The sequence below is a fragment of the Arachis stenosperma genome, chromosome 4, assembly GCF_014773155.1.
Source record: "Arachis stenosperma cultivar V10309 chromosome 4, arast.V10309.gnm1.PFL2, whole genome shotgun sequence".
Classification (NCBI taxonomy): Eukaryota; Viridiplantae; Streptophyta; class Magnoliopsida; order Fabales; family Fabaceae; genus Arachis; species Arachis stenosperma.
In genome coordinates, this window is record NC_080380.1 from 39,414,536 (window position 1) to 39,486,624 (window position 72,089).

The following is a 72,089-nucleotide window of genomic DNA, read 5'->3' on the forward strand; positions in this document are numbered from 1 at the left end:
GCTAATAAATGAATGGGGTTATGTTAGGTTGAATCTTTCAAGACTGGATGGAATTGTAAATTGTTTAAGATGTAATATTGATTTATTGCTTGACATAGACGGTGGTGTTATCCCATTTGTTCAATGCGTGAACTACTATGTAGGGATGGTGGTTTCATCTTGCCCACGGTGAGGACAGTGATATTATCCCGCTTACGAGATAATGGAATTAATGAATTGAAAGTAAAATTGGGTTAATGAATTTAATAACTTATAAAACTAATTTAAGTCAATGAGTATGAATGATTGTGGCCTGAATGGCGGGATCGGCAAGGTCGGAGGTTTGTCTCGCTTACGAGGCAAGGTATGGGTGTTATCTTCCTTGCGTGTTGATTTGATAATTGTTTTGAGCAAGGACGATGATGTCATCCTGCTTGCTCAAAGCATAAACTACTATGCAGGGATGGTAGTTTTGTCTCGTCCACGGTGAAGACGGTGGTGTTATCTCACTCACGAGAAAATGAAATTGATTACTTAATAAAGAGTTGGGGTTAAAAAACATAATAACTTACGAAACTAATTTATGTTGATAATTATGACAAATTGTGGTATGAATGACTGAAGTGGCAAAGTCTGGGTGTGTCTGGATTGCGTGGAAAGGTAATGGGTTACGTCTTGCTTGCGTATTTGGTTTGGCACTTGCACGCAGCAAGGACGGAGGTTCCATTCCATTTGTTTGTGGTTGCTATGTTATTGTGGGGATGGTGGTTTTGTTCTATCCACGATGAGGACGGTGGCGTTGTCCCACTCACGATTAGGCAAGTTGAGGATGAAGAATTCCTTCTTTGCTGTGATAGACAAATTGAGAATGAAGGATTTCTTCTCTTATGTTGTGATTATAATTGATATTGTGAGGATGGCAGTTTTATCCAACTCACAGATATACAAGTCAAGGATGAAATATTCCCTCTCTTGTTGTGATGTAGATGTGGGAAAGGTGGAAATGCACACTTCTTCATATTAATCCCCCTAAATTAAGGGAAGGTGGAAATCACTCTCCTTCGTATTGATTCCCCTATATTTCTCTAGTTACAAGGTGGAAAGGCACACTCCTTCGACATGAAAAGACACACTCCTTCGTCATTCCTCCAAGAGATGGTGAAAAGGCACTTTCCTTCATTTATATTTCTTCGGGGGATGTGCAACCGAGAAACCGAGTCCGGATTAGCTACTGGATATGTTGGATTCTGACATTTTTAACTGACACGTGAGCTCATGGCCAGTAAGGCAGGCATGCATCATATGCATTTGTTTGCTATTGTTTGAGTGTGCATATTAGTTTGGTTTGCCTAACTGTATATTTCTGTTTAACTGCTAAATGTAATACTTGCTATAATTGCTTGCTAATTGTATTTTGTAACACCCTAATTACCCTAAGCCTTACCTCTAGCCGTAAAGCAAAGGTTAATCAGAGGTTACAACAATTCTAAGACTTATACATATCTATATAGAAGGAAATAATATATTCTAGAAGCCCGATGAAAGATTAAAGCTCAAAATCGCATAATGCGAAATTACATACGTGAAGCGTTCGCACACGATAACTAAATGCATTTGGCACAAAAGGATACAAAACATAATATACACAACCTTGCAATAAAGCTCATTAAATACAAGGTATTAATTAATAGATCAACAAAATATATATATACACTATACAAAAGAAGACTAGCCACTGCCTGCGGAGTTTAGGCCGACTACCCCAAACAGAAAAAATACAAAGTCTTTGAGAATAAAACAGCTTATACAACCTATCTCTCATGTAAGCCTCTAAGGCCATAAAGTCTAAAACAAAAAGGGTGAGAGAAAGACCTACAACAAGATAAAACAAAAATAAACCAGGAGGAAACCATACTCCGCTCGGCCACTATGTTTGTAATTTCACCGAGGTGAATTACGACCTGCATCTGAAAAATAACAACAAAGTATGGAATGAGAACCAAAGGTTCTCAGTATGGTAACAGTGCCCAATATGTAAGATGTAAGGCCCCAGGACGCCGAAAGCAATCCTAGAACTTCACATCGCATACAGATATTCAAGCTTAAATGAAATAAATAAATAAAGAACTTAAACTATAAATCGAGTTATCTAAACTTAGGGAAATTCTAACTAATACTAATCACACTACTGTATCTCACAGCCTTCGCCAACCTAACCTCCGTGCGATCCCATCGCCACCACCTACCTAACCTCCTCATCACCATAAAATCACAATTAATGCAAACAAGTAATACACAGATAATAATCATATATCAAAATTAATTCATGAAGCAAGTAGGCATAGTATACAATTATGCAAACTCAAGTAATCAAAGCAAACAAGCACTTAAAAGATGCATATGATGAATGTCTGTCCTATTGGCTCGTGATATCACTTGTCGGTCCATAAATGCCAACCCGACACATCCTCCCGGATGTAGCCTTTTTTGTCATGCCAGAGATATAGTGCCCTGCACACTCATGTAGTAGGGAGTCTACTACACCAGGGATATAGGTCCCGCACACTTCCTGCAGCAGAGAAAGAAATAACCACAACAAATCATGCAGCAGAGAAATCTGCCACGCCGGAGATATAGACTCCGCACACTCTCAATAACACTTAGTCATGCAGCAAAAAAAATCTGTTACGCCTGGGATATAGACTCCGCACACTCTCAACAACAACTAGTCATGTAGTAGAAAAATCTGCTACGCCGGGGATATAGGCCCCGCACACTCTCAACATTCATCAAGATCATCATTCCTCTTTGAGTCCTTGACTTATCACAACCATCATCAATTCATAATTCCATTCCGAACTCATTGGTTCATCATTTTCTCAATTTTCAGTACCATTCTTCTTTCTCACTCCACCAAACCCATCCTCGGTACACCAGAAACCTAAACATCCATTTGCTAACTTTTCCAAGAAAAAACAAATAAATTCTCCTAAAAATGTTCCCATGTTCCAATGCCCGAAAATAAGTACAAGAGTCTTAAAATGGGGTTACAGAAGCTTACAAGCTTGTTGGGAAGGTGAAATAGTTGAAAACAAAGTTTAAGTTTGCGAAACAGGACGTCTGCGTACGCACAGGGGTGTGCATGCACACGCCCAGGAGATTTTAGAAAGTGTACGTATGCATAGGGGTGTGCGTACGCATAGGTATAAAAGTTCACAAGTTTGTCCGCTCGCACAAGCTGTGCTAGTGTAAGAACAGTAACTAATCAACCAGTTAATTAAGTGATTATATTACCCAAATTTGATTCCAAAAAGTTAGAGCGAGAATTTGAGGTTTTAAATATCATTTTTGGACTCAATGGGTCTTTCTGAGTCAGAAAATGTGTTTTCTGTGAAAACCTTGAAAAATCGCAAACTGACAGTTGAACCGGTTGAACCGGTTCAAGTCTGCCCGGTACTATGCAAGAAAAAGTTGAAACAGTAAAAAACCTTAGAGAAATACTAGAAATGGAAAACCAGATGTTAATTTTAAGGGTTTTGCCCGAAGTTAGGCCAAACGGGTTAAAAACGCTAACGGGTTGAATTGGGCTCAAGTTGGGCCCAAGCCCAACATATAAAAGGGTTCATTAAGTGAACCAACTCAACACACAACACTCATAACACACACACACATCAGAAATACGAAAAGAGGGAGAGGAGAATAGAAAATACTATTCACTCCCCACTTCAACTTGCGATATCTGGAGCTACGGTGCTCCGATTTGTGTGCCGTCAGCGGCTACGCGTTCCTTGTGATGAGCCCTACAAAACCCATGTAAGAAAATGGTAAGAAAAGTTTGAAATAAACCCAGTTCCTCTCTTGAAAATTTCGGGTATTTAGGGCTTTTGAATAAGTGAGTTTTTGTGATTTTGGATGTTTAGGTTTGCTCTAATCCTTGCTTAGCCTTGGGTTTTGATATCCAAATCTATTGAAAAAGGTAAGAGCCAGTAAACCCTTGTGAATTTATGTTTAATTAGAACTCTAGGTTGATTTGAGGTGATTTATATGTATATAGTTTGATTATTGTGGCTTTGGGAGCTTTTGGGACTTAATTGTGATTATTGGAGTGGAATTGAAAGCTTGGATTGTGGTTGGAAGCTTGTTTGCGCTAATTTGGAGATTTGGCGCATATAAGGAGTCGGCCAAGGTATGGTTTCGGTTTCCTCTATGTAGTATATAATATTCATGGATACTTAGGCTAGTGACCCATAGGATATGTTTGAATTTAAATGGTTGTTGAGTTGTTAAATGATGCTATGTGGTGATTTATAATGATTTAATGATTGTTGGGTTTGAGTATGATGAATGATGGTAATATGATCATGGTGATTGATTGTATAACTTGAAAAGGAATAATGATGACGTAAGTGATGTTGAATTTGATGATTTGGCATTATGGTTATAAAAGTGTGATATATTGGTGTTGATGTTGAAGATGATGAAATGTGAAGGAAATATGGTAATGTTGGTGTATTAGGGCACAACAGGTTAATTTTGATGAAATATGGAGTTTTGAAAGGTTTGGTATGATTTGGAATATGTATCGTAAGAAATTGTGTAAATTGTGAAGTTTGGTAAAATTGAGTTTTTGGTGAACTTTGTTCGATCATAACTTTTTTCTCAGTTTTTAAAAATTGATGAAACTTGTCTAGAATTAAAGATCTTTGAAAACCCTTTAAATTGATATAAAGTTTGTGAAATTTGGAATTTTGTAGAGGAAGTTATGATCATTCAAAGTTGGTATTAAAAATCTGAAATTCTGTAAAGTTGCAGAATTTTGTGATTTCTAATATGTGCGCACGCACAATCTTGTGCGGACGCACAACCTGCGAAAATTTTGATCTGTGCGGATGCACACACCTGTGCGCACGCACAGGCAGGGAAGTGCGTTCTGTTTGCCGCGCTGGCACAGCTTGTGCGCGCACATATCTAAGGAAGAATTTCAACCTGTGCGGACGCACACGTTGGGAAGGCCATTTTGTTAGGAGCGCTGGCACAGGTTGTGCGAGTGAACAGATTCTGTAAGTTTTGCTACCTGTGCGTACACACACCCCTGTGCGTACGCACACATTTTAAAATTTCCTGGGCGTGCGCACGCACAGACCCCTATGCAGCCGCACACGTCCTTTTTCTCAAATTTACTTGTTTTCAACTATTCTACCTTCCCAACAAGGTTGTAAGCTTCTATAACACCACTTTAAGACTTTTGGGCTTGGTTTTGAGTATTAGAAAATGGAGGCCTAGGTTTCTGGCGGATTGAGGATGGTTTGATGTCATATGAAGGGTGATGGATATATGAGATAAGAAATTATGATTTGTTGATGTTCGGAAACTGAATTGTGAAAGGACAGTGGTTGAGATGAGTCGGAGACTTGGATTGAGATTCTGGTTCTCTGTATACTGAAAATTCTTTTTGAAAACTACTGAAATAATGTTTTTGCTGAGATTATGAGACGCTATGCGCTCGGCAGGGACGGTGGTTAATCTCGCCTGTCGAGGTAGCGGCGGCGGCGTAAAGACGGCGGTTAATCCCACTTGCATTGAGATGTGAGGTCAGTGGCAAAAGTATCCCGCTCGCATTCCTTCGGAATTATAGAGCGTGCAGGTGCCGGTACCTAGACAGTGATCCGAGCACTATATTTCGAGGGTTCTCATATGAGAATTCCGAAGGGCGGCGTCTCCATGGAGATGTGTCGGGTTGGCAGTTGAACCGACAATGTGATATCACAGCCAGTAGAGCAGGCATTCATCATATGCATTCTCTATCTGTTTATATGCTTTGTTTACTTGTAATGGGTTGCCTAATTGAATAACATGCTTACTTGCTATCTGAATTATTTGCCTTATATGCTTCTACCTGTGCTTTATTTGCATTGTATATTACCTGTGTTTTCTACTGGGATTGAGGAGGTTCGGAAGGCGGTGGCGATAGGATTGCATGGAGGATCGGTTGGTGAAGGCTCTGGGACAACGGTGTTTGGCTAGAATAGAAATCCCCTAAGATAGATAACCCAGTTTATTCAAGTTAATGTTGGTACATTTATGTTTATCTGTTTTAGAATGCTTAAGTAATGAAATCTTGTGATGGATATGGAGCTTAAGATTGCCTTTGGCGTCTCGGGGTCTTATATCTTACATCACTGGGCACTGTTACCATACTGAGAACCTCCAGTTCTCATACCATATTTCTGTTTTGTTTTTCAGATGCAGGTCACAACCCACCTCGGTGAGATGCGGAGGATCTTGGATTCTTTTGGAGTCTTTTTAGTTTATTTTGTTTATACATCTCTCCTTTTGTATTTTGTTTTGCCTAGAGGTATGTATATGAGAGAACAAAACTTGTATAAGTTGTTTTCACTATATGGTTCTGTATACCTGTATATGGCTAGCCGGCTTAAACTCTGCGAGTCGTGACTAATTTCCTATGATATTATATACTTATCTTTTGTTATATCCTATCTGTTTCTTGTGTCTTAAACTAGTAGCTTCGTTAGTACGTTTTGCGCTTTGAAATTGTGTTTTTGAGCTATGTCTTTCATCGGACTTCTAGATTATATATATATATATATATATATATATATATATATATATATATATATTATGTACGAGCTTAGAACTGTCGTAATCTCTGACTAACCTTTGCTTTACAACGCGAGGTAAGGCTTGGGCTAATTAGGGTGTTACAGCTAGCGCCCTCAAAAGACAACCCTTTCCAACGTGTGCGTGCGCACAGGTTGTAAATCCTCATTGGGTATGTGCGCGCACAAGCTGTGCTAGCACTGCAAACAGGAAGCCTTCCCCTGTGTGTGCGTATGCAGAAAGCTGTGAGTGCCCACAAGTTTAAAAATCCGCAGGGGTGTGCGTGCGCACATACCAGAAATCCCAAAATTCTGCAACTTTGCATAATTTCATATTTTTAACACCAAACCTTGAATGTTCATAACTTCCTCTACAAAAATCCAAATTTCACAAACTTTATATCAATTTGAAGATTTTTCAATGAACTTTAATTCTAAATAAATTTCAACAAATTTCAAAAACTGAGGCTCAAGTTATGATCCATCAAAGTTCACTAAAATCCATTTTTACCAAAAATACTAAAAACTCAATTTTGCCAACTCTCAAACCAAAAACCAACTCAATCACTTTTCAACCATACCAAAGCAACCCAAAATTCCTACCAAACATCGCTTCAACCATTTTCTCAATCACACGACCTTTTAAACCATTCAACAAGTCTAAATCCATCCTAATTCATATTTCTCAATTTCCATGGACCTCATTAACATCAATAATACCACTCACCATTCCCATCAATCATCAACATTACATATTCCCAAACTTCCCTCCAAATAGACACATTATCATCATTTCATCATCATCAATACTCATAATCATTATCAATCATAATATCATTTATTCCAAACCACCACAAACATTTTACATTAACTTAATTATTACCTTAAATTCTCATATCCTCATTATTCATCAATATAACTAACCACCATAAATACTCATCAACACCAATAATTCTCAATAATCATCATCAACCACAATAATCCAATACAACCAAAAAATAACGTTAATTCACATATAATTATTCATACGCCAACAACATTCAATCCTATCTTAGGGTCAACTAGCCTAAGTATCCAGAAACAGTACATATTACATAAAGGAAATCGAAACTATATCTTGGCCAATTTCCAATATGCACAAACCACCACTTTGAATCCAAAAAAGCTTTCAAGACTCACCAACAAGCCACCAAAGCTCAACTAACATCATATATATATCAAAATCAAAACCTAAGATACACAAAACAATTAAACGCAAGAGTTTAGTGAAACCTTACCTTACCCAACGAGATTAGGGATAAAATCCAACAATTACCCGCTATTAGAGATTACCTAAACAAGCAAAACCATAAAATCTACTCAAAAACCAAACCCAAACATGCAGAACTTCTAGGTCTAGAAAATGGAGCTTGAATTGAGAGATCTTACCATATTTTCTTAGATAGAAATGAAGAGCTCGTTGAGAGTTTCGCGTGGCCGTAAACGGCTCGTCAATCGGAGGTTCGTAACTCAAGTTATGACTCCCGGAAGGTGGAGGTAAATAATGAAACCCCCACTCCTCTTCTCTCTTCTCATCAGCGCCTCTCTCTTATGTTGGGGAGCAAATGAGCTAAAAATCTCATTTAATGAGCTTATATATATTGGACCTTGGGTCCGCTTTGGGTCCGGTCCAACCGTTAGCGTTTTTAACAACCTTTAAGATTAGTGTGTAGTTTTCGATTCTAAATTATTTTTATCATTTCAAAATAATAAATCAATTTTCAAAATCTTATTTTCCAAAATACGCAGTACTGGACAAACTAGAGCCAGTACTACCGGCTTAAGCGCCAGTATGCATTTTCATTGAAACTTTTCGAAAAAGATACATTTTTTAACTCAGAAAAATTCACTGAAATCAAATTTCACATTTATATTTTCAAATTAAAACTTCTAAATTTTGAATCTACTCCGGATACTAAAAATTATTTTATTAAAATGGCTTTTCGTGAAAAACCCCGGTTCTTACATGTTTGCTTTGTGATGCTTATTGTTTGTGTATGATTTTCACCATTTAGACTTGAGACTATGGGAATAAATGAATTCTATGGTAGTTCAAAGTTTGGTAAACTTAGCAAATTAACCCGTATTGATTATTAATTATGATTGATATTACCGAGCTAAATACTGATACTGAGAAACTGTGATGTTGGATATAAAGATGCTAGGATATATTGAGAAGAACAGAGATGATTGATATAACTGAGAATTTAGCATATGGACCCTGTTGGGATTAGAGAGAACCCTAGGCTTGATCTTGTGAGTTTGGAGACTAGGTGATAAACCACTATTTTATGGTTTATCTTGTGCTAATTTGAGTGGTTTTTATCAAGCCTTTGCACACTTATTCATACTATTTGCATGGTTTTACAATTTCTTTCCAGAATTTGTTCTATGATTGAAAACTTGCTTCCTAGAGTCTTTAATTTGTGTATTTTAATCATCTTTTATTACCATTCGATGCCTTGATATATGCGTTAAGTGATTAGAGGGATTACAGGGTAGGAATGGCTTAGAGGATGGAAAAGAAGCATGCAAAAGTGAAAGGAATACAAGAAATTGAAGGAATTGCTGAGCTGTCCAGCCTGACCCTCTCGCACTAAATCGATCATAACTTAAGCTACAGAGGTCCAAATGAGGCGGTTTTAGTTGCGTTGGAAAGCTAACATCCGAGCTTCGCAACGATATATAATTTGCCAAAGCTGCCCTGAAGATAGGAAACGCGCACGCGTGACCTGGCAAAAATCCAATCCACGCTCACGCGTGACTTTGCCGCGTGCTGGACGTATCAGAAATCATTGGGGGCAATTTTTGGGCTGTTTTTGACCCAGTTTTCGGTTCAGAAAACACAGATTAGAGGCTATAAAGTGGGAGAATGCATCCATTCATCATACAACTGACATTCACACAATTTTAGGTTTTAGATGTAGTTTTTCTAGAGAGAGAGGATCTCTCCTCTCTCTTAGGTTTTAGGATTTAGAATTTCTCTTAGGTTAGGTTTACTTCTTTTCAATTCCAGGTTCAATGTTCCTTTAATTTAGTTTCTCTTCTACTTTTATCTATTCTATGACTTTAGTTCGTTTATTTTCCCAATTTGATTTATGAACTCCATGTTAGATTTGATTTTCTTTATTTAATTCAAGTTGAGGTATTTCAGATTTATGATTGCTTTCTTCTATTTATGATATAAATAATTTAGATTTTTCCTCCCTTTGCTTTGGTTGAGTAATTGGTGACACTTGAGTTATCAAACTCAAATGTTGATTGAAAATTGGAATTTGCTGATTGATTTGGATCCCTCTAAAGCTAGTCTTTCCATAGGAGTTGACTAGGACTTGAGGAATCAAATTGATTAGTCCACTTGACTTTTCTTTATTTAGTAAGGGTTAATTAAGTGGGAGCAATAAACAATTTTTGTCACACCTGATAAGGATAACTAGGATGGGATTTCCAGTTCTTATACCTTGCAATGGTTTTCATGATAATTAGTTTACTTTATTGGCAGTTTATTTTCCTGTTCCCTATTTCAAAAACCCAAAAATATACCTGTTTCCATAACCAATAATAAATACACCTCCCTGCAATTCCTTGAGAGACGACCCGAGGTTTGAATACTTCGGTTATAAATTTTATTGGGTTTGCTTTAGTGACAAACAAATTTTTGTACGAAAGAATTCTCTGTTGGTTTAGAAACTATACTTACAACGTGATTATTTTTGTGAAATTCTTTACTGGCAGAAGTCCTCTCGTCACTAGGATTGCCTAGTAAGTTTATGTAGTTTTACATAGTCTATATTTAAAACTATTACCTTACTAGGAACCTTTAGGTTCTCACCCATTGCGGAAATTGTTGATTTTTCAAAGATGTGACGTACCTTGATGAGCGTGTCGGATTCTCTTGGACAGCGAAGATTTTACATTTGGGTTTATTTTGCTTTGTGTACTACTTTTCTCCGCTTTTGAATATTGTATATCCCTCTTAGAGGTTGTACTTTGGAGAAACAGGATATATTTTGTATACTCTGGTGTTGTAATATTGTTTAGCCGATCTTGTATTTGCAAGTCGAGACTAGTACTACTTATGTATCTACTCTGAATCTTCTGTATTTATTTTTATATCCTGTTCATCTGTAACCTTTCGGATGTGAGCAATTATTGTTTTGTTACCTCTTTTTACATACTCCTAATTATAACATTATTTTTTTTATATCTATATGTATTTTTTTTAGGTGTCATAATGCCTTGTGTGATAGGGTATTATATCTAAAATAATTGTAAGCCATTTATCCAAAATACTTTGTGAACATATTAGAAGTTTTCTTCACATATTGAAATTATTTGAAATTGATATTAGTTAAAATATTTTGTTGTGTATTTTACAGAGTATTATTCGTATTGTTAGCTTTTGTTTAAATCTAAGTATTTATTATTTTAATTAATTTTATGATTATTATTTATTATGAAACAAATAGTTAAAGTATTCTATTATTAACATATGTGAAAAGAGAATTGATATGTACCGCAAGATATTTATGTAAAATGCTTTGTCAAATGATTTGAACTTTTATATATTTAAATTATTTAAAATTGATCTTAATTTAAATATTTTTTATGTACTCTACAGAGTATTATTTGTATTGTTTGTTTTTGTTAAAATATTAAGTATTCTATAGTTTATATACATGTAACGAGAATAAATATGTGCTCCAAATATTAATAAGACATTTACTTGAAATGATATAAAAAAAATTTAAATTTGTAAAAAAATAAAAGCAAACAATATTCCTAAGTGATATATGCGTGGTGCAAGAATTATTGAGTTGCCTAATATAGTTAATAGGTTGATTGTTTCTAAAAGTATTTGAATTACGAATTTTCAGCGTATAATTCCAAAACATGGTAATTGCAACTTATATGTATAGGAAGTTGTTTTGTAATTGCGGTAAACTATACCTCTTATAAAAAAATTTATTTATTTTATGTTCAAAAAAGACATATGTTTATTTTATAAATTAAAATTTTTTACTAAAAATATAAAAAAAAAATTAATTTTTTAATATATTTATTTTAATACTATTTTAGATTATAATTTTTTATTATTTATAATTCTATTATTATTTTATGGTTTTTTTATTTAATTTATTCTTTATAGTAGATTAATAATTTTTAAAGTACATTATTATTTGTGCCTCTTTGTAAAGAAGACAATAAAGGATAAGATTGATAAAATAAAAAAGCAAAAATTTTAAATTATAATTTTTTATTACTTATTTCAACTAGAGAAGTGTAAACGTATAAGTTAAAATTTTTAACTTTACATAAACGTGAGTTCAAAATTTGAAATCATGTGCGTCCAAAGAAAAAAAAAATTAAAAATAACCAAACCAAAAATTAAAGCATACATTTGAACATATTTTTCATGGTCCAAAGGCTAAACTAAACACACTAAATGGTTAGAAATTGAGGTGAGGTGAGATAAGATTAGAATTGTAGTTGGGAGTTTAGAGCTAGGTTAAGTTAGAATGAATAGTTTGAGAATTTTAGATAGTTTTTTAATTTTAGATAGTTTTATCTATTAAAACTTATCTTTTATATATACAACATTATTTTCATATTTTTGTGAATATAAATAATAGTTTACTCTATTATCTTTTTATGATTTTTTTTTTCTATGTATAATAAGTATAGAATTTACCTTAAAACCACTTTACATAACCAATCAATAAGAACAAAAATTTAGAGATGGAGTAGGTGAAAAAGAGAGACGCCGAGATCACATTGAAAAGAAGAGAGTGATGTTCATTTATCTAAAATGAGAAAGAAAGAGTTAAATTGTGGCATGCAGGTTGAGATAGTTTGAGAAAAGGTTTAGAACACATGTGTAGTATATTCCCACCGGGAAAGTAACTTCATTTGTGAATTGGTTGTTAAAAGACCACTACCAAAAAAAAATATCTTATATGGGAGATTTAGATAGTTAAAAAGTAAAAACTAAACAACTAATATTTCAAGTAAAGAACCAAATCCACAGTTAACTATCATCAAAACAATCTTTCTTAAAACTAATTTCAACAAAATAAGAGTAAACTATTAGAATAGTATCTAAAAGTTCATAACAATGACAAAAATAACTTTAAAAGATATTATCGATAAATAAGTTTTTGAGATATTTAAAAATGCGACAAAAAAATAGATATTAAATATATATTTTAGAAAAAGACTTTATAGATAATATTTTAATGTAATTTTTTACCAACATCATTAAAAAAATTATCTTTAAATTTTGACAATTTTATGTAAAGTGAATTTAAAAAAAAATTATTGTGAATGATTAAATTTTTTTGAAAAATAATAAAAAAATTTAGAGATTAAATTTTGCTCCAAATAATTTTTTAGACTTTCTAAATATTTACTAAAATATTTTCACAAAAATTCGGATCAAATTAATAAATCACTTGCTAAATACAAAATATTTTGTCACTTACAAAAAATATAATATTTATTGCTTATTTTTATCACATTTTCAAATAATTCAAAAACTGTTTTGTTAAAAACATGTTCAGAGACACTTTTGTTAGCGTTTAAATCGGGTACTAATTTAATAGTTAACTCACAAAATAATTAAACAAAAATTAAAAATTTAAATAAGAAGGAATTCCTTAAATTTGGTGGTCAGAGATAGCAAAAAAAAAAAAAAAAATTATGGTGGAAGTATTGGCAATCGAAAAATCACTTATTCTAATAAAGAATTTAGAATTACGAAAAATATTGATTGAATTGTTCAGAAGTTCGATCAAGAATCATAGCCACCAATACTGGTCAAGTGTATATGTTGGTGGCCATGACATATAATTGGTTTTTGACGAAGTTTCACGCTAGATGGAGGAGGAAGAAGAACATAGTCAGTGTCAAAACTAGCCTATTCATCCAGTTGGGGAGAATCTTTTGTGTTGTGTATGGGCTTAGGCCCTGCAAATTACTTTATATTCCAATCGGCTCAAATTTTTAATTTGTTGAAAAATATCTCCAAAATTATTATGATAAAAATACCTACAATTTTTTTTAAATGCGACAAAAGTATTTAGCCGTTAAATATATATTTCAAAAAATTGTAATATTAAATTTTGATACAATTTTACAAAAAAAATAAAATAAAATAAAATAAAAAAGATATTTTTATTCTTAAAGTTTGATAGTTTTACACTAAATAGATATGTTTTGCATTTTTATGTAAATGACTAAAAATATTTAAAAAAAATCAAAAGATCAAATTTTGGCTATTTTTTTATGCAATTTTTAAATATTTATTTAAATATTTTCACAAAATTTTGTATCAAATGCACAAATGACTTACTAAATATAAAATTATTTGTCATTTAAATGTTTTAGTATTATTGTTGTATTTTAAAATATTTCAAAAGTATTTTTATCATTAATAAATTTAGAAGATACTTCTATTAGTGTGTTGATAATTAAAAAACACTTTTGGTAATTTACCCTAAAGTGAAATAAATATTCATACAAAAAGAAAATTAAAAAATATAAAAGAATTCAACATACGGTTGAGTTTTTTTTTAATATTGCAGGGGGATGAGTGATTGTTTTTCATTATTTTTCTATGCGTGAGTTACACAATACTATGAAAAAAAGCTTTAATATTGGAACACACAAAATGGCACCGCCGTGTTGTAGTGTCTAAAATTTTTTAATCATTTAAAATCAAAATGGGAGCACTGTTTTATAATTAAATAATTATTTTAAAATTTTACAATTAGAAAATGGTAACACCGTTTTGTGAATGTTTTTTTTTTAATAAAAAATAAAAAATGGTAGTGATGTTTTGCCTGTTATACGAATTTAAAAGTTAAAATTGGTTAAAATAATATTGACATTTTGTACTGACACGAATAAAAAAATATAAAATTAATTATAAAAGGAATTCTAGTGTTATGCTGAAAATACATTGTTGAGAGAGTAGAAGTGAATAACACAAAATTATTCTTCGTTTCAGATTTTGAAAATTATTTAGTAGTTTATTCTATATATGTTGAGTGAAAAAATTTGTGGGTAAATGTATCGAATGTATTAAATGGAGGGTTATATTAGTTTAAAAAAATATTACAATAGTTAAATTTTACATGATATATATGAGGGCATGAATTTTTTATGTGAGAAATCATGTCTTATTGTTGTTCCTCTTTTGATACGAAGGATTTAGAGTGTACTTTCTCAAAGTGTAAATCATCAAGTGCTAGTGAGAGTGAAATATTTTGGACATGCAATCTGTGCTGGTATTCGGTGGTTTCATTCAATTTCAAATAATACATGTGATTGATGAAGCTAGTATGCAAGGAATGCTTTCGATCTACCATCAAACTAGAGCGAAAGCCTCTCTTATCGAGTTATATGTGAACTCGAGAAAATTAAATATGCTGATTTTTCAGAACCTAACATAAACTGGATGGGTTATAATACTAAAAGCGATAAATTTAAAGGTAATTATTAAATTGTTAGTTCAATTGAAGATGTGAAAGAAGATGATATATCAATTGAGAGAGATGTGACAAATGTTACTGACACACTATCGAGTCAACATCTATTTAAATAGCTATTATTTATGCATACCTTGAATCTTTATGCCATATATGCATCAAAATTTCTTGAATTCAAATAATTTTGTTATTATTATTAAAAATTATTATTATTATTATTATTATTATTATTATTATTATTATTATTATTATGGGTATAAATATTGTGGTGAGTATGAATATGGTTGTGGATGTGGTAGGTTTGGATACGGTGGATATGTATATAGTTGCGGATATTGTGGTTGTTCTTGTCGAGGCTGAGGTGGTTGTTCTTATTGAGGTGGTTGCTCTCATTATGGTTGTTATTTTTGCTCAGCATGCTTAGATAGTCGTAGGTGATCACTAAATTTACCAACGTACTAGTTCATGTACTGGTCGGATAGTTGATAGTTGTCGACATGTGCATCCGTTAATACACACGATGGACTATTTAACCATTGTAACATTTTTTTTTTCGTGCTCTAAGTCCTAATTCTTGTTTTTTGGATCCGTCAGCACTTAATGTGATAAAAGTTGCGGTAGTTTCATATCTAATATATGAGACAGATTAGATTGTTAAAATAATAAGGGAAATAGTATTCAGATGCGCGCATAAAGTTTATAAAATGTGATTATATCAAGAAAGAATATATGTATAGTCCAAGTGAGAGATTGTTAGCAAATTATTTAATTTTCTAATTTATTTGTGGGTAATACATATATCAATTACAATCACAAATGATACTATTTTAAATTAAATGACTTATATAAAGATAATCTCATTTATTGTTATAAATGCTAAATTGAATAAGTCATAGTTACCTTTGATTTGAAATTAAATGAGAATAAAATCAGATATTATTTTTTGGACTTTAGATAATTATTTTTTGGATTTTAGATATATTATCTTTTGAAATTTAAATATTATTTTTTATTTGAGTTTTAGGATTTAACAAGTGCCATCTCAAATATAAATAGTTCCTTTAAATTTCGATCCTTAATATATCAAAGCTTAATAATTCTTTTTCTATCACAAAAATTATAATTCAATCATCTAAGAATACAAAAAATTTTTGGTTGAAAAAAATTGAAAAAATACAAATTAAAATTCTTCCAATTATAATTTATATCTACATTTAAATATTTTTTAATAATTTAATATGAATAATTTTTGGGTTAAGAAATTTTAAAAAAATTCCAATACGAAGTTGGTCAAATTCATTCGTGGGGGGCTGCATCAGACGTGCCATTTCAAGGGCGCCTCTGTAAAGTGGAGTTGAAATTTATTTGATGGGCGGTTCATGTGAAATAGACCCTTTGTATTTTGGCACAACTTTAAATTTATGGGCATTTTGGAAAATAAATTTTCTTAGTGTTTATTTAATTAAAAGAGCCCAGTACAGTCTCCAATACATTTGCAACTCTCATTTCTGAGAAGGCCTCAGAGACTTTGGGCCTGGCCCAACTTGTCTGCTTATAGCAACGGTACCTTTAGTTGCCGCGTTCTCCCAGAAAACCAAAAGAGGGAAAGAATTGCCGCGTTTTTTCCTATTGCACTTCTTTGATTACTTTGACCTCCATCATACATCCAAGGGTTACGAAATTAATTTGTCATTTACTTTGACCTCATTGTAATTGTAGTAACCGGTGGTAAATGACAAGAGAAAGTCAATCAATGAAGACTAAAAATAAATAAAAAATATTAGATAAACAATAATTATTTTAAATAATATAAATAATTATTAATTAAATAAAAATATATTATATTTTTAAATTATTTATTTAAATTTTAATATTAAAATAATCACTAATAATAAAATAAATATTTAATATATCTACCATTCACATTATTTAGTATTTTTATTATCTATTTATACTTTTTCAAATAATAAATTAATATTAAGAAAGAAAAGATGGGAAAGTTTGAATCGCAGGAACGTGATGGTGTCGGTTTGAGATGGAGAAGGGAGGACTGAGGAGTGGTGACAACTGACAAAGTGGTCATCCCTCATTTTCCATTGGCTCCCCCACTCATTGCTGAAAAGTGAAAACCTCCTTCAATAAGTCCGTCATTTCCTCGCTCTTTCACTCTAACACCTCTAGTTCACATCGAACCTTCTGGAATTTTCTTCCATGTCACTCTCACGGGGGACATTCCCGTCATTTCCCCTGCACTATATACCGACTCTCATTTCCACGATCCAAACCGAGTAGTGAGAGTGTAGGTTGAACTTTGGACGTTGCTTAGTTTTGTTTTATAAACTTTTATTGTTTTAAGTGTTTTCATTTCGCTCCCCATTTCTCCAATTTGAACACCACCACAACATGGACAGAGGCGGTTATAATCAGAGACGTGGTGGTGGCAACGCCAGAGGTGACGGAAGAGGAGGCCGCATGAGAGGAAGAGCAAGAGGAAGAAACTTTTCCCAACTCCCACGGCAACCGGCTGACAGTGGCGGAGGAAGAGGCACCGCCGGCAGAGGATTTTATCCGCAACCACCACCACCACAGTGGCAGCCAAGGCAGCAGAACACCATCTCCGGGGGCACATCTACCGCAACCGGCAGCGGAACCGCACCTCCAAGTCTCGTTTCCCCTCCGTCAAACCCTCCTCCTCCCTCTCAAAAAGGTGATTTTAGTAAATAATTTTAAAATAATTTAATCTACATTCATCTTCAAGTAACCAAGTTATGTTGGTATTATATGCAGTTGTTCCGGTTGCCGGAATGGGAACGATTGGAACGTCTTCAGACTCCAATGAAACGATCTCACCCATTCAGAGGCCCGACGCCGGTGGCACGGTGGCGGTTAGGATCAAGACTCTTCAGGTGAACCATTTTCCAGTGAAATTCAACCCAAAGAGCAGGATCATGCACTACAATGTCGATGTGAGTCCCCAATCGCCGCCACAACCAGGCCGTCCACCGAGGAGGATATCAAAGACCGAACTGTCATTGATCCGTGACAAGTTGTTCCTTGACCATCCGGAGCTGCCGCTAGGGATGACTGCCTACGATGGTGAGAAGAACATTTTTAGCAAGGTTAGTTTGCCCGAAGAGGCTTTTGTGGTGGAAGTGTCCAAGGGAGAGGACGAGAGGCCCACAGGATTCAACGTGACGTTGACTCTAGTCAACATTCTTGAGATGAGTAGGTTGGAGGATTACATCAGAGGCAGGGCATTGTCAATCCCCAGAGTGATCTTGCAGGGTGTGGATGTGGTCTTCAAGGAGAATCCAACAAAATGTACTGTTCCGGTTGGTCGCTGCTTCTACCCAATGAACCCGAAATTTAGAGAGACGAATCTTCAGCCTGGTGTGATTGCTGTTGGAGGGTTTCAGCATAGTCTCAAACCAACCCGTCAAGGACTGTCATTGTGCTTGGATTATTCGGTTTTGTCTTTCAAGAAAAAAATGCCAGTGCTGGATTTCCTTCATCAACAGATTACCGGTTTCAATTTGCGCGAATTCGGAAGGTACAGAAAACATGTTGAAAATGTGCTAATTGGTTTGAAGGTTCATGTCACCCACCGGAGGACCAAACAGAAGTACACAGTTGCTCGATTAACTGGCAAGGACACGCGACAAATCACTTTCCCTACCATGGATGCACAGGGGAACCCCACTGGGCAGCTTAACCTTGTTGGCTACTTCCACGATAGGTATCAGATTGATATCAGGTACAAGGACATCCCTGCATTGGATTTTGGAGGTAACAAGACCAACTATGTGCCAATGGAACTTTGTGTCTTGGTTGAGGGTCAGAGGTATCCCAAAGAGTATTTGAGTACGGATGCTGCGAAGAATTTGAAAGATATGTGCCTGCCTCCACCGAGAGTGAGGCAAGCTGCAATACAGGAGATGGTGAATTCAAGATGTGGACCCTGTGGGTAAGTGGACTATGATTTCATGATTATGCTGTTTGTTGAAACTTGAATTGTTTGGTTTACATAATTTAACCTCTTGTTGATTTTAAGTATCGAGTGACAATGCTGCATTGTATTTGTAACCATTAGCATGTCTTTAATAGCTTTAAGCCTTAACTTCACTGGTACAAGGGTTTGCTTTTGTGAGATTCTTAGGGAGATGATAATGCGTTTTGATTTGCATGCTGAAAAATGAAAGTGCCATCAAACTATTTTTTTGGGTTGAATTATCAATTTTGAAAAGTCCATGCATAATGGACTGTAATCTCGCTTTGTCTGTTAATTATATATTAAAACTTGTGCTTCTATAATTTTTTTTTATGCATGATCAATATTATCTTGCTAGATATGAGTTGAATGGTATAGAAAATGCACATATCCTTTGAGACTTTTCACTATTCTTTATGTGATTATTAGTTCAGGTTCCATTCAGTGGTCTAGGATCTATGGGATGACTACTTACCTGCTTTCATTTTCATATACATAAATACTTGCTTAGTTTTGTTGATATAAATATCGAATCTTACTGTTGATATAATGGGTGTTTTGCTCTTCATTTACTACTGTCTTCCTTCTTGCTATGTATTCTTCAAGAAGTTGGATTCTTAAAGAACCTGTGCTTTTTGCTTTTATAAAGTCAAATCAACTTAATATGAGGGGGCCTCTTGAAGGACTGCTATAACTTAAAACAAATGCTTACATTCCAAAATGTCATGCTATCTTTAATATATCTTTATGATTGTCACTTTATTTTCCCAATTTACCGGGCACAAACAACTAATAAAATCTTATTTCACAGGGGTGGTATCGTTGAAAATTTTGAAATGAATGTCAGCAATGCTATGACAACAGTGACTGGCCGTGTACTTGGACCCCCAAAACTGAAGCTTAGCGATCCAAGTGGCAGGACTATCCAGATGGCATTGACTCCAGAGAAGTGCCAATGGAATTTAGTTGAGAAGTCAATGTTTGAAGGTAAGCCAGTTGAGTGTTGGGGCATTCTTGATTTCACCTTCCGCAGTAGATGTATCTTTAGCGGTCAAAGATTCATTTCTAAGCTTATTGAGAAGTACGATAAATTTGGCATCATCATGAAGGAGCCAGTTTGGATAGAAAAAACAGACATGTTGAAACTTGGCAACTATAATCAGCTTTCTGACTTACTTGAAAAGATTAATGATGAGGTTTTCAGAAAATGTAGATGCCGGCTGCAATTTCTTCTGTGTGTAATGGCCTACAAAGATCCAGGTTACAAGTGCCTCAAGTGGATTGCTGAGACCAAGGTCGGCATTGTGACACAGTGCTGCTTGTCGGGTAATACTAATTCTGCAAAAGATCAATATCTTACTAATCTTGCTCTCAAGATCAATGCGAAAATTGGAGGCAGCAATGTGGAGCTTATTAATAGGCTTCCTCACTTTGAGGGCGATGGTCATGTTATGTTTATCGGGGCTGATGTAAATCATCCGGCTTCCAGAGATGCAAATAGTCCATCAATGGCTGCTGTGGTTGCCACTGTTAATTGGCCGGCTGCAAACCGCTATGCTGCTCGAGTTTGCGCTCAAGAGCATCGAACTGAGAAGATTTTGAACTTTGGAGAAGTTTGCCTTGAGCTTGTTTCATGTTATGAAAGGCTGAATGGAGCCAAGCCTGAAAAGATTGTTATCTTCCGTGATGGGGTCAGTGAAAGTCAATTTCAGATGGTTCTTGGTGAAGAGCTTCAGGATTTGAAGAGGACATTTGAACGTGCAAATTACTCCCCAACCATTACTCTTATTGTGGCACAAAAGCGACACCAGACTCGACTCTTCCCTTCTCCTCCTGATAATGAGACGTCGTCTGCTACTCGCGGCAATGTGTTGCCTGGAACAGTAGTGGATACAGTCATCATCCACCCCTTTGAGTTTGACTTTTATCTGGTTAGTCACCATGGAAGCTTGGGAACAAGCAAGCCCACTCATTACCATGTCTTGTGGGATGAGCACGATTTCACGTCAGATAAACTCCAGGAACTGATATATGACATGTGCTTTACGTTTGCGCGGTGCACGAAACCTGTGTCTTTAGTCCCTCCGGTGTACTATGCTGACCTTGCTGCATACAGAGGACGACAATACTATGAAGCAAAGATTGGGATGCAATCTCCGTATTCAGCTACATCTTCTTCATCATCACCTTTGGCTTCTTCATCCGTTTCTTCAGCTACTTCAAATTCGAATGATATGGACTTCTACAAGCTGCATTCTGATCTGGAAAATATAATGTTCTTCATCTAAAGGGTCTTTATAATGTTATCTAAAGAGTATTCATTCCGTACAACAATGCACAGAGGAATCTCATTGTCAGTTAGATCAACATTTAGATTTACAGTTACAATGTTTTCATGTCAGATATATGGCAATCTGAGAGGAGGAAAATATTTGGAGATGATAAAAATACTTATTTAGTTAACAAAATAATGGGTATAGACACTAATGTCAAGTTTAGTTTTCGCTTAATGATTGTCTCTGTATTAAGTTTTCACTGCAGGATCTTATACTTTCCTATATTGTGAATTGTGCATTGTTTATTGTAAGTTGTTTGTTTAGCACAGAACTGTGAAATTTACTATTTTGATTATTTGGGATTCATACATACAATGAACATTATACAAAATCGTGAATGTGACCCATAAATTAATGAAACGTGGTTAAGCTATGGTGTTAAAAATAATCTGAGTATGGTTTAATTTTTTTTTTCTTTTGGTTTAAACAAGGATTACAAATCACCAACGAGAACGTGGCACGCAACCTAGACCTAAAGCTCTCATGAAGTGAAGATGAAAAGGATGAATAAGAGGAAAGCCCTTAGCTTTCAGATTTTATATAAGCTAAGCTAAGACACATTAAAATTCTTTAATTTATTTATTATTATATTATTATAGCTAGCTTCACCTCCTCGATAATGGGTCTCTTTTCACCTATATATGTTTGGGCATGTATGTGTGCGCATGATTCTAAATACGTTATATTTTGGAAAACAAAGAAATATTATTACGTGCAAGGTGCAATATGGCTGATTATTAGATAATAATTGTAAAGTTAAATATTCAAGTTCGTAAAGAGTTAAATAATTAATTATTATTAACAATAAATTAATAGATAATATATTGATATCCTATACTTTTTCTATATAATTATATGTTAATGTTACTCATTCAACTAAATAGATATATGAAAAGTTTGGACATATTTGAGCTAAATTCCTTGATTACCGAATATTTTCGAATTAGTATAATTTAATAAGGCAAAAACTAACTTGGCAGAAAAAAAAATCCTATGTATGTATCATAATTTTGCGTATAATCTCATAGCCCTCTAATAATAATTTAAGCAAAAGTATAATGTACCAATATATAATCATGTTATAAAATCAGCTATCAATCAATTACTTTGTATGAAAATACATATTTCGCATTTTAAAATTTTTTTTATTAGACTAATATAAATAAATTTGATTTATTTATATTAATATAAATAAATTTAATTATTTTACTATAATATGTTTAGTTATTTTGTTGATTAATTATTATTAGAAATATGCTTTCGTAAAAGCATTAAAATACTTTTTTAAATCATTTTGTGAACTTAAATTAGTTCTTTATTTTTTAATATTAAAAATTTAAAATTTTATTTTGTAAAAGACGACTAAACCAATATAATTTAAACCCAAAAAAAAATAAATTTACAAATTAAATTAGTTTAAATTGTATTTCAAATTATAACAATTTAGAAAAAAGAGAGTTTGCTAACAACCTCTCTCAATCACTATTGAGTAGCTAGCTAGCTAGAGTCAATAACCAAGTAGCGAAATAGGAAGTGAGCATTATAAGGTGAATTAAAATGATCAAGCATAAATTTCCTATTGATAGAAAAATATAAGTAATATTAGATAATTAATTTTTTTCAACTAATATCAATCAATTAATTATTTTAAATTTTAAATCCTAAATTATAAATTTTAAATTATAAATTTAAATTTTAAGTTGACTAATATAATAATATTGACTGTATTTTTTTTTTTAAATATTGAAATGAAATTATTTTTTTCCCCTAAAACTAAGAAACACTACTGGAACCTGTGTTTGATTGATACGGTGAGTAAATATGCTACACCTGAACATTATCTCCAATGATAAGATCCTTGAATGGAATAAGACTAGGAACACGGCGAATTGCGTGAAACTTATGATAAGAAAATTAGAAGGAAGGATTAAAGGAAAAGAAAGGACACGAACGAAATTGAAAGAGATAAGAAAAAATGCAGCAAAAATATAAAAAGATAGATGAATTTTTTTATTAGATTTTTAAAAATATCTATTTTTAGTAACTTAGGTCATAGAAAAAGTTTTTTTTATTAGACCTTTAAAAAATGGAAAAGTATGAGGAGCCAATATAATTGCTCTACAATGTGTACAATGAGGATAATTTTGTAATTAAAATCAAATGATAATTAAAATAATTAATTATTATTTATTTATTTCAAATTTTAAATTTGAATGAAATTAGGATTTTTCCTTTGTTGTACCTCATTCATATAATCCTCCCTCTCCTGTTGATCTAGTAGAAACCCCCTCCCCCAATTTGACCAAGCAGCCACCGAAGAGAGCCCCATCTCCGACGCTAGAGAACCAACCCCCATGAAATCCGCTGTAACCTGAGCCGTCGGCGCTACCCAACCGGTCTTCCCGCACGATTGGAGTGTTTCCTTCAAGCTTGGTGTTTGCTGCTGCCATCGTCCCGCGCCTCCCTCGTGCTACCGTCGAGCGTCAGTCGTCGACTAGGAGCTCCCCGTCGCCGTCGCCTGGCCGCCGGACATCCGCACGCCCGTGTGGACCTGTGTCGCACCATACTCATCTCTGAACGCCGCGTCTTCTTTGCGTTGTCTGTGGTCTGCCGTCAACGAATCTAACGCCACCGTTCCCTCTGCCTGATCGCGACGCTTCTCTTCGTCCCCCTCTTGGACTACAAAAGGTCAGTATAAAGCTATCGTTCTACTCTATAGTGTATATTTGTTTGACACCTAGGCTTCAGATGTTCTTTGATTAGGTGTATGCTGATTTTGAAGTTTATGGTGGTGCAATGGGATTGAGTTCTTGCTGTTTATATATGGTGGGGCTCCATACCAGACTCAGGAGAGTAAGCTTAGGAGAGGCGTTGATATTGTTGTTGGCACTCCAGGTCGCGTGAAGGTATTGCCTTTATAATATTTGTTGGTTACATATAATGGTTTTTCATTTTTGCAATATGATTCATACCTATTGCCAATGTTGATAATGGAAGCTTTAGTCTATTTAATGGCTATTGTTGATTTTATATAGGATCATATAGAGAGGAAAAATATTGACCTGAGCCAGCTAAAGTTTCATGTCCTTGATGAGGCTAATGAGATGCTCAGAATGTGTTTTGTTGAAGATGTGGAATTAATTCTAAGTATTTAGTTTGGTTTTTGCCTCTTTGGCTAAATTTCATTTTTTTAAATCTATAATTTATAAATTATTTGAGGCCACTGATGTTCCATGCCAGTATTTGATTTTTTACTTTGTAACTTCATTTTTTTTAGTATAACAATGGTCCTTGATTTTTACAGGTAAGGTACAAGATGTTAGCAAAGTTTAGACACTTCTTTTCAGTGCTACTTTGTCAGATTGGATTAAGCATGTATGTATTGTCATCATCTTATGTTTCAGTGCTATTTTGCTAGCCATTTCTTAGGTAAAAAACCTAGCAATGATACAAAAAAAGTGCAGCCAAAGAATTTAATACCAAACCAGCAGAATGGAGAGCCACCTCAAGAGAAGGTATTTGACATAACAATGGATCCAAGATGAAAGAGGGAACATGATCATGCTAATTTGTTACATTTTATTTTTTGTTGTTTAGTTTAGGTGTGATTGTAACAATCTTTTTTGTCTTTGTTAACCTCGTTTAACAAAAGTTAGAATATGTTGGACATGGGTGTGCTTGCGTTTATTTTTCATCTCGATGTATATATGGTTTTGATTCATATTCATTTATTATCAAGCATAGATGAAGAGGGTGGGATTATGTTATAAAGATATAGTTTTCAGGTTTGTATGCAGTTGTTGCAAGAATCTATACTTGATTTATTTCAATGAACCATTTTACTTTGGCTGGAATGAACCATTTTACTTGATTAATTTCAATGAATTATATATATATATGATTAGACATGATAGTTATTCTTTATCTTACAAGTAAGGTTAGTAAATTTGTTGTAAATTACTTTATGCTATACTAACTAGTCATTCGGCACGTAGCGGGTCATTTTAGATAGTGAATACATAGTTATCATTATTTGAGATACATTGGATGTTCATTTTGTACGTGATCGGATGTTCACTTTTGTTGTGAACGTGGATGGTTATTTTTGGATTCTTAGTTTTATTTGATGCTTGATGGTGATGTTGGATCTAATTATCATGGTTATCCAATTTGTTACAAGTTTCAGATTGTTATTTAACATAGTCTTTTGGTATATAGCTGGTCGTTTTAGAAAATAATTACATTGTTATTTTTACATATTTATGTTGGATGTTCGTTTCTATATGATATTGGATGTTCACTTTTAAAGTATTCGTAAATGGTTATTTTTCGTGTTATTCAACTCATACTACCTGTAGCATGCATTCTAAAGGAATCATTGGATCTTGTGTCATGAACACTGATCATGTTGTCCAAAATCATAACAGATTCAAGTCAAATCTGAAAATATGAAAGAGATATCTCTATTCTAAGACATAACAAACCGGGTATTCGGTTCAGTATGTAACTGGATGGTTACTTTCATAAACAAAATAGATGGTCATTTTGACTCACTCGGAGGTGTGCCATGCCTGAACAACTGTACACCAACAGATTCACAGAAGTTTAAAAAAAAAGGTATCCACTGAAAACAAGTCCTCCAAAAGCATCATAAATAAATCCCTAAGACACTAAGCGGTAAGTAATTTATATAACTTAAGGTAATTAAATTCACAGTAGTCAAACCCTATTATGCTACTTCTTCCTCCCTTTGTTCTTCCTCCCATTTAGTAAATCTTCGGCATGTTGTATCAATGTCCTCATACTAGGTGCCGTGAATGGTGATCTAACTTCCTCGTGCTAGTTCTTCTGAAATCCAATGCAAGTTTCTATTCAGTTTGTAACCAACAAAGGAAGATTATAAGAACATGAGCAAAAAACCTTATAGTCATTACAGATGCTAATACAAAAAATAATCATAAGAGCCATTAAGAGAAAGGACTTCCACAGCAAGAATTTAAGTGGTCTGAGAGACCGACTCCTCCAATTATAAACACAACAACCATAAAGGTAAATTAGATTCACACAAAGCAATAACATGGCACACCTAAACAGTAGGGTAATAAATGTAACTCAACCATCCAGGTATTTATTGAAGTAACCATCCGTACCACGTCGATCCAAAAATGAATATCCGAATTCGGAGTACGCTCTAGGGACCAAATGTTCTATAATTAAATAAACTTATTTAACACCAAATATAAGAAAATTAATATCTTTATGTGATATGTTCATAATAAAAATTAAAGTAAGTCGTATGTGTGATAGTGAACTTCTAGCTTGGACTTCTTCAAATAAAATAAAAATGGAACATCAATTAAAAAATGGAACATCAATTACAACTTTTCAAAATCTAAGCATTAGTGTAGCAAGCAAGGAAAATAAAAAAAAAACAGACCAAAAATCATAATAGTTAGAAAGGCTTTATATAGTGCTATGGCAGTTTTTAACTATTCTTTCCAGAGTTGGAAAAAAAGCCATACAGAACTCAGCAACTCAATAGTAAAAAGAAAAAAACATTTTTCCCCTTCCCCAAAAAGAAAGCTATCATATACAAGAAAAATGAACCGGGTGAACCCTATTCAGTGAATGATTTACTATCATAGTGATTAGAGCAAAAATAATAATAAAAAAAAGGAGCATGCTTTTACTTTTTGAATGGAACAAGAAGAAGATTAAATTAGAGATATGTACATGGTTTTTCAACCAAAAAAAATTGAAGCTGAACTTGATATATATATATATAATAGTCTTTATTTCTTTAATTCATTAGATAATTCTAAATACATCCTGCAAATTCAAAACCTGACAACTTAAGAAAATCAACTGAATAATTAATTCAAATGCTGTGTTACATATCTTAAGTTTTGAACAAGCGTAGGACAAGCCACCAAAAAAAATTCTCTTACACATTCTTTAAAAATTACGTCTTGAACTAGGAGAAGAGGATGCATATTAAACACAAGTGATTTTCTTTTCTTTCCCAAAAAACCGTTTTATGTCAGTCCAAGAAAAGCTGATCATCACAAAAACCAATCACCACCATAATTGTTTCATCTAAATATCTCATTTCATTCATCATTTCCATCTTCATTATATTAAGGCCATGATACAAAATATGATTACAATTCATTATAAATAACATAAATCAACAAGCCCAGAAAATCAAACCAGTTTTTTTAAATTAAAATAACTGATCAAAAGGAAAGCTAAAATAAGAATAACAACAAAAGAGAGACCCTTACACCTAATCCAAAACTAGGCTAAATCACTAAATTATCCAACTTTTACCAAATCAGCTTATCTGAAAATAGGAAACAATTAAGTCAAGCAGTTGTTTCAATATCATGATCAAGAATACCAAAATTTTAAAACCATTCCCGCTAAAGTTAAATCAATTGCAACAATCTCAACCAATTTCTCATCCCACATGCTCCAGGATACTAAAACTGCACCTATTGCATTTTCACCATGTAGAATTAACCATCCCAGCAACATAATCTATCTCTAGAACAAGATGCAACAGCAATAATGAATTACGGAACGAAGAAACTAACCCACTTACCGTGGATGGTCGGCGACGGTCTGGTTATGATGTTCGTGCTGGTCCCGGTGAATGGTCCACGGCAGGCGGCGACACAAGGCGTGGATCCTCAGCTGCGAACCATGCCACGGGGATGCTTCCAGCCACGGCGTACAAGCGCAAAGACTGGGCGATGCTGGGTGGGTCGGCGGTGACGGATGTGCAAGGTTGGAAAACAAGGCAGCGGTCTGGTAGTTCAGCGCCGACGGTGCGATGTGGATGCTGCCAGCGATGGTGTATGGCAGCGAATAGGGGTCGCCGATGCAGTTCTCGTCGGAGCTGATGCGGGTCGCGAGAATGGCGGGTGCACGGAGGAGGGGTTGGTAACCAGCGACAGTGATGCGGCGAAGGGGGCTGGTGAGCGACAGTGACGTGTTTGAGGGTTAGGGTAATGGATGGTCAACAATGGTAAATTGGGGGTAATTTGATTTAGGGATAGAAAGTAGAGTAAATGGGATTTATTGTTATTTTTAATTTAATTTAGACTATATAAATAGCCCATTGTATATATTGTATAGATATTTCATTGTCTCCCTAGCGGGATCCTTAAAAAATTTGTCATTAACAACTTAAATGAGAGGGATCAAATTTTAAAAAGAGACTAACACAAAGAATTATTTTAGTATTGGATCTTTCAATCTTCTTCATGCAATAAGTGAAATAAATCATTCACCTCACTTAATTACACGATAAAAACATACATTAAGCAACTAAAAAAAATTTTCATAAAAAATGGTTTAGAAAGACTCACAAAAGTGTTTAAATAGATTTCTAACAGATTAGTCTAAAAATAAAATAAGATAATTTAATCTAAATCTCCTAAAAATAAGATAACTAATTTAAATCAAATTTGATCTTATTGGATTATATCAAATTTGATTTAAATTTAAAATATTAAAGATATGTTAACCAATTTAAATCATATTTGATTTAACTTTAAAACACCTAAATATACTACTAACCAAAGCAAAACCAAATCAAATCTTTCGATAACCCTAACAACAATTTAAATTTAATTCTACCAAACTAAATTCAAATTTATATATTTCCAATGAACTTGAATTCCCAATGAACTTGAAGCTCATTCTTGAACTTCTTGTTGTCCTCGCTTAACTCAATGGGTCTTATAAGTTGTCGTCATTTCAGCACCACTTTTTTTTAGATGAATTCTTTGTCTCTTCGATGTCCAAGATATAGTATAATTTTTCTAGTATTCAGATACTTGAATATGACAATATTACCATTCTGTTCTTTATCCCTAAAATGATAAAAATGTCCTCCTGAACACGTATCATCCTCTCTTTCAACAAGATTTGTCCTCGAATCTACATATATATCAAAAGGAGAAAAATTAGATACATTAAACACAATTGAACCATAATATCTACCAAGAAAATTATTCTTGCTAGAATTGTCCTTGATAATTCCCAACACTTGGAATGAACCATCTTTTTCAGCAACAAGTGTCGTTTTTCTCTGAATGAGAAGCTCTTCTTCCCTCCAAAGAATTCAAATCCAATCACTGAGATTAAATACCATAATTTGATGGTTCTTCTTTATCCACTGAATTATGACTATATCCCTCATGTGCGTATAAATTCAATCTTTTCAACCTTACTTTTACTATCTAAAATAACACCATTACTCAGAGACAAAAATAATAATTCTAAAATAATCAAAGACTTAAAAACATTCAGAGATTAAAAAGAATAACACCCAACAGAGTTAGAAATATCAGAATTATGAGGATGTTCCATGTCTCACACAGAATTATTTGAAACAGGTTTATTATGCAAGATATGCTCATCCAAACAACTAGCATAAATTAAAACAAAAACAAACTCTTATGGAAATAACTCAACAATGTGTGTGGAATCTTTAATATTTTGATTTGTAATTAAAAATATCATCATATGAAATCTATCCGCAGAAAAATTAATGATATATTTATGTTTTGTAACTCTAGACAAACTAAGTAGAAAATCCATATAAATATCCATCCATGTATGAGTAGGAATAAGCAAAGGAGTGTATAATATATTCAAAAAAGTTTGAGATTTAATTTTTTTTACATGCAATAAAATCAGAATAAAATTCATCAACACTCCTATATCTATGAAGCCAACAAAAATATATAGATAACATATTTGACATTCTTTTTGTTCCACTATGACATTTTAGATCAATATTCTCACAAGCAACAGATATAGAACAAAAATCAGATTTAGTTAAATAAAAATTCTTCATATAATCAAATACTAAGAATTTAAGAGTAAAAATTATGATAAATCATACCCTATAGACAATGCATATTAGCAATCATGTTCTCATTACTGTGTTCAAAATTTGAAATTAGTTGTCTTTCTTCATTTCCATCCATATTAATGCCTCCATGATTCACATGTGAATCTGTGAATCTGAAAAATCTTGAAAAATTGACACAAAAATACTTAGAATTTCATAGTTAGATATATGAGAAATTAAAAACTCTTTAAAATTTAATGATATTAACCCACTCTTGTCTAAGCTAGAATGTTGGTCTCTCTCACAAGTGTGTTTATTGTTCTCAATTTTTTTTCGCTCATTAACTCCTCTCTTTCACTATTCTCCTCTTTTCTTTCAACTTTCGCTTTTAATCAAATAATGATTCTTTTGACTCAAACACTCATTCTTTTTCTTAGTTTTTTTTCTCCTGTTTTTCAAATTGCTCATATTCCAAGGAGCCAATTGCGAAATTCTGCACTTTTGAATCCTTCAAGGACACATCTCCATTTACAGCATATCAACAAATTCTTTCATCTTTGACTTTGAAGAAGAAATAAAGAGATGCATAGAAGAACTTGCCTTCTTATATCGATCTATAATATTCTTCATGAAATCAGGAATTTTGAATTTTGTCTTATCCTTACATTTTTCTCCTTTAGAACCCTGTATAGAATTGGAGTCCGAAGAAAATCAAGTTGTCATAAATTGATGCTGCTTCTCCACTTCAATAGCCGAGTAGACTAAATCCTTCATCGTTGTATAATGGTGAAGTTTAACCTTATTTGCAATTTTTTTGTTTAATCCAAACAAAAATTGTCCCAAAAAAACCTCAAGACTTCTTTTAATATTAGCCTTGTCTATCAAATACAGAAACTCCTTGTGGTACTCTTTCATTGATTGTGAATCTTATTGCAACATACAATATTTTTTAAAAAAACTCGTTGTGGTATGATGATGGCACAAACCGGTTCCTCGTGTGGTATGATGATGGCACAATTGGTTTCTCATGATTTTCTTCATCTTCTCCCAGTTGCAAATTAGTATTTTTCTATATCTTCTTCTAGATCTTCCTAACTCATTCCACCACATACGAACATTGTCAGAAAATTTGGCTTCTACAAGTCGAACCTTCTTTTTCTCTGAAAGGATGTAATGTGCAAAAATTGACTCTACATTTATTTTCCATTCAAAATAAGATTTAGGATTATTCCTCTCTTTAAATACAGAAATTTACAACCTAAAAATCTTTCTCGCATATAAAATTCCTTTATCATCACTATCACAATCCTTCATCCTCATTGTTTTTTATTTGAAAACATGAAAAAAGGATAAAAGTATACCTCACAATGTTCTTCTCACGTCTATAACTCGTATTTGCACTATTTGTAGCTTTTTATCCTCTTTTGAACTCACCACTCTTTTTTTTATTCTTTGATTGCTTTAATAAGTTGCACTTTAAAAAATAAAAAATTGAGACACTAAACAAAGATAATCTGAATGAAAGCGACTTTCAACTTGACAAGAATACAATCAAAGTATGTGACAAAGGAAAGAAAATAATGAGTGACACTAAGGTGATAGAAACTAAAAAAATTTGAATCCTAATTAGAATCCAAAGTAATTCTGGAAAGTTAAAACAAAGCTGAAAAATTTATGATTCTTTTTATTGAAGAAGCTTGAAAAAACAGATAGAAAATTGTATAATTGATTTTTTTGTGACTTTTTTTGGAATCCTTTTTTTCTTTCAGACTCTTTTTTTAACTCCAAAGTAAATTTGCTGAAATTGAAGAGAAAAACAATTAAAGAGATTCAACAAGAATCGTAGAACGTGTAAATAAATAAGAATTTACCTACGACTGGTAACTGATACCAGATGAACAGAAAGTTAGAACGAAAGATAAAAAGATAAGAAAGGACAATGGGCAAAATTGGAAGGGACAAGAAAAGACACAGCAAAAACATAAAAAATAAAAGTTTTTTTCTACTAGACCTCTAAAAAATATGTTCTTAGCAACTTAGTTCACCAAAAGGGTTTTTCTATTAGACCTCCAAAAAATCTGTTCTTAGCAATCTAGGCCATAGGAAAAGTTTTTTCTACTAGACTTTCAAAGAATCTATCCTTGATAGCCTAGATCAGAGGAATGAAAGTGAAAAGAGACTAACATATAGAATTACCTTAGTGTTAGATCCTTCAATCTTCTTCATGCAACAAGCAAAACAAATCACTCACCTTACTTAATCACACAATAAAAACGTGCATAAAGCAACTAAAAAATTTTATTCATCAAAAGTTGTTTAGAAAGACTCACAAAAGTGTTTAAAATAGACCCCTAATAGATTAGCCTAAAAGATAAGATAACTTAATCTAAATCTCCTAAAGATAAGATAACTAATTTAAATAAGATTTGATCTTATTGGATTAGATCAGATTTGATTTAAATTTAAAATCCTAAAGATATGGTAACCAATTTAAATCATATGTAATCTTATTAGATTAGATCAAATCAGATTTGATTTAAATTTAAAACACCTAAAAATACTACTAAGCAAAACAAAACCAAATCAAATCTTTTGACAACCTTAACAACTATTCAAATTTAATTCTAACAAATTAAATTCGAATTAAAGGTCATTCTTGCCCTTCTTGCTGTCCTTGCTTAACCCAATGGGCCTTATGTGTTGCTATCATTTTAACACCACTATTTTTGAGACGAACTCTTATTCTCCTTGATGTCCATGACCGACATAGTATAATTCTTCTAGTATTCATATCCTTGAACATGATAAGATTACCATTTTATCTCTTATCTCTAAAATAACAAAAATATCCTCCTGAACACGTATTAACTTATAATCAAAGCAAAGAATCTAAAAGATCTTACATTCTTGATTTTCACATTCATGGTAGGCAATGCAATCTTGTAACTAAAATAGGATTGTGGAAGAATTAATTCGAGGTGGACGAAATAAATGATGATCAATACTGGAAGGTATAGAAAAATTGAAAGTGAGAATCCAAGATTTTCCAACTCCATAATTTTCCATCACCCACATTGTAGTAAGTCTCTGGTCAAAATACATCATGCAAAGAGAGCTCTTAAATTCAAACAAGGTGAATCTTGTATCCTGATCAAGCCTCGGCATGGAGAATGATTGGAACCTCCAGTGTTAATATTATTATATAGATTTGCGATACATCTAAGTAATATTGTCATCTAAGTCTAACTAAATAGATCTAACACCGACAAAAACCACTCTCATTAAAAAGAACGTGATTACACATGCATACCAATCAAATCTTTTACGTTCACGCGCTATGTTATCGTCGTTGTCGTCATCATCTTCTTCTTCGCATTTCTTCTCCTCCTCCTTCTCCTCCGCCTTTTTCTTCTCCTTCTCCTTCTTCTTCTTCTTCGTGTATTTTTTTTCTCATTGTCATTCTTTTGTTGCTGCTATTATTACTGTTATTGTAGTAGAAGGTGAAGAGAAAGAGTTTTGAATTGTGCAGGACAACGAGCCCAAATGCATCTTAATTCGCTCAAAAATGAATCAAAATTATATAACGGTTGCAACATAATTAACTCAGAAATGAACCGAAATACAATTGTGACACAACTAACACAGAAATGAACCGAAATTACATAATGATTACGACACATAAACTTAGTTAAAAAATAAACACACAAACAAGACCGAATCATGAACAAAAATACATCCAAAATCAATTTTGGATCAAACAACATCATTAACATGTTTCTTCTTCTTTTTTGCTTGATATATCCTTCTCTTTTTTTCTTGGTTTTATTCCTCTCAAGAGAATAAATCAAAAAGAATTTTGAGAAAATAAAATAAGAAGGTGAAGATAAAGAAGAAAAAGATGAAAAAGAAGAAGAAGAAGCAGTAGAAGATGAGCAGAAAGAGGAGAAAGTGTATTGAATTGTGCAGGACAACAAGTCCAAATGCACCTTAATCCACTCAGAAATGAATTGAAATTACATAATGGACTGCAATATAATTAACTCATAAATGAATCGAAATTATATAACAATTGCGGCATTATTAACTCAAAAGTGAACCGAAATTACATAATGATTGCGACACATAAACTTAGTTCGAAAATAAGCACATAAACAAGATTGAATCATGAATAGAAACACATCCAAAATCAATTTTGGATCAGACATCATCATCAACATTGCAAAAATTCAACAATAACAATAACAATAATGACGATAACGATAACGACGATATATAAGAAAAAGACGACAACTATAACGATGATGATGATGATGATGATTGATGAGCGGATAATTTATACGCTTTTTGGCATTATTTTTACATAGTTTTTAGTATATTTTAGTTACTTTTTATTATATTTTTATTAGTTTTTATGCAAAAATCACATTTCTAGACTTTACTATGAGTTTGTGTGTTTTTTTTGTAATTTCAGGTATTTTCTGGCTGAAGTTGAGGGACCTGAACAAAAATCTGATTCAGAGGCTGAGAAAGGACTGTAGATGCTGTTGGATTCTAACCTCCATGCACTCAAACACGTTTTTCTGGAGATACAGAAGTCCAATTGGTGCGTTCTCAATTGGGCTGGAAAGCTAACATCTTGGGCTTTCTAGCAATGTATAATAGTTTATACTTTGCCCGAGATTTGATGGCCCAAACTGGCATTTAAACGTCAGTTAGAGACCCTTTTCTGGCATAAAATGCCGGAATTGGCACCAGAACTGGAGTTAAACGCCCAAACTGGCATCCAAGCTGGCGTTTAACTCTAGAAAAGGCCTATGCATGTGTAAAGTTCAATGCTAAGGCCAAACACACACCAAGTGGGCCCCGAAAGTGGATTTCTGCACTATCTGCACTTAGTTACTTATTTTCTGTAATCCTTAGTAACTAGTTTAGTATAAATAGCACTTTTTACTATTGTATTCGTATCATCTTATGCCATTTTTCACATTTGGGAGGCTGGCTATTCGGCCATGCCTAGACCTTTTTCTCTTATGTATTTTCCAACGGTGGAGTTTCTACACCTCATAGATTAAGGTGTGGAGCTCTGCTGTTCTTCATGAATTAATGCAAGTACTATTATTTCTCTTTCAATTCACACTTACTTCTTCTCCAAGATATACTCTCGTACTTAATTCAGTTAAGTCAAAATGAAGGGGTGACCCATGACAATCACCCACTATCTTCGTTACTCGCTTAGCCAAGATCCGCGTGCCTGACAACCACAAGCGGTCTACATAATGTTCAACGTAGTCATTGGACGACAGCTGGAGTATAGTCTCTTGGGTCTCTGATCCACGGATTTGACTCGCCTCTCCTGACAACAGAGCATTCGAATCCGTGAGATTAGAACCTTCGTGGTATAGGCTAGAACCAATTGGCAGCATTCCCGTGATCCGAAAAGTCTAAACCTTGTCTGTGGTATTCCGAGTAGGATCTGGGATGGGATGACTGTGACGAGCTTCAAACTCACGACTGTTGGACGCAGTGACAGTGTGCAAAAGGATAGAGAGATCCTATTCCGGCACAATTGAGAACCGACAAATGATTAGCCGTGCGGTAACTATGCCTGGTATTTTTCATCCGAGACGAGAAATCTGACAGTTGATTAGCCGTATAGAAACCATAGCTGGACCATTTTCACTGAGAGGACGGATGGTAGCCATTGACAACGGTGATCCACCAACATACAGCTTGCCATGGAAGGGAGCACGCACGGTTGGATGAAGACAATAGGAAAGTAGAGGTTCAGAAGTAACAAAGCATCTCCAAACGCTTATCTGAAATTTCCCACCAATAAATTACATACGTATCTTTATTTTAATTTACGTTTTATTTATCTTTCAATTATCAAAACTCATAACCAATTGAATCCGCCTGACTAAGATTTACAGGATGACCACAGCTTGCTTTAAGCCGGCAATCTCCGTGGGATCGACCCTTACTTGCGTAAGGTTTTATTACTTGGACGACCCAGTGCACTTGCTGGTTAGTTGTACCGGAGTTGTGAAAAGTGTGATCACAATTCCGTGCACCAAGTTTTTTGCGCCGTTGCTAGGGATTGTTCGAGTCTGGACAACTGACGGTTCATCTTGTTGCTTAGATTAGGTAACCTTCTTTCTTGTTTCAACCTTTATTTTCTTTTCAAAAAGTTTTTTTTTTAAAAAATATTTTAATAAAATCATAAAAACCAAAAAAAAATTTGTGTTTCTTGTTTAAGTCTAGTGTCAAATTTTAAGTTTGGTGTCAACTGCATGTTTTTAATTTTTCTTAGATTTTCGAAAATTCATGCATTGTGTTCTTCTTTGAGCTTCAAGTTGTTGTTGATTATTTTCCTTGTTTGATCTTTAATTTTTCTTGTTTTGTGTCTCTTCTTGTTTTTCTGGTGCATTTTCGAATGGTTAGTGTCCCTTGTACAAAAGTTCTTAAGTTTGGTGTCCTGCATGTCTTTCTTTTCCTAAAAATTTTTAAAAATATGTTCTTGATGTTCATCATGATCTTCAAAGTGGTCTTGGTGTTCATCTTGACATTCAAAGTGTTCTTGCATGCATTATTTGTTTTGATCTTAAATTTTTATTTTTGTTTCATTTTGTTGTTTTAATTTTCTCTCTCCTCATTAAAAATTCAAAAGTAAAAAAAATCTTTTCCTTGTTCTTCTCATAATTTTCGAAATTTTGAGTATACTTAGTCAAAATTTTTTAAAATTTAGTTGTTTCTTATTAGTCAAGTCAAAATTTCAAATTAAAAATTTTATCTTTTCAAATCTTTTTCAAAATCAATTCTTTTTCATTTTTTTATGATTTTCGAATTTCATTCTTAAAATTTTTCAAAATATTTTTCATTTTTCTTTTAATGTTTTCGAAAATTTTAAAACTAATTTTTCAAAATCTTTTTCTTATTTTTATTTCATATTTTTGAAAACTTTACTAATAATTAATATTTTAATTCAAGAATTTCAAGTTTGTTACTTTCTTGTTAAGAAAGGTTCAATTTTTAAATTCTAGAATCATATCTTTTAGTTTCTTGTTAGTCAAGTCACCAACTTTAATTTTAAAAATCAAATCTTTTTAATTTCTTTTTCAATTCTTTTTCAAAATAAATTTCAATCATATCTTTTTAAAATTTTAATTTCAAAATCTTTTTCTAACTTCTTATCTTTTCAAAATTTATTTTCAAATTTTTTTCAACTAACTACTTGACTTGTTTATTTTAATTTTAAAAATTTACTATTTCTTATCTTTTTTAAAACCACCTAACTAATTTTCCACTTCTAATTTTCAAAAATCACTAACCATTTTTTAAAAATCTTTTTAATTAACTAATTATTTTAAATTTTAATTTTATTTCATTTCTTTTAATATTTTTGAAACTAACTTAATTAGTTAAATAAAAATAAAAATATTTTCTTTTTCCTCTTCTTAAAATTTGAATACTCTCTCTCTCATCTCTTTCTATTTATTTTATTTAATTGCTAACACTTCTCTTCTACTCATAATTCGAACCCCTCTCTCTTCTCTCTGTTCGAATTACTCATTTCCTCTCTCTTCTCATTCTTCTATTCTTCTATTCTTATACTCACATAAAGGAATCTTTATACTGTGACATAGAGGATTCCATTACTCCCTTTGTTCTCTTCTTTTTCATATGAGTAGGAACAAGGATAAGGACATTCTTGTTGAAGCTGATCCTGAACCTGAAAGGACTCTGAAGAGGAAGCTAAGAGAAGCTAAAGCACAACACTCCGGAGAGGACCTTACAAAAAATTTTGAAAAAGAAGCAGACATGGCAGCTGAACCCAACAACAATGCTAGAGATGCAAGGAAGATGCTTAGTGACTATACTGCACCAACTTCCAACTTCTATGGAAGAAGCATCTCAATTTCTGCCATTGGAGCAAACAACTTTGAGCTTAAGCTTCAATTAGTTTCTCTAATGCAACAGAATTGAAAGTTTCATGGACTTCCATCAGAAGATCCTTTTTAATTCTTAACTGAATTCTTGCAGATCTGTGATATTGTTAAGACCAATGGAGTTGATCCCGAGGTTTACATACTTATGCTTTTCCCCTTTGCTGTAAGAGACATCGCTAGGATATGGTTGGACTCTCAACCTAGAAAAAGCCTGAACTCTTGAGACAAGCTGGTCAATGCTTTCTGGGCTAAATTCTTTCCTCCTCAAAAGCTGAGCAAGCTTAGAGTGGATGTTCAAACCTTCAGGCAGAAAGAAGGTGAATCCCTCTATGAAGCTTGGAAAAGATACAAGCAACTGACCAAAAAGTGTCCTTCTGACATGCTTTCAGAATGGACCATCCTGGATATATTCTATGATGGTCTGTCTGAATTATCTAAAATGTCATTGGACCATTCTGCAGGTGGATCTATTCACCTAAAGAAACGTCTGCAGAAGCTCAGGAACGCATTGAAATGGTTGCAAATAACCAGTTCATGTACACTTTTGAAAGAAATCTTGTGAATAGTGGGATGACTCAGAAGAAAGAAGTTCTTGAGATTGATACTCTGAATGCCATTGGCTCAGAACAAAATATTGACTCATCAAGTCAATATGATTTCTCAGAATCTAAATGGATTGCAAAATGCATCCGGCAGTACTAAAGAAGCATCTTCTGAAGAAGAAGCTTATGATCCTGAGAACCTTGCAATGGCAGAGGTGAATTACATGGGTGAAGCCTATGAAAACACCTATAATCCCTCATGGAGAAATCATCCAAATTTTTCATGGAAGGATCAACAAAAGCCTTAACAAGGCTTTAACAATAATAATAGTGGAAGAAACAGGTTTAGCAATGGCAAGCCTTTTCCATCATCCTCTCAGCAATCGACAGAGAATTCTGAGCAGAACCCGTCTAGCTTAGCAAATATAGTCTCTGATCTATCTAAGGCCACTCTCAGTTTCATGAATGAAACAAAGTCCTCCATCAGAAACTTGGAGGCACAAGTAGGTCAGCTGAGTAAAAGGGTTACTGAAACTCCTCCTAGCACTTTTCCAAGCAATACATAAGAGAATCCCAAAAGAGAGTGCAAGGCCATAACTGTGACCAAGATGGCCGAACCTGGAGAGAATGAAAAGGTAGTGATTCCCAGTAAGGAAGACCTCAGGGAACGTCCACTGGCCATTAAGAAGTACCCCAATGAGAAACCAAAGGAATCTGAGGCTCATATAGAGACCATAGAGATTCCTTTGACCTTTCTTTTACCATTCATGAGCTCTGATGACTATTCATCTTCTGAAGAAGATGAAGACATTATTGAAGGGCAAGTTGCCCAGTATTTAGGAGCAATCATGAAGCTGAATACCAAGCTATTTGGTAATTAGACTTGGGAGAATGAACCTCCATTGCTCATTAATAAACTGAATACCTGGGTTCAGCAAACTTTAACTCAAAAGAAACAAGATCCTGGTAAATTCTTAATACCCTGTACCATAGGCACCATGACCTTTGAGAAGGCTCTGTGTGACCTAGGGTCAGGTATTAACCTCATGCCACTCTTTGAGGTACAAGCTACAAGAATCTCACTAGAGATGGCAGACAAATCAATGAAACAGGCTTATGGACTAGTAGAGGGCATGCTAGTGAAGGTTGAAGACCTTTACATCCCTGCTGATTTCATAATCCTATACACTGGGAAGGATAAGGATGAATCCATCATCCTTGGCAGACCTTTCTTAGCCACAGTAAAAGTTGTGATTGATGTTGATAGAGGAGAGTTGATCCTTCAATTGAATGAGGACTACCTTGTATTCAAGACTCAATGTTCTCTTTCTGCACACATGGAGAAGAAGCATGAAAAGCTTCTCTCAATACAGAGTCAAACAAAGCCCCCACATTCAAATTCTAAGTTTGGTGTTGGGAGGCCACAACCAAACTCTAAGTTTGGTATTGAGAGGCTACAACCATGCTCTGATTATTTGTGAGGCTCCATGAGAGCCCACTGTTAAGCTATTGACATTAAACAAGCGCTTATTGGGAGGCAACCCAATTTTTATTTATCTATGTTAAATTTCCATTATCCATTATTATTTCATGTTTTCTTTAGGTTGATGATCATGTGGAGTCACAAAAACAACTGCAAAAATTAAAGCAAATTCAAAAATAGCATTAAAAATAGCACACCCTGGAGGAAGAACTTACTGGCGTTTAAACGCCAGTAAGGGTAGCAGGATGGGCGTTAAACGCCCAGTCTGGCACCATTTTGGGTGTTTAACGCCCAGAATGGTGCCAGACTAGGTGTTTAACGCCAGAAACAGGCTACAGCTTGGCGTTAAACGCCAGGAAAGGTATAAAAGCTGGCCTTTAACGCCAGAAACAAGCAGCACTCTGGCGTTAAACGCTAGAATAACGCCCAGAATGGTGCCAGACTGGGTGTTTAATGCCAGAAACAGGCTACAGCTTGGCGTTAAACGCTAGGAAAGGTATAAAAGCTGGCGTTTAACGCCAGAAACAGGCAGCAGTCTGGCGTTAAACGCCAGAATTACACTCTAAGGGCGTTTTTGCACGCCTAACTAGAGCAGGGATGAGAAGTCCTTGACCCCTCAAGATCTGTGGACCCCACAGGATCCCCACCTACCCCACCTCTCTCTCTCCCCCTCACATATTGATGAGCGGATATTTTATACACTTTTTGGGGGTAATTTCATGTAGATTTTAGTATGTTTTAGTTAGTTTTTAGTAGATTTTATTAGTTTTTAAGCAAAAATCATATTTATGGACTTTACTATGAGTTTGTGTGTTTTTCTATGATTTCAGGTATTTTCTAGCTGAAATTGAGGGAACTGAGCAAAAATCTGATTCAGGCTGAAAAAGGACTGCTGATGCTGTTGGATTCTGACCTCCCTGCACTCGGAATGGCTTTTTTGGAGCTACAGAAGTCCAATTGGCGCGTTCTCAATTGGGTTGAAAAGTAGACATCTAGGGCTTTCCAGCAATATATAATAATCCATACTTTACGTGAAGATAGATGATGTAAACTGGCGTTCAACGCCAGCTCCATGTTGCAGTCTAGCATTCAGCGCCAGAAACACGTCACAAACCAGAGTTGAACGCCAAAAACACGTTACAACTTGGCGTTCAACTCCAAAAACAGCCCAGACACGTGAGAAGCTTAAGTCTCAGCCCCAGCACACACCAAGTGGGCTCCAGAAGTGGATTTCTGCACTATCCATCTTAGTTTACTCATTCTCTGTAAACCTAGGTCACTAGTTTAGTATTTAAACAACTTTTAGAGACTTATTTTGTATCTCATGACATTTTTAGATCTGAATTTTATACTCTTTGACGGCATGAGTCTCTAAACCCCATTGTTGGGGGTGAGGAGCTCTGCAGCGTCTCGATAAATTAATGCAATTATTTCTGTTTCTCATTCAAATATGCTTGTTCCTATCTAAGATGTTCATTCGCGCTTCACTATGAAGGAGGTGATGATCCGTGACATTCATCACCTTTCTCACCCCATGAACGTGTGCCTGACAACCACCTTCGTTCTACATCAGATTGAATGAGTATCTCTTAGATTCCTTAATCAGAATCTTCGTGGTATAAGCTGGAATTGATGGTAGCATTCATGAGAATCCGAAAAGTCTAAACCTTGTCTGTGGTATTCCGAGTAGGATTCTGGGATTGGATGACTGTGACGAGCTTCAAACTCGCGAGTGTCGGGCGTGATGACAAACGAAAAAGAATCAATGGATTCTATTCCGACATGATCGAGAACCAACAGCTGATTAGCCGTGCTGTGACAGAGCATTTGGACCGTTTTCACTGAGAGGATGGGAAGTAGCCATTGACAACAGTGACACCCTACATATAGCTTGCCATGGAAGGAGCCTTGCAAATTCTGAAAGTAAGAAAGCAGTATGTTGCAGAGATTCAGAGGACAAAGCATCTCCAAAACTCTAACATATTCTCCATTATTAAGTAACAATTATTTATTTTATGCTCTTTTATTTTTCGTAATTCAAACTAATAATTATAATTGATATCCTGACTAAGAATAATAAAATAACCATAGCTTGCTTCAAGCCAACAATCTCCGTGGGATTCGACCCTTACTCACGTAAGGTATTACTTGGACGACCCAGTGCACTTGCTGGTTAGTTGTGCGAAGTTGTAAGAAATCTTGATTTTGATATTGGCATTACAATTTCGTGCACCAAGTTTTTGGCGCCGTTGCCGGGGATTGTTTGAGTTTGAACAACTAAAGGTTTATTTTGTTGCTTAGATTAGGAATATAGTATTGATGCTATAGAATCATTAAATTTGAGTCCTTTAATTTCTCTTCAAAAAATTTTCGAAAATATTACTTGCCCTTATTAATTTTTAATTTTTCGTGAATTAGTGTCTTGTTCTAAGTTTGGTGTCAATTGCATATTTTATATTTTCCTTTTAAATTTTTGAATTAGTGTTCTTTGTTTTTCCTTGATCTTCAAATTGTTCTTGTCAATTTTTCTTATTTGATCTTTGGTTTGTCTTGTTCTGTGTCTTTTCTTGTTTTTCTTGTGTTTTTTTAAAACATTAGTTTTCAAAAAAATTTTATTTTTATCTATAAAAATAATACATCTTTAAAACACGTTACATTTATAGCTCAGTTGGTTAGAGCGTTGGCTTATGTTCTTGGCAATTGGGTATCTTCTTTTTAAAACTTTTTCAAAAATAATTTTTTTTGATTAATTCTTGTGCCAAACTTCAAGTTTGGTGTTTTCTTGTTAATCTTTTTATAATTTTCGAAAATTTTATTGAGGTTTTCTAAAAAATTTTAAGTTTGGTGTTCTCTCTTTTGTTCTTGTTGTTCTTGTGAATCTTCAAGTGTTCTTGAGTCTTTTTTGTGTTTTGATCTTAAAATTTTTAAGTTTGGTGTTCCTTGGTGTTTTCCCTCCAAAATTTTCGAAAACAAGGAGCATTAGATCTAAAAATTTTAAGTCTTGTGTCTTTTGTGTGTTTTTCTCTTTCATCATAAAATTTAAAATTCAAAAAAATCTTATCTTTTCTAACTATTTTCAAGCTATATTTTCGAAATTTTTTTATAAAAATTCAGATTTCAATTTCAAAATTTTTCAAATCTTATCCTTTTAAGATTAAAAAAAATATATATTATTATATCTTTTTCGAAAATATCCTAACCATTTTCTCTCTCCTCACTTTTTTTGAAAATCTTCATAAAATATTTTCAGATTCTTATTAATTTTTTAATTTTAATTTTCTTATTTTATCTTATTTTTATTTTGGTTTTTATTTTATTTTATTTTATTTCAAAAATTATTTTTTTCATTTATTTATAAACTAAAAATTTAAATCCACGTTACCCCCTTTACTCCAACATGGACATAAGTGGAAATAAACAGTCCAGAAGGACTCTGGGGTCATATGCTAACCCCACTACTGCTTCATATGGGAGTAGTATATGTATACCCTCCATTGGAGTTAGTAGTTTTGAGTTGAATCCTCAGCTCATTATCATGGTGCAGCAAAGTTGCCAATATTCCAGTCTTCCACAAAAAGAACCTACAGAGTTTCTGGCACAATTTTTACAAATTGCTGACACAGTACATGATAAGGAGGTAGATCAGGATGTGTACAGGCTATTACTGTTCCCATTTGCAGTAAAAGACCAAGCAAAGAGGTGGTTAAATAACTAACCTAAGGACAGCATAAAGACATGGAAACAGCTGTCAGAAAAATTCCTGAATCATTATTTTCCTCCGAAACGGATGACACAGCTAAGGCTGAGCATCCAAGGCTTCAAACAAGGAGATAGTGAATCTCTCTATGATGCCTGGGAGAGTTACAGAGAGATGCTAAGAAAATGCCCCTCTGAAATATTTTCAGAGTGGGTGCAGTTAGATATCTTCTACTATGGGCTTACAGAAAGAGCTCAGATTTCTCTAGACCACTCAGCTGGTGGATCTATACACATGAGAAAGACAATAGAAGAAGCTCAAGAGCTCATTGATACAGTTGCCAGAAATCAGCATCTGTACCTAAGCAGTGAACCTTCCATGAAAGAAGAGGCTAAAACAGTGACTGTTGAACTCAGTCCTGAAGATCAAGCTACTGAATTCAATCAGCAATTAGATTTTCTAACAAAACAGTTAGCTGAATTCAAGGAAATATTACAAGAAACAAAAATGGCTAATATGAATATGGAAGTACAGTTGAAGCAAACAGAACAGCAGTTATCAAAATAGATAACAGAAGAATGCCAAGCAGTTCAATTAAGAAGTGGAAAAATATTAAATACCTCACTTCAAGGCAGCAGGAAGCCAAGAAATGAACAAACGGCTACCCAAAATCCCTCTAAGGACAATCAGAGCCCATAGAGGAATAATGCTGGCGCTGAACGCCCAAACCATGCTCAGCCCTGGCGTTCAACGTCAGAAACAAGCAAGGAATTGGCGTTGAACGCCCAAAGGAAGCACAGTTCTGGCGTTCAGACGCCAGAAACAGCTGAGGAGTTGGCGTCTAACGCCACTCCAGCTTTCACCCCTGGCATTCAATTGCCAGTGGGAGATCAGACACATACAAGTGCTGAAAATAACCCTTCTAAAAAGGCTTCTCAACCCACATCTGTAGACAATAAACCTACAGCAACTAAGGTTGAGGAATACAAAGCCAAAATGCCTTATCCTCAGAAACTCCGCCAAGCGGAACAGGATAAGCAATTTGCCCGCTTTGTAGACTATCTCAGGACTCTTGAAATAAAGATTTCGTTTGCAGAGGCACTTGAGCAAATACCCTCTTATGCTAAGTTCATGAAAGAGATCTTAAGTCATAAGAAGGATTGGAGGGAAACTGAAAAAGTTTATCTCACTGAAGAATGCAGTGCAGTTATCCTGAAAAAGCTTACCTAAGAAGCTTAAGGATCCCGGAAGCTTTATGATACCATGCACATTAGAGGGTACTTGTACCAAGCAAGCTCTATGTGATCTTGGGGCAAGTATCAACCTAATACCTGCATCTATTATCACAAAGCTTGGTTTGACTGAAGAAGTCAAACCAACCCGGATATGTCTCCAACTTGCTGATGGCTCCATTAAATACTCATCAGGTGTGATTGAAGACATGATTGTCAAGGTTGGGCCATTTGCCTTTCCTACTGACTTTGTGGTGCTGGAAATAGAGGAGCACAAGAGTGCAACTCTCATTCTAGGAAGACCTTTCCTAGCAACTGGCCGAACCCTTATTGACGCCTAAAAAGGGGAAGTAACCCTAAGAGTCAATGAAGATGAGTTCAAGTTGAATGTTGTCAAAGCTATGCAGCATCCAGACACCCCAAATGACTGCATGAGCATTGATATTATTGACTCTCTGGTAAAAGAGGTCAATATAACTGAGAGTCTCGAATCAGAGCTAGAGGATATCTTTAAAGATGTTCAGCCTGATCTGGAGGAATCAGAGAGAATAATAGAACCTCTGAAAATTCCTCAGGAAGAGGAAAAACCTCCTAAACCCGAGCTCAAACCATTACCACCATCCCTGAAATATGCATTTCTGGGAGAAGGTGATACCTTTCCTATAATCATAAGCTCCAGCTTAGAGCCACAGGAAGAGGAAGCACTAATTCAAGTGCTAAAGACACACAAGACATCTCTTGGGTGGTCCATCAGTGATCTTAAAGGCATTAGCCCAGCCAGATGCATGCACAAAATCCTATTGGAAGGTGACGCTAAGCCAGTGGTTCAACCACAAAGGTAGCTGAACCCAGCCATGAAGGAGGTGGTGCAGAAGGAGGTCTCTAAATTACTAGAGGCTGAAATTATTTATCCTATTTCTGATAGCCCCTGGGTAAACCCTGTCCAAGTTGTCCCTAAGAAAGGTGGCATGACAGTGGTTCCTAATGAAAAAAATGAACTGGTTCTTACAAGAACAGTTACAGGGTGGCGTTTGTGTATTGATTATAGAAGGCTCAATACAGCCACCAGAAAGGATCATTTTCCTTTACCATTCATAGACCAGATGCTGGAAAGACTAGCAGGTCCTGAATACTACTGCTTCCTGGATGGATAGTCAGGTTATAATCAAATTGCAGTAGATCCCCAAGATCAAGAGAAAACAGTATTCACATGTCCATCTGGAGTATTTGCATACAAAAGGATGTCATTTGGCTTGTGCAATGCACCTGCAACCTTTCAAAGGTGCATGCTCTCAATTTTCTCTGATATGGTGGAAAATTTTCTAGAAGTCTTCATGGATGACTTTTCAGTATTTGGAGACTTATTCAGCTCCTGTCTTGACCATCTAGCACTTGTTCTAAAGAGGTGCCAAGAGACTAACCTGGTTTTAAACTGGGAGAAATGTCACTTTATGGGGACTGAAGGAATTGTCCTTGGGCACAAAATTTCAAACAAGGGAATAGAGGTGGATCAAGCTAAGGTAGAGGTAATTGAAAAATTACCACCACCTACCAATGTTAAGGCAATCAGAAGCTTTCTGGGGCATGCAGGATTTTATAGGAGGCTTATAAAGGATTTTTCAAAAATTGCCAAACCTCTAAGTAATCTGCTAGCTGCTGATACGCCATTTATCTTTGATAAGGAGTGTCTGCCAGCGTTTGAGACTCTGAAAGCTAAGCTGGTCACAGCACCAGTCATCTCTGCACCAGACTGGACATTACCTTTTGAACTGATGTGTGATGCCAGTGACCATGCCATTGGTGTAGTGTTGGGACAAAGGCATGACAAGCTTCTGCACGTCATTTACTATGCCAGTCGTGTTCTAAATGACGCACAGAAGAACTACCACAACCACAGAAAAAGAGCTACTTGCAGTGGTTTACGCCATTGACAAGTTCAGGTCCTATTTAGTAGGATCAAAAGTGATTGTGTATACTGACCATGCTGCTCTTAAATATCTACTCACAAAGCAGGATTCAAAACCCAGACTCATAAGATGGGTGTTGCTTCTGCAAGAGTTTGATATAGAAATAAGAGACAGAAAAGGGACAGAGAATCAAGTAGCAGATCTCCTGTCCCGAATAGAACTAGTAGAAGGGGCGTCCCTCCCTCTTACTGAGATCTTTGAAAACTTTCCGGATGAACAACTCTTTGCCATCTAGGAAGTGCCATGGTTTGCAGACATTGTAAACTACAAGGCAGTGAGATTCATACCCAATGAGTGCAGTAGGCAGCAATCAAAGAAGTTGATCACGGATGCAAAGTACTATCTTTGGGATGAACCGTATCTCTTCAAAAGATGTGCAGACAGAGTAATCCGTAGATGTGTGCCTGAAGAAGAAGCACAGAAGATCTTCTGGCACTGCCATGGATCACAGTATGTAGGACATTTTGGAAGTGAGCGAACAGCCACAAGAGTCCTCCAATGTGGCTTCTACTGGCCTACTCTCTATAAAGATTTCCGAGTGTTTGTACTTAATTGTGACAGTTGCCAAAGATCTGGTAATTTGCCTCACAGTTATGCCATGCCTCAACAAGGAATCTTAGAGATTGAGTTGTTTGATGTATGGGGTATTGACTTCATGGGGTCTTTCCCACCATTCTACTCCAACACTTATATTCTGGTGGCAGTGGATTATGTATCCAAATGGGTGGAAGCTATTGCAACACCCACTAATGACACTAAGACAGTGCTAAAATTCCTCCAGAAACACATCTTCAGCAGATTTGGTACCCATAGAGTATTAATCAATGATGGGGCACTCATTTCTGCAATAAGCAGCTTTACTCTATTTTGGTTCGTTATGGAGTTAGCCACAGGGTAGCCACTCCATATCATCCACAGACAAATGGGCAAGCTGAAGTCTCTAACAGAGAACTTAAAAGAATCCTGGAACGGACTGTAATTAACCGTAGAAGGGATTGGGCAAGAAGCTTGGATGATGCTCTGTGGGCATACAGAACAGCATTCAAGACCCCTATAGGGACCTCTCCATACCAGCTTATGTATGGAAAGACATGTCACTTGCCAGTGGAATTGGAGCATAAGGCCTACTGGGCAACCAGATTCCTAAACCTTGATGCCAAGTTAGCTGGAGAAAAACGATTGCTCCAGTTAAATGAGCTAGAGGAATTTAGACTCAATGCTTTCGAAAATGCAAAAATTTACAAGGAGAAAGCAAAAAAATGGCATGATAAGAAGTAATCATCCAGAGTCTTTGAGCCAAGACAGAAAGTTCTGCTGTTTAATTCTAGGCTCAGATTATTCCCCGGGAAATTGAAATCCCGGTGGAGAGGTCCATATGTGATTACAAGTGTGTCACCATATGGATACATAGAGCTTCAGGATAATGATTCTAATAAAAAGTTCATTGTTAATGGACAGAGAGTCAAACATTATCTTGAAAGCAATTTTGAGCAAGAATGCTCAAAACTGAGACTTGATTAACATTCAGTAATAGTCCAGCTAAAGACAATAAAGAAGCGCTTGCTGGGAGGCAACCCAGTCATGAGTTTATTTTATTTGTAATTTTAATTTTAAATTAGATAATACATTTCAGAGAATGATATAGAGTTACAGAAGGCTTCAGAAGATAAAACAGCAAAAAAAAAGAGCTATTTTGGGTGTTGAACGCCCAAAAGAAGCATCTACTGGGCGTTCAACGCCAGTAGAGATAGCCATCTAGGCGTTAAACGCCAGAAAGAAGCATCTTCTGGGCATTAACGCCAGAAAGAAGCACCTTCTGGGCGTTTAACGCCAGATTTACAGCGTCCTGGGCGTTCAGAAAAATGCCCAGTGACAAAGGAGTTTCTGGCGTTCAACGCCAGCTAGAAGCAATAGCTGGGCGTTGAACGCCCAGGAGAAGCTACATTTGGGCGTTAAACGCCCAAAACATGCAGCGTTTGGGCGTTTAACGCCAGGATTGTGGGGAAGAGGTAATTTCGTTTTCAATTCAAATTTTTTCTAATTTTCATGTTTCAATTCATGATTTCTTGCATAAATATATCACAAACTCTCATCTTTCAACTTCAATTTCAAAAAATTTTTAGTCCTAAACATCTTTCTTGATTTTTCTTTAATTTCTTTTCAAATCTTTTTAATTTCTTCTCATATCTTTTTCAACTCATCATATCTTTTGAATTTCGAAATAGCCTCTCCTTCTATTCATTTCCTTTCCTTTTTTTTGCTTGAGGACAAGCAAACCTCTAAGTTTGGTGTGATTTGCCATGATCACTAAGCTAAAACTCAGCAAGATCATGGCACCTAAGGGAGCAGGAAGAGCAAGGATGTGACTTGAAGGAACTGAAGCGTCAGAAATTATCTCTTGAAGGACCAAGCACCCCATAGACTAGAGGAACATCCACTTCCTAAAATAAAGGTTGTTGAGTCCTAATCTTTGCCTTAACTCTGTGATAACTGTTCTTATTAGGAATTTACCTTAGAAGTTATATATTAGTAGTAGTAATTAATATCTCTATTTTGATTTTATCTCCAATTAAGCTATAATTTATTTTTCTCATTATCATCAAACATGAATAAAATAGTAGATTTTTAGAATAAAGAGGCAATAATTTTTTTCGAGTTTTTAATAAGGAATATTCTAATTATTTATATGTGGTGGCAATACTTTTTGTCTTCTGAATGAATGCTTGAACAGTGCATATTTTTTATATTGAATTTTATGAATGTTAAAATTGTTGGCTCCTGAAAGAATGATGAATAAGAGAAATATTATTGCTGATCTAAAAAATCATGAAATTGATTCTTGAAGTAAGAAAAAGCAGTGAAAAAAAAAGAAAAGAAGAAAAAAAAGAAGAAAAAAAAAGAAAAAAAAGGGGGGGAGGGAAAGAAGCAAAAGAGGTAGAAAAAGCCAATAGCCCTTTAAACCAAAATGCAAGGGTGAAAAGGTTCCAAGGCTTTGAGCATCAATGGATAGGAGGGCCCAAGGAAATAAATCCAGGCCTAAGCGGCTAAATCAAGCTGTCCCTAACCATGTGCTTGTGGCATGCAGGTCCAAGTGAAAAACTTGAGACTGAGTGGTTAAAGTCATAATCCAAAGCAAAAGAGTGTGCTTAAGAACTCTGGACACCTCTAATTGGGGACTTTAGCAAAGCTAAGTCACAATCTGAAAAGGTTCACCCAGTTATGTGTCTGTGGCATTTATGTATACGGTGGTAATACTGGAAAACAAAGTGCTTAGGGCCACGGCCAAGACTTATAAAGTAGATGTGTTCAAGAATCAACATACTAAACTAGGAGAATCAATAATACTATCTGAATTCTGAGTTCCTATGGATGACAATCATTCTGAAATTTAAAGAATAAAGTGAGATGCCAAAACTGTTCAGAAGCAAAAAGCTACTAGCCCCGCTCATCTAATTAGAATCTGAGCTTCACTTGAAACTCTGAGATATTATTGTTTCTTAATTTCTTTTTATCCTATTTTATTTATCTAGTTGCTTGGGGACAAGCAACAGTTTAAGTTTGGTGTTGTGATGAGCGGATATTTTATACGCTTTTTGGGGGTAATTTCATGTAGATTTTAGTATGTTTTAGTTAGTTTTTAGTAGATTTTTATTAGTTTTTAAGCAAAAATCATATTTCTGGACTTTACTATGAGTTTGTGTGTTTTTCTATGATTTTAGGTATTTTCTAGCTGAAATTGAGGGAGTTGAGCAAAAATCTGATTCAGGCTGAAAAAGGAATGCTGATGTTGTTGGATTCTGACCTCCCTGCACTCGGAATGGCTTTTTTGGAGCTACAGAAGTCCAATTAGCGCGCTCTCAATTGGGTTGAAAAGTAGACATCCAGGGTTTTCCAGCAATATATAATAGTCCATACTTTGCGTGAAGATAGATGACGTAAACTGGCGTTCAACGCCAGTTCCATGTTGCAGTCTGGCGTTCAGAGTTGAACGCCACAAACACGTTACAAACCAGAGTTGAACGTCAAAAACACGTTAACTTGGCGTTCAACTCCAGAAACAACCCAGGCACGTGAGAAGCTTAAGTCTCAGCCCCAGCACACACCAAGTGGGCCCCAGAAGTGGATTTATGCACTATCCATCTTAGTTTACTCATTCTCTATAAACCTAGGTCACTAGTTTAGTATTTAAACAACTTTTAGAGACTTATTTTGTATCTCATGACATTTTTAGATCTGAATTTTATACTCTTTGACGGCATGAGTCTCTAAACCCCATTGTTGGGGGTGAGGAGCTCTGCAGCATCTCGATGAATTAATGCAATTATTTCTGTTTCTCATTCAAATATGCTTGTTCCTATCTAAGATGTTCATTCGTGCTTCACTATGAAGGAGGTGATGATCCGTGACATTCGTCACCTTCCTCACCCCATGAACGTGTGCCTGACAACCACCTCCGTTCTACATCAGATTGAATGAGTATCTCTTAGATTCCTTAATCAGAATCTTCGTGGTATAAGCTGGAATTGATGGCGGCATTCATGAGAATCCGAAAAGTCTAAACCTTGTCTGTGGTATTCCGAGTAGGATTCTGGGATTGGATGACTGTGACGAGCTTCAAACTCGCGAGTGTTGGGCATGATGACAAACGCAAAAGAATCAATGAATTCTATTCCGATATGATCGAGAACCAACAGCTGATTAGCCGTGCTGTGACAGAGCATTTGGACCGTTTTCACTAAGAGGATGGAAAGTAGCCATTGACAACAGTGACACTTTTCATATAGCTTGCCATGGAAGGAGCCTTGCAAATTCTGAAAGTAAGAAAGCAGTATGTTGCAGAGATTCAGAGGACAAAGCATCTCCAAAACTCCAACATATTCTCCATTATTAAGTAACAATTATTTATTTTATGCTCTTTTATTTTTCGTAATTCAAACTGATAATTATAATTGATATACTGACTAAGAATAATAAAATAACCATAGCCTTCTTCAAGCCAACAATCTCCGTGGGATTCGACCTTTACTCACGTAAGGTATTACTTGGACGACCCAGTGCACTTGCTGGTTAGTTGTGCGAAGTTGTAAGAAATCTTGATTTTGATATTGGCATTACAATTTCGTGCACCCCACATCTCTATAACACTCTACCCAAAACACCACTCACCTATCAAATCCTATTCTCTTCCCTATATTCTCTTCACCAATCACCTCCATTCCTCTTCCCCAAAAATCCCACCTACCTCACTTTTCAAGTTCAAACACTTTTCCCACCCAAACCCACCCAATTCCATTTGGCCACTCTCCCTCTCTTTTCCTATAAATACCCCGCTTCACTCCTTCATTTTCACACATTACAACCACTCTCCTACCCCCTTGGCCGAACCTATCTCTCCCTCCATCTCCTCCATTTTCTTCTTCTTCCCCTTCTTTCTTTCTTCTTTTGCTCAAGGACAAGCAAACCTTTTAAGTTTGGTGTGGTAAAAGCATTGCTTTTTGTTTTTTCATAACCATTTATGGCACCTAAGGCCAGAGAAACCTCTAGAAAGAGGAAAGGGAAGGCAACAACTTCCACCTCTGAGTAATGGAAGATGGAGAGATTTATCTCTAAGGTCCATCAAGACCACTTTTATGAAGTTGTGATCAAGAAGAAAGTGATCCCTGAGATTCCTTTCATGCTCAAGAAGAATGGGTATTCGGAGATCTGACATGAGATCCGAAGAAGAGGTTGGGAAGTTCTCACCAACCCCATTCAACAAGTCAGAATCTTAATGGTTCAAGAGTTCTATGCCAATGCATGGATCACTAGGAACCATGATCAAAGTATGAACCCGAATCCAAAGAATTGGCTTACAATGGTTTGGGAGAATACTTAGATTTCAGTCTGAAAAATGTAAAGTTAGCGTTCAACTTGTCAATGATGCAAGAAAACGCACACCCCTACACTAGAAGGGTCAACTTTGATCAAAGGTTGGCCCAAGTCCTCATGGACATATGTGTAGAAGGAGCTCAATGGAAAAGAGACTCAAGAGGCAAGCTGGTTCAATTGAGATGACCGGACCTTAAGCCTGTGGCTAGAAGATGGTTGGAGTTCATCCAACGCTCCATCATTCCTACTAGCAACCGATCCGAAGTAACTGTGGATCGGGCCATCATGATCCATAGTTTCATGATTGGGGAGGAAGTGGAAGTTCATGAGATCATACCTCTAGAACTCTACAAGGTGGCTGACAAGTCCTCCACTTTGGCAAGGTTAGCCTTTCCTCATCTCATTTGTCACCTATGCAATTTAGCTGGGTAATAAACCACTATTTTATGGTTCACAATGTATTTAATTGTGTGGTTTTATCATGGTCTTTACCCACTTATTCGTATAATTAGCATGCATTTATATTTCCTTCTTAATATTATTACATGATTGAAAACATGCTTCTTTGGTCTTAATTTAGCTAATCTTAATCCTCTCTTATTACCATTCGATGCCTTGATCTGTGTGTTCAGTGTTTCAGGCTTTATGGGGCATGAATGAGTGAGAGATTGGGAAGGAAGCTTGCAAAAATGGAAGGAACACAAGAAATTGAGAAGATGACCAGCGAGAAGTGACGCGTACGCGTCAGCGACGCGACCGCGCGGAAGAAGGGTATCCACAGTGACGCGGTCGCATGGCTCACGCGACCGTGCGGATTGGAAAAGCACAAGTGATGCAGAAGCGTGGACGACGCGAACGCGTGGCAGAGAAAAATGCGAATGACGCGATCGCGTGACGTGCGCGATCTGCAGAATTACAAAAGTCGCTGGTAGAGATTCTGGGCCGCATTTCAACCAGTTTTTGGCCCAGAAACACAGATTAAAGTTAGAAAACTTGCAGAGACTCATCAGGCTCTCATAATTCATAATTTTAGTTTTAGATGTAGTTTTTAGAGAGAGAGGTTCTCTCCTCTCTCTTAGGATTTAGGTAGGATTTTTAGAAATTAGGATTTATTTCAACTCTTCATCAGGTTCCATATCTTTTTATTTCGACTCCTCTTAATTGTTGATTATTGATGTTGCTTATTTGGCTTATGAATCTTCATATTTGGATTGATTTTATTTTATTAATGCAATTGAGGTATTTCAGATTTATGATTGTTTTCTCTAATTTATGTTATTGGTGCTTGTGCTCCATCCAAATTATTTTCATTCAAGTAGGTTTTATTCCCTTTTGGCTTTGGTTGATTAATTGGTAACTCTTGAGTTGTCAAACTCATTGTTGACTGAAAATTAGAAATTCTTCAAGAATTGATTCGAGATCTAATAACTCTAACTTTTCCTAAGAAAAGACTGGGACTTAAGGATTCGAATTAATTTATTCACTTGACTTACCTTCATAGTTAGAGGTTAACAAAGTGGGAGAAAAATCCAATTCTCATCACAATTGATAAGGATAACTAGGATAGGACTTCCAGTTCTCATACCTTGCCAAGAGTTTATTTTACAGTCAATTATTTATTTTACTTGTCATTCATCATAATTGTTCCTCATTCTTAAAACCCTCAATTTACAATCTCATAACCAATAATAAGAACATACCTCCCTGCAATTCCTTAAGAAGACGACCCGAGGTTTAAATACTTTGGTTATCAATTTATTTAGGGGTTTGTTACTTGTGACAACCAAAAATTTTGTACGAAGGGATTTCTGTTAGTTTAAAAGCTATATCTGCAACGCGAATATTTTTATAAATTCTTTACTAGCAAAAATCCTAACGTCACTGGGATTGACATAGAAGGAGACATCCTCATTAAAGAGGACAAGCCTATCACTAAAAAAAGGATGGAGCAAACAAGAGAGCCCACTCATGGACCTCAACAAGAGCATGAGAAAATTTCTCATCAAGAAATTCCTGAGATGCCTCAAGGGATGCATTTTCCTCCACACAACTATTGGGAGCAACTCAACACCTCTTTGGAAGGCTTGAGTTACAACATGGACCAACTAAGGGTGGAGAACCAAGAGCACTCTATCATTCTCCATGAGATTAGAGAAGATCAAAGAGCCATGAGGGAGGAGCAACAAAGGCAAGGAAGAGACATAGAGAAGCTCAAGCGTTCCATTGGATCTTCAAGAGGAAGAACTAGCCACCATCACTAAGGTGGACCCGTTCTTTGATTTTCTTGTTCTTATTTTTCTATTTTTCGAATTTGATGCTTTATGTTTGTCTATGTTTGTGTCTTCATTACATGATCATTAGTGTCTAGTATCTATGTCTTAAAGCTATGAATAATTCCATAAATCCTTCACCTCTCTTAAATGAAAAAAGTGCCTAATTATAAAAGAACAAGAAGTACTTGGATTTCAAATTTTATCTTGAAATTAGTTTAATTATTTTGATGTGGTGGCAATACTTTTTGTTTTCTGAATGAATGCTTGAACAATGCATATTTTTTATAGTGAAGTTTATGAATGTTAAAATTGTTGGCTCTTGAAAGAATGATGAACAAAGAAAAATATTATTGATAATCTGAAAAATCATGAAATTGATTCTTGAAGCAAGAAAAAGCAGTGAAAAAGAAAAAAATGGCGAAAAAAAAGAGAAAGAAAGAAAAAGAAAAAGCAAGCAGAAAAAGCCAATAGCCCTTTAAACCAAAAGGCAAGGGTAAAGAGGATTCAAGGCTTTGAGTAGCATTAATGGATAGGAGGGCCCAAGGAAATAAAATCCAGACCTAAGCGGCTAAATCAAGCTGTCCCTAACCATGTGCTTGTGTCATGAAGGTCCAAGTGAAAAGCTTGAGACTGAGTGGTTAAAGTCGTGATCCAAAGTAAAAAGAGTGTGCTTAAAAACTCTGGACACCTCTAACTGGAGACTTTAGCAAAGCTGAGTCACAATCTGAAAAGGTTCACCAGTTATGTGTCTGTGGCATTTATGTATCCGGTGGTAATACTAGAAAACAAAGTGCTTAAGGCCACGGCCAAGACTCATAAAGTAGTTGTACTCAAGAATCAACATACTGAACTAGGAGAATCAATAACACTATCTAAAATTCTGAGTTCCTATAGATGCAAATCATTCTAAATTTCAAAGGATAAAGTGAGATGCCAAAACTGTTCAGAAGCAAAAAGCTACTAGCCCCGCTCATCTAATTTGGACTAAGTTTCATTGATATTGTGAGATTAATTGTATGTTCTCTTCTTTTTATCCTATTTGATTTTTAGTTGCTTGGGGACAAGCAACAATTAAAGTTTGGTGTTGTGATGAGCGGATAATTTATACGCTTTTTGGCATTGTTTTTAGGTAGTTTTTAGTAGCATCTAGCTACTTTTTAGTATATTTTTATTAATTTTTAAGCAAAAATCACATTTCTGAACTTGACTATGAGTTTGTGTGTTTTTTTGTGATTTCAGGTATTTTCTGGTTGAAATTGAGGGATATGAGCAAAAATCTGATTCAGAGGCTGAAAAAGGACTGCTGATGCTATTGGATTCTGATCTCTCTGTACTCGAAATGGATTTTTTGGAGCTACAGAAACCCAAATGAGGCGCTCTCAATTGTGTTAGAAAGTAGACATCCTGGGCTTTCCAGCAATATATAATAGTCCATACTTTTCCTGAGTTTTGACGACGCAAACTAGCGTTCAAACATTAACTCCCTGCCCTATTCTGGCGTTAAACGCCAGAAACAGAATAGAAGCTGCAGTTAAACGCCCAAACTGGCATAAAAACTGGCGTTTAACTCCAAGAAAAGTCTCTACACATGAAAGCTTCAATGCTCAGCCCAAGCACACACCAAGTGGGCCCGGAAGTGAATTTCTGCATCATTTACTTATTTCTGTAAACCCTAGTAACTAGTCTAGTATAAATAGGATCTTTTACTATTGTATTTTGATCTCTGGATTATCTTTTGATCCTTTGATAAGTTTTATGCTATCTTAGACTTTTAGGGGGGTTGGCCATTCGGCCATGCCTGGACCTTCATCACTTATGTATTTTCAACGGTGGAGTTTTTACACACCATAGATTAAGGTGTGGAGCTCTGCTGTTCCTCGAGTATTAATGCAAAGTACTATTATTCTTCTATTCAATTCACGCTTATTCTGATTCCAAGATATTCATTCGCACACAAGAACATGATAAATGTGATGATCAAGTGACACTCATCACCATTCTCACTTATGAACGCATGTCTGACAAACACATCTGTTTTACATGAAAACAAGCTTGAATGCATATCTCTTGGATCTCTAATCAACGATTCACATCGACTCCCCTCTGAAAATGGGGCATCTGAATCTAAGATTAGAATCTTCGTGGTATAGGCTAGAATCAATTGGCAGTATTCCTGAGATCCGGAAAGTCTAAACCTTGTCTGTGGTATTCCGAGTAGGATCTGGGAAGGGATGACTGTGACGAGCTTCAAACTCGCGACTGTGGGGTGTAGTGACAGATGCAAAAGGATCATTGGATCTTATTCCGACATGATTGAGAACCGACAGCTGATTAGCCATGCGATAGCTGTGCATGGTATTTTTCATCCGAGACGAGAAATCCGACAGTTGATTAGCCGTACAGAAACCGTAGAGGACCATTTTCACTGAGAGGACAGGAGGTAGCCATTGACAACGATGATCCCCAATATACAGCTTGCCATAGAAAGGAGTATGAATAATTGAATGAAGACAGTAGAAAAGCAGAGATTCAGAAGGAATAACGCATCTCCATACGCTTATCTGAAATTCTCACCAATGAATTACATAAGTATCTCCATCTTTATTTTATGTTTATTTATCTTTTAATTATCAAAACTCTATAACCATTTGAATCCGCCTGACTAAGATTTACAAGATGACCATAGCTTGCTTCAAGCCGACAATCTCCGTGGGATCGACCCTTACTCACATAAGGTATTACTTGGACGACACAGTGCACTTGCTGGTCAGTTGCACGAAATTGTGTATCACGATTTCGTGTACCAGTCGTATAAACTAAAACGAATAAAAAAACACAATTGATGTAGTAGAATAGCATTTAAAATAGCATGTTATAATAAAATTTATTGACTGCTAAAATATCTTGCCAAGCATTGCAAGTGCTATTGCTTTATTCACATTTTTTCCATAGTAAGCAAGAAAAATTGAAAAAAAATTACCACCTGCCCCGTATTATGTTTTTCAAGAGTGATAAAATAAAATAATTCAGAAATTGATATATATTAAATAAAATTAGGAATCCAAAAAAATTTAAACATACACAGCACAAATTTTGTAAGGGTAAAAACAACACTAAAAACAACAAATAAAAAGAGACAAATAGTTATGATGATTGTCTCTTCCCATATTTCATGTTTTGAACATGATAGATTCCTTCACTTTAGCATACTATGCACACATGATGTAAATAAGAAGGCATTTTTTATATCCCAAAATATGATGTTTTATTCTTTCTTTTACTTTTGTCCTATGTTTGATCTTCTTAAAGATATAATCTAAAATTTTTCTATCTGTACCTTAGCATTTATCCTCTCAACCTCCCCTTGTAGGTCTACCTCCCTCAGAGACACTGACTATGTGCCCTTCATCTCAGCTCAATTTGCTGCCTTCAACCACCCCGCTCAATTCGCCCATTCTAAATTTGCCGACATTAATATGTGAAACTCTAAGAATCGCACCTTAATTTGAGTTTGTAGAATCAAACTTTAAAATCATCAAAAACTACTTAATTCACATATGCAGTTTAAACCTTACAATAAAAAAATTTAAAGTCCTTAAAATAATAAATAGATATCATTTTATTCCACAAAACATGTTTAGAAATTCAAACATACACACAATTAAAGTAAAAAAAGTAACACCTCATTTAAATTCCTAAAAAAGCCACCTTAAATTATTTAACTTACATTGTGAGTAATTCTTTTTATCAAACTAAGCATTTTCTTAACTACTAACTAATTCATTTTTCTTATACTTGAGTTAAAAAATATTGTTTGTTACATGAAAACTGTCTAGCCAAAATTTATTTCTGGAGACAATGACAGTCCACTTTCATCATTGGTAGTACTATTAAAAGATAAAAAAAAATATTTATTATTTACTCTCAGAGCCTATTAATCGAGAACTAATGCAAAATAAAACTGAACCCAAACCTACTATACAGAGTGTTGTGGAGGAGAAGTCTATATAAGCCAAATCAATCAAGACTGTGACTGAAAGAAGATAGGGAAGTACGTTGTTGCTTTCAAAATCATCTATATTTCATATTCATATTCTCAGTTATAAAAATAAAATTACACAATTTGAGGGTGTTCTTCCCTTTTGAAATCAAGATTTGAACGAAATTTAACGGCAATTTTTCATTTGAAAATCAGAACTTGAGCCTACAAATTTAAGACATTAATATATTAAGATACATAGTTAGCTACAACATGCACTTCTTGCTAAAATTAATATGATTCAACATAGACATTTTTTTGGAGAGAAGTCCCAACTTTAAATTTTAAATAAATTAGAAATAATTTTGGTGATTGGATTTCCTTTATTATATTTTAAAATTACCGAGACATGTTCAAACACACATATTGACAGACTCCCATCATTTTTTTCCACCTAAAATTGTATATTTATCATCTGACATCCTATAATTATCCTATCATGCTTAATTTAATTTATTCCATTCCTTATCATCCATTTTATCATTTGGTACAACCTTAAGAAGATCATAGGTACTCAAAAATATAAGTGAACAATTTGCAATAAATAAAGAACACATACCCAGATATGAACATTTGTGATGACAGGATGCTGATATTGAAAGGTAGGCACTTGTGCCAGAAAATCCTATAAATAGAGCATAAAACAAACAAAATTTCATCATTGCCATTGATGGAACTAATCGTAACAACAAAACAGCAAATCACATCATCATCTATATAAAAAGAGGAACTTTAAGCAAGAAAATTGAATTAGTTGACAGAAAAACCATTTTTGTTTGGCCAAATAAAATGAACACCTTAAAAATAATGAAAAAAGAAAATGAAAAAATACAACATTTCATTTTATTTTATTTTTTGATAATTAAAACAAAAAACAGCATTACCCTTGTAAAACCCTGCACAAAACTTTTATTATATTCCTATACTACATTCAACTACATTTTTTGAACTTACAAAAACCCTAAAATATGATCTTGTTTTTTTTCGATTTTTTTAATCATTAGTTGTATTGCAGCAGTAATAAATGATACCCTGACTAAGAATCTAGATATATAATCAAAATGGAGCCAAAAAATGTTTGGAACAGGGTACTCTTTTGTTGATTCGTGGCCGCTTCACATAGCTGCAACAATGATAGACACAATTGCAACATCACTATTAAAGCAAACATAGAAAACAAAATCACTTGTAATTAAAATGCAACGAACAAAAACTTGATCTAAAAGAGTAATAATATAATATATGCATGGATGTATATATAGATATATAAATGTAGATGCGTGCCTGTTGTAGACTCTTGAACCTTGCATTCTCTTAGAGCAGGTGATCCACTTTACCTAACATACCACAACATGGAATACATGAAAATTTTAAGGACCAAATTATCATAAATTCATAATGCAATTGAATAACTAAAAGAGGGAGAATTATCATCATACTGAAGAAGGAGGGGGACTCAACACATAAAAGAACTAAGAAAAGTGAAAATTAGAAAAATATCTTGAAGTTCAAAAAAATGAACGAAAAAATAAAGTTCCTAAATTTCTGATATGACGTATAAAGCTAAAACATTGAAAACAAATTATTAATCAGAATAAAAAAAGAATTAAGAAAAAGTGAAATTAATCCAAAGCAAGATTTTAAACTCAACGTCAGACCACCAAATACTTTGATCATTTTGAAAAGTTGAAATTAGAACTTACCGAAGAAAGAATGTTGCCTGAGATCCCAGTGTAAAGGGTATAGTGCCTTGCATCCTCCCCCTTCTGAACCCTATGTCTCCTTCGTTATCTGAACACTCACAAAGAAACAAAATTATGAACAGTTCGCGAGCAAATGCAAAAAGGGAAAAGTTACAATTTTTTTTCCATATGAATAAGTTCTAAATCATCAGATCACATATTTGATTTCATAAACTTATTTTTTATCCGGTTAAAGAAGAAATATATCAATATAAGGGTCATTTGAATAAGATATTACTTGGTCTAATTTAAGTACTATTTTAACCAAAAATCATATCCAAATCTTGATAAGATAATGATGCAGAAAAGATTCATTGATTAATAAAAAAGCAAAAGCCAAACTAAATAATAGCATCATACACTAAAAGAGACATTAACAATCACAAATTAAAACACTTAATTGAAAACAATACCTATGGAGGAACAATTTAAGTAATAAAAGCTGTGAACCACACCTTTGGAAGTCCACTTGTCTTGTGCAACTCACACCTAACCTTGATACCTTTGCCAATTTCAACCACCTGCCATGAAAATTTATTTATTTTCCTTACAAAACAAAGTATCATTGAGAATTTGGTAGAGTAATCCGTGCTCATAAATTGTAACAATAGTGCTAGGAGATCGCCATATATAGAAAACCCATAAAAATAAGATAAAATATTCAATTGATTGAGAGAACCTCAATAGCTTTGCCAATTTAAGTTATAAGTGAGTTAAAAACTTACACAGTTAAAAACTGCCTGAGCTCCTGGTCCTGGACATAAAAGAAAACATTTTGTGAACCCTAACCCAGTTGATACAAATGATACAGCTACTGTTTAAACCCCAACTCCAACTCCATATCATCCTACCTAAACCATGAATGCAAAAAGAAGAAAGCCTTTCATATGTGAACGCTAATGGATTAGGGAGAGTGAACGGCACTAAGAATTAATTTCAAAAGACTTTCAAAATCATTTTAGAGGAGTCACTTTTTAATTTCAAAAGCAAAATTCTAGATTCACTGCCATATTTTTTCAAAGAATTAAAAGCCCTTTGACAACAACATTAACTCTATAAATTAAAAACATAATCCATAACGTATATCGAAAAATTAGAATATATTACATCTTCATCATAAAAACTAAAATGGCTTGACATGATCCTTTAAAATTGTCGTCATTGTTCCTAATAGTATGAAAATGAATGTGTTTAGATCTCTGGTGTCAATCAGCAGAGGCATTAATAGAATTCAATTCTACCATGAAAGGAATATCTGCTTGGAACTTTAGCATCATTTAGAATGGCAATGGTCAAAATCATAAAGGCTAGAAGTTGAATTTTCATATTAGTTCAATGAGCATGAGGCCAAACTGCAATCAGAAATTAAGAAAACCAACTTGATTAATATTCATTCACTGGTTTTCATAATGAATTACACATTATAATAACATCACTATCCAATTACCACTATTCGGATGGTGATAAATACTGTATAGATCTGAACGCAAACAAAACAAAACAAACTAAATTAATTTATATACAAAGCAAGATCAAATGAGATTATGTTAATGAAGAAATAGGAGAGCAACAAACCGTATAGATCTTCATTCTTTGGAAAAAATTTTGAAGACAAAATTTCTATTTAGGAAGAGAAGATGTAAGAACCAAAAATTTATTAGCCGTTTAATTAGAATAAAATAATAATTTAATTGTTTGGAATAGGTTGAAAAATCTAGAATATTAACTTGGAAATTTAAAGGTGAGATTTGGATTCAGCGGATTTTTTTGAGTGAAAAAATGTACTTTTTCTACGGAAAAAGGCTTAAAAGCACGTACAAGTAATTTAGCCGGTAATATCGGGTTAAGTCTGTCCGGGACTGTGCATGAGAAAATAAAAACTGCAAAAATAATTTAGAATTGAAAATTGGAGATATTTTTTAAAGGTTTTGACGCGAGGTTGAGCTAAACAAACCAAACATGCAAATCGGTTGGACCGGATCCAAATTGGGTCAAAGCCCAACATATATATATATGATGACAATCATATACCTATTTTTCTATGCTTTTTTATACAAGAAATTGATAATTTGTGCTTAAATATTGAATGCTTTTGTGTTTAATTGTTATATTTCTTTGATCTTTTAAATCTTGTAGGAAATAAGAAGAAAAAGAAGCAAAGAAGCACAAAATAAGCTAAAAAGGAGAAAAAAAGAGCTTTGGAGAACACTTTGAAGTTGGAGCACACAGCGTGGCCCTTGACCAAAACAAGGAAGAAAGCAACCAGCACACACAATGCTGCGCTCTTGCCAAGAGCAGAGCAATGCAAAAATGAGGTTGGAAGCAAATTTTTGCTAAGTTAAATTTGGGGCGCTCACAGCATGACCATGCCTCCTTCCAAGGGCTATAACTTGAGCTACAGATATTCGATTGATGTGCTTTTAGTTGCGTTGGAAAGCTGACATTCAGAGCTTTCCAACGATATATAGCAATCCATATTTGGCGTACAATTGAGGCATGAGTGAAAGGCATCTTTAAGGGCAAAAAAAACAAGCGAAAATAAACCAAAGTGCTTCCACTAGGATTCGAAGCTGGAGCCTCACTCCAAAGCAAAGTAGCGCTCACTTGGAGAGCACAATGCTCTCTTGGAGAGCGTTGTCGTGCTTCTCTTCATGAAAAATCAAGGAAAATTGTTCTCCAAATGTTTTCACAAGGGTTTGAACTTGGGACCTCCCCTTGGAAGCCAATGCTCAGCTCACAAGGTGAGCAGAGCGCTACTCATGAATGCACACAAGCATGCTTGACACGGACCAAGGAAGGAGCGCGCAAGAACTTGACACGGCCAGGAAGCAAGACGCGCGCAAGACGTGCGCACAATGCCTCAATACTCAGCTCAACTTGTGAGCTGAGCACTCCCCTGGTGCCTTCCCCAACATTGCACGCTACAAAGGATCCACACACAAGGCCTCAATGCTCAGCTCAACTTGTGAGCTGAGCATCCTCCTAGAAGCAAATTTTCACATGGGCCAAAAATTCAATAAAAATCCAATTTAATTCAATTCTTCTCCAAATTGAATCAAGGCCAACCAAACCCATTTCTCCTCAAATCCAAAGTAAGCAAAGCCCACATCATCACTCAAAGGCACAAGAACAAGCTAGAATTAGGATTTTCATTTAATTTGTGTTTCATTTCAATTTCATTTTCATTTTTCACTTTGTAAAGCCTATATAAGGCATCATTTTCATCTTTGTAAAGGGAGGAGCCCCATTAGAAAATATTGGAGGGCAGCTCCATTAGAAAGCTCTCTCTCTTAGTTTTCATTTTCTATTTTGAATTTTGGGTGGAGAATTGAAGAAATTCTGTTTAAATCTTACCTTGAAGTCTCTCTTGTTCTTTTACTGCATAATTCAATTTTCATTTGCTGTTTTAAATCTTCTTCTTCTGTGATCTATTCTTTTACTTTTCTATAATTATTCTCTTGTTGGATCAAGGAAGGACTTGAGATCTAGACTTATTTTTCTAGTCTCATCCACCCCTGAGATCTTCAACATTCTTTTAAATTGCTGCAATTTAGCATCAGTCGTTGTCTGCTTTCAATCCTTCAAGCATTTTCACTTTCTGTTTCATTCCTCTTCAATTTCCTCTCATGCATTCTGCAATTTCATATTTATGTTCACATTTAGCTTGCTGCAATTCTCATTTACATTTCCTGCACGATTTTAATTCCTCTGTAATTGCTCTAAGTTTTGATTCACGGCAATTTTGCTTCTCTGTTTACATTGCTCTCAATTTACTTTCATGCAATTTAAGCTTTCTGTAATTATTCTCAGCTTTGATCTACTGCTTTCATTTAATTTCCCTACTCCCACTTACCTTTACATTTGATGCAATTTACATTTCTTGTCATTTAAGTTACTTGCCAATTTACATTCTGCAACTTTAAATTCATTGCCATTTACTTTCTGTTGGCAACAATTTCACACAATTCACTTCAATGTTAGCTTGAATAAACTAATCACCCACTAAAGTTGCTTGATCCATCAATCCTCGTGGGATTGACCTCACTCTAAGTGAGTTTTACTACTTGATGCGACCCGGTGCACTTGCCGGTGAGTTTTAGGTGTTTTGGAATTTCGTTTTTCCACAAAAATACCATCAAGTTTTTGGCGCCGTTGCCGGGGATTGATTTAGATCAACAATGATTAAGTGGGTGAGAAGTCTAGATTAAGCATTTTTTTATTTTTGTTCTCTGTTTTAAAGTGAAACCAAGGTGTTTGAGTTTTTGCCTCACTAAGAAATTCTCATCTCTGATATGAGTAATTTCAATTTTCATTGGTGTTGTGTTTTACAAAATTTAAATGGATTTCAACTCATCTTATGATCAAACAAATTTTATGGGATATTACCCACCATCACCAATTTCCAATGATGGCTGGGAATGTCACCAACAAATTACAGATCCTGAGCACTCCAATTCCTGGAGATTTGCTTCAGAGACACAAGATGAGCAAGAGAATCATATGGGACACTTCCCACCACCACAAAATGATTCAAGTCATTATTCTAATGGTGGCTGGAAGTATCACCAAGGAATGAAAGAGCATCCAACCTCACCTTCCAGTTCTACATTTGACAATTCTTCATCACCTAAATATGTCTCAACACAAACTTCCACGAGCCAAAGATTCTCAGAGCTTGAGTCCAGGTTCAACAGACTTGTGGAGGAACAACAACAATCCCAGAGAGAACTAGAAATCCTTTCTCATGAGATAGATGAGCAATTGGAGAACACAGAGAAACGCTTAGAACTACTAAGCAAGGAAAATGAAGACCAATTGGTGGATACAAAGGAGAACGTGGAAGAGCAAGATGAAGAGGCCACTGTATCAAGTGAAATTGCAAAGAAGGAAGAGATGGTGGAAATATTTGAACCTGAAACTGCACTTGAGATAACAAGAGAACCTGAACACTCATAACCTCCTCAAACTCCCCTGGACCAAAGATGCTCAACATTGATTGAAAGATATGAAGAGGAAATGAAGAAATCTTGGGAAAAACAGCAAACCTCCTCCATGAAAAAGCTATTAAGTCAAATGTTGAGTACAAGGGAAGGAGTGAAGGAGCAAAAAAGTGAAGAAGACACTCAAGGAAGTCCAAACTCAAGTGAAGCAGAGAATTACATGAAGGAAGAGCTCACTGAACCATTAATTCAAAAAGCTCTTGATGAAGAAATCACTCCAACAATCACACAACCACCAAGTCTTGAATCCAAAGAAGTGAAGGCAACTAACAAGAGCACCAATCATGTCCCTGGTCCAGCAAGCAAGCTCAATCAAGCTATTTACAAAAGGAAGCTTGCTGAGGAAAGGCCAAGACAAGGGGTAGTAGCTGAAACTTCTCCTCCCTTGAGGTTATTCCTCTTAACAAATTGGAAGAAGAGGAAGAAAGTGAAGAATAGGTAAACAGTAGGTAACATTCCTTCTCCTTGCCTTATTTAAATTTCAATAAATTGACATATGATCACATTCTAAGTTTGGTGTTGCCCTGCAACAAATTGTTTTCAATTCCTTTAGATGATTGCTTCAATTTTACATGAAAGTGTCACACTAAGATTCTAAGTTTGGTGTGCCACTTATTTTTCTATGTAACTCATCCAGCAACATCACTTGTCTGCATAATCATATTGCCTTTGCATTGTTATTTTTCTTTTGTTTTGACATTTTGTTTGCATTCCCTTTGTTTTAGTCACTTCTTTACTTTTTTTTATGTTTTCTTTTATTAACTGTTTTTGTTAATACATCACCAAGAGATCCTTATTCATGACAGATTTTTGGCTTCGTGATTGTATTCAACATATAGCAGTTCCTTTTGTTTAGTTTTTCAAATAAATTGACATAGGATTGCATTCTAAGTTTGGTGTTGCTATGCAACAAAATTTGGTTCCAATCCTTACAAGATATCTGCATCAATTCCAAGTGAAAGTGTCACACTAAGTTTGGTGTGCCACTTATCTTTTATGCCATGTATCATGCACACCCTCTTATGTTTGCAATCACAATGTCTTTGTCTCTTGTGCCTTGATTTTTATCTTAAATTTTGCTTGCTTAGAACACATGTACTACTAATTTTTCATTGTGTAAGACATTCATGATCCATCTTAGCCCCATAGCCATTGTTCTAATTGTTGCTTGAGGATGAGCAAGCATTTTGAGTTTGGCAAGGGAAAGAGGAAAAATGGAGGAAAAAGGACAACAATAATGAAGATGAACTACAAGGTTGTAGAGTTCCTTTTCTTCTCGTTTGTTTCCAGCACTCTAAATTGCATGATTGTCTTTATCTCTCTGTTTGCATGTGTAGTATGACTAAGCATAGCTTGAATTTTGATTTGTAACATGTTGCTGTGGCATTATGAATACCAACTTGAGTTTTGTGAGTTTAAAAGCAATAAAGCATCATGATCATAAACAAACAAGGAATTAAAGAAGATTTTAGCATGTGCATACAAGTATTAGAAAGCTAGTATGATTAATTATTGCTCAATTGCATTGGATTTTATTTAATTGAAGTTTTTATCTAGGACATTTTGTGAAATCTTTTGAAAATCATGAAAACCTTGAAGAAACAAATACAATTAAAGCAAGAAAAGAAAAAGGGAAAGAATGAGAAAGCTGAAGGCTCTGAGTACCAATGGCAATTTATTTGTTAAGTACTTGTGGTGTTTATGTATCAAGCCAAATGCTTGAAAATAAAACACTTAGAAGTCAAGGCTAGACTTAAGTGCAAAAGCACTCCCTTAAAGCTCAAGGTTTTGAGCATCAATGATTAGAGAGTCAAGAAAAGAAAAAATGAACTTAATGAAGTCCTCTAATGCAAATGCTTGTGGTGCTTATGTATCAAGTGGTAATACTTGAAAACAAAGCATTTAGAATTGTAGCTTTGTTATTAACTCATGGGGGCAAAGCACCCAAAAGGAGAAGCTAAAAAAAAAAATCAAAAGCTTGTTTCAAGGAAGAATTATAAGAAAAAGATTTCATAAATTGAGCAAGATAGAAGCATCAATCCTTTACATCTCTTTTGTGATTGTAGCATGCATTGAAAACTAGCCTACCATGAACATTAACTTGCTATTCTTCTTACCTTGGATTGTCAATCTCTATTGCATGATTCTTTTCTTGCTTGCGGGCAAGCAAGGTTTAAGTTTGGTGTTGTGATGACAAGTCATCATATACCTATTTTTCTATGCTTTTTCATACAAGAAATTGATAATTTGTACTTAAATATTGAATGCTTTTGTGCTTAATTGTTATATTTCTTTGATCTTTTAAACCTTGTAGGAAATAAGAAGAAAAAGAAGCAAAGAAGCACAAAATAAGCTAAAAAGGAGAAAAAAAGAGCTTTGGGGAACACTTTGAAGTTGGAGCACACTTTGGAGCCTTAGGCCACGATTTTAAAGCATGGCCCTTGACCAAAACAAGGAAGAAAGCAACCAGCACACACAATACTGCGCTCTTGCCAAGAGCAGAGCAATGCAAAAATGAGGTTGGAAGCAAATTTTTGCTAAGTTAAATTTGGGGCGCTCACAGCATGACCATGCCTCCTTCCAAGGGCTATAACTTGAGCTACAGATATCCGATTGATGTGCTTTTAGTTGCATTGGAAAGCTGACATTCAGAGCTTTCCAACGATATATAAAAATCCATATTTGGCATACAATTAAGGCATGAGTGAAAGGCATCTTTAAGGGAAAAAAAACAAGCGAAAATAAACCAAAGTGCTTCCACCAGGATTCGAAACTGGAGCCTCACTCCAAAGCAAAGTAGCGCTCACTTGGAGAGCACAATGCTCTCTCGTGCTTCTCTTCATGAAAAATCAAGGAAAATTGTTCTCCAAATGCTTTCACAAAGGTTTGAACTTGGGACCTCCCCTTGGAAGCCAATGCTCAGCTCACAAGGTGAGCAGAGCGCTACTCATGAATGCACACAAGCATGCTTGACACGGACCAAGGAAGGAGCGCGCAAGAACTTGACACGGCCAGGAAGCAAGACGCGCGCAAGACGTGCGCACAAGGCCTCAATGCTCAGCTCAACTTGTGAGCTGAGCACTCCCCTGGTGCCTTCCCCAACATTGCACGCTACAAAGGATCCACACACAAGGCCTCAATGCTCAGCTCAACTTGTGAGCTGAGCATCCTCCTAGAAGCAAATTTTCACATGGGCCAAAAATTCAATAAAAATCCAATTTAATTCAATTCTTCTCCAAATTGAATCAAGGCCAACCAAACCCATTTCTCCTCAAATCCAAAGCAAGCAAAGCCCACATCATCACTCAAAGGCACAAGAACAAGCTAGAATTAGGATTTTCATTTAATTTGTGTTTCATTTCAATTTCATTTTCATTTTTCACTTTGTAAAGGGAGGAGCCCCATTAGAAAATATTGGAGGGCAGCTCCATTAGAAAGCTCTCTCTCTTAGTTTTCATTTTCTATTTTGAATTTTGGGTGGAGAATTGAAGAAATTCTATTTCAATCTCACCTTGAATTCTCTCTTGTTCTTTTACTGCATAATTCAATTTTCATTTGCTGTTTTAAATCTTCTTCTTCTGCGATCTGTTCTTTTACTTTTCTACAATTATTCTCTTGTTGGATCAAGGAAGGACTTAAGATATAGACTTATTTTTCTAGTCTCATCCACCCCTGAGATCTTCAACATTCTTTTAAATTGCTGCAATTTAGCATCAGTCATTGTCTGCTTTCAATCCTTCAAGCATTTTCACTTTCTGTTTCATTCCTCTTCAATTTTCTCTCATGCATTCTGCAATTTCACATTTATGTTCACATTTAGCTTCATGCAATTCTCATTTACATTTCCTGCACGATTTTAATTCCTCTGCAATTGCTCTAAGTTTTGATTCACTGTAATTTTGCTTCTCTGTTTACATTGCTCTCAATTTACTTTCATGCAATTTAAGCTTTCTGCAATTGTTCTCAGCTTTGATCTATTGCTTTCATTTAATTTCCCTGCTCCCACTTTCCTTTACATTTGATGCAATTTACATTTCTTGTCATTTAAGTTACTTGCCAATTTACATTCTGCAACTTTAAATTCATTGCCATTTACTTTCTGTTGGCTACAATTTCACACAATTCACTTCAATGTTAGCTTGACTAAACTAATCACCCACTAAAGTTGCTTGATCCATCAATCCTCGTGGGATCGACCTCACTCTAAGTGAGTTTTACTACTTGATGCGACCCGGTACACTTGCCGGTGAGTTTTAGGTGTTTTGGAATTTCGTTTTTCCACAAAAATACCATCAATATACATCACTATTCAACGCAAATCGGTTTGAAAGCTAGAGGATTTTGCAAGTTTAGGTAAAATCCTATTTTTGACGAACTTCAACGGGCCATAACTTGGTTTTTGGACCCCCAAATTTTATGGAACTTATTTTGAATGAAAATTTGGTCTATGTGGTTTATGTCGTTCAAAGAATGGATGAAAACTAATTTTTAACAAAGAAGTTATACGCATTTGAAGTTTGGCATAAAAAACTGAATTTTGTAGCAAAAGAACTTTTTCTAAAAAATTTGAGATATGCATACATGGACAGTGCATGTGTATGCGAGTCTGTGCCTCTGCTACTGCATATGCGACACTGGCATGCGTACGCGAAACTGCCCTTTTACACTCATGCATACGCGGCCGATGGCATGCGTACGCAGGAACCCATTTTTGTTTCGAATGCTCATGTATGCGACAATGCCTTTTTTAATGCTCATGCGTACCCAGAAACGGGCATGCGTACGCATGACCCCTTTTTTGCTGAAATTGTGATTTTTGAGTTTTAAAATGCTCTTTTAGCTTTCTAAACCTTCGTAATTATTAATTAAAACCCCCTAGGTAGTGCTTGGGTTTTGATACTAGTGAGGGTGAGTTGAGTAACTTAAAAGCAGTATTTTCTGTTATGAGTTTAGAGACACTGACTAAAGTTTGTAACATACTGTGGATGGAATAACTAGAGTGGGTTGGTGGAGTGTTGTATTGAGGATAAATTGAGAATTGAATGTGATTAAGAAATGATGAAGGATTGAAGTTGAGGAATTTGATGAATATGAAGAGTGATCACTGTAATTGAATAACATACTTTGATATACTATGATTGGTAAGTCGCTATACACCTCAACCAAGGATGGTGGTTGGATCCCGCTTGTCGAGGTTGTAGCACCGGCGTAAGGGCCGTGGCACTCTCCCACCTACATTCAGATATGAGGACTGAGGCAGTCTCCCGCTTACATAACTTTTTGTGCCAAAAGAGTGAACTCGGACACTATAACTCGAAAGAGTGAGTCGGGCACTATATCCCAGGAATGCGCATAAGAGTGAGTTGGGCAATATATCCTAGGGTTAAAAGTGAGCCGGGAACTATATCCCAGGGACGTGGTAGAGAGGCAATATTTGAAAGGATGTGTCGGGTTGACAATTGAATCGACAAGTGATATCACGGCCAATAGGATAGATGGTGCATGAAATTGTGATCATCAATGGCGCCATCAACATGGTACGCTCAATTGCAATCTCAACTCTTTATCACAACTTCGCACAACTAACCAGCAAGTGCACTGGGTCGTCCAAGTAATAAACCTTACGCGAGTAAGGGTCGATCCCACGGAGATTATTGGTATGAAGCAAGCTATGGTCATCTTGTAAATCTTAGTTAGGCAGATTCAAATGGTTATGGGTGATTTATGAATAAAGCATAAAATAAACATAGAGATACTTATGTAATTCAATGGTGAGAATTTCAGATAAGCGTATGGAGATGCTTTGTCCCTTCCGTCTCTCTGCTTTCCTACTGTCTTCATCCAATCCTTCTTACTCCTTTTCCATGGCAAGCTGTATGTTGGGCATCACCGTTGTCAGTGGCTACAGTCCCGTCCTCTCAGTGAAAATGTTCAACGCACTCTGTCACAGAACGGCTAATCATCTGTCGGTTCTCAATCAGGTTGG

General features: G+C 35.1%; 1 protein-coding gene across 1 annotated transcript; it reads left to right on the top strand.

The window, feature by feature from the left end:
* The first annotated feature begins 17,184 nt into the window (after positions 1–17,184).
* On the top strand, positions 17,185–21,699 carry LOC130974276 (protein argonaute 2-like). Its single transcript, XM_057899077.1, has 3 exons — positions 17,185–17,831; positions 17,912–19,088; positions 19,924–21,699. Exons 1-3 carry the CDS (start codon positions 17,528–17,530, stop codon positions 21,398–21,400), a joined length of 2,958 nt encoding a protein of 985 aa, XP_057755060.1. The 5' UTR covers positions 17,185–17,527; the 3' UTR covers positions 21,401–21,699.
* The last annotated feature ends 50,390 nt before the right edge of the window (positions 21,700–72,089 follow it).

Coding starts and splice junctions, on each gene's coding strand:
- LOC130974276 (XM_057899077.1), top strand. CDS start 17,528: ATGGACAGAGGCGGTTATAATCAGAGACGTGGTGGTGGCAACGCCAGA. Junction 17,832..17,911: donor TCCTCCTCCCTCTCAAAAAG/GTGATTTTAGTA, acceptor TATTATATGCAG/TTGTTCCGGTTGCCGGAATG. Junction 19,089..19,923: donor TCAAGATGTGGACCCTGTGG/GTAAGTGGACTA, acceptor CTTATTTCACAG/GGGTGGTATCGTTGAAAATT.